This window comes from Selaginella moellendorffii, unplaced genomic scaffold (genome assembly GCF_000143415.4).
Source record: "Selaginella moellendorffii unplaced genomic scaffold, v1.0 SELMOscaffold_31, whole genome shotgun sequence".
In the NCBI taxonomy this organism is placed as follows: domain Eukaryota; kingdom Viridiplantae; phylum Streptophyta; class Lycopodiopsida; order Selaginellales; family Selaginellaceae; genus Selaginella; species Selaginella moellendorffii.
In genome coordinates this window covers 804,833-857,674 of record NW_003314292.1, presented here as the reverse complement: position 1 = coordinate 857,674, position 52,842 = coordinate 804,833, and the positions used below count along the sequence as shown (strand labels likewise).

The window sequence follows — 52,842 nt, the reverse complement described above, 5'->3', positions numbered from 1 at the left end:
ATATCCGAGATTAATCCTCCAATAATACTCAGTTTCAAATAACACATCATCAAAGAGTGATTCACCACATCCATGACTCCATGAAATCCAACACTACGGACTGAACATAACCAAATGACATCATTAAAGGTAGAATTGACATGCTAACATGAAAAAACTATTTAAGTTTAACGACACGATCCTCCGTAACACCATCCGGTAAAGCAAGCCCATCACTGCTAAATCATCATCGAGCGAAGCAAGTGTCAAACAGTCCTCGACAAAGTCTACAAGCAACCACTAGTCGCAAAGCAACTAACAATCACTCTTTAACTTGCCTTCACAAGAACCAAACACTAAACTCGCGCCATCGAGTCATATATTTGTCCAATATGAACATAATACCCCAGGTATGAGCTAAAGGTTCATGGATAAACACGAACTAAATGACCACTCGAATCCAACTCAACCGTAATAAACTGTTATGATCCGGCGCAGAAAAAACAGAGATCTAGTCGCCCTAAACTATGCTACACCACCTCTTGAGGTTCCTCACCACCCAACCACCCCCGAGCTACCTCAAAAGCTCCATTGTGCCGCCGCTCCACTATGAGCCCTAAGGTAGGTTAAGTCCCTTACCCTAACATGCCTTAATATACCCTTGAGCCTCCCTTTGACCGACATTGACCATGTAGTCAAAGCTGGCGCCTAACAATTCTTCCCCCCCAACAAAGTCCTTGTCCCAAGGACGAGTTGTACCGGTGATCACCCTTTCTGGGGAACCCTGCTCAAGCTCCTGGTCCATCTTCCACAGCCGTATACATCAAGGAGGCATTGGGCCCGTCACTCTGAGATAGTACACCTTTCAACTGGCTGACATAAAATACCGGATGAATTTTCACCCCAGCTGGCAGCCGCACCCGATAAGCCACTTTACCAATGCGCTCCAGCACTTCATATGGACCAGCATATCGATGGGAAAGTTTATCACTCTTCCCTGTTCGTAAAGGCACCAAGGTGTTCCGCCGCTCACTTGACGGAAAGATCACTCACACAAAGACGAGATCACCCACCTTATATTCCCGGAATTGGCGATGCTCATTGGCAAACTTCTTCGCTCTATCTTGAGCTACTTGCAAATCCGTTTGCACACCACCAAAATCTCATCAAGTTCTGTGGCCAAATCAGTCGCCTCGGAATCAAGCTTATCTTGAACGTCCTTACTCAAATGCAATCCCAACTCCACCGCTGTTCGAGGATGCCTTCCAAACATGGCAAAATAAGGACTTAGCTTGGTTCCATTGTGTTGGCTATTGTTGTAAGCAAATTGCACCAACGGAAGATATAAATCCCACTATCCTTGCCTTTGACCAATGCTACAATGTAGCATATCCTCCACCACCTGATTCACACACTCAGTTTGCCCATCCGTCTGAGGATGATCTCCACTTGAGAGTTTCAAAGTCACTTGCATAGCCTTTGCAAAACTTTTCCAAAATCCACTGGTGAACTTTGAATCTTGATCACTAATGATGTCCTCCGGACCAAAGTCAGGAAAAACCTTCTCCAAGTAAACCGCAGCCAAGTCTGAGGCAGTGACAGTCTTCCGAAGAGCCAACAACTGCACATACTTCATCAACCGATCCACTATGACCCATACTTGTTCCTTTTGCCTCTGTGTTCGTGGCAAACAAGTGATGAAGTCCATAGAGATATTACACCAATGGCTCTGAGGAATAGGTAAAGGTTGCAAAAGTCCCCCCGGCTTCTCCTGTGGCACCTTAACCCGCTGACAAATCTCGCATGATTTACAATACTTGAGGATATCAACCTTCATATTCCTCCAATAAAAGTTGCGCTTAATCAACTCATACGTCTTCTTCCCCCCAAAATGACCGGCCTCTGGACGATCATGATAGTGGAATAAAACTTGAGTAATTAACGCATCCACCCGTGGCAAGTGTACACGGCCATTGTAGTAGATAATCCCATCCACCAATGAGAAAGGGGCTTCCATCTGGTCTCGCAAAGAGGCCACCTCAACATCTTGAGCCTGAGCATGCTCAACCAAGTGCCCAAACTCGCTGACCACCTTACTCAAATGATGACAAAATCGTGTTCGTAACATTGTCATATGACGAATACGAGATAAAACATCTGCCACCACATTTGATTTTCCTGGACGATGCTCAATAGGAAACTCCCCAAACTCCATGAGTTTGACCATCTAACGAGCTTGCCTAGTGTTTAACTCCTTCTGTGTGAAAAGATACACAAGTGGTTTGTGATCTGTCAACACCATGAACACTACACCATAAAGATAGTGCTGCCACGTCCGCAAAGCATGAACAATAGAGACTAACTCTTGCTCATATGTGGAATAGCGTTGCTCCGCAGAATTCAAAGTTTGACTCTCATATGCAATAGGCTATCCCTCTTGCATGAGAACTCCTCCCAGTGCATAACCACTCGCATCGCATGTCACCTCGTAAGGTTTCGATGGATCAGCAATGCGAAGCACTGGAGTCTCGCTCAACAATTGTTTCAGCGCCACATAACTCTCCTTTTGTGGCTTCTTCCACTCGAATGGCACATTCTTGCATAACAACCGCGTCAAAGGAATAACCACCTCTGCAAACTTATGTTGGAAACGTCGGTAGTAACTAGCCATACGAAGAAAATTGCGCAACTCGGCCATTATAGTCGGTGTAGGCCAGTTTTCCACCACAGCCACCTTCCTTGGATCTGTCTTGACACCCTCAGATGTCACAATATGGCCTAGATATTCCACCTCCAACTTTGCAAATTCACATTTGCTCTTCTTTGCATAAAGTTTGCTGTCTCGAAGTAAGAAAAGAACTTTGCGCAAATGCACCCTATGCTCCTCCATATTCTTGCTAAAAAAGAGAATATCGTCCAAGAAAATCTCCACAAACTCATGAAGATAACGCCCAAATACCTCCATCATCAACCGAGTAAATGTGGCTGGTGCATTCATCAAACCAAACGGCATAATTGTAAACTCAAAATGTCCGAAGCTTGTGTTGAATGCTGTCTTGGAGATAGATGCATCATCCATTGCAATCTGATGATATCCACTCCTCAGATCAATCTTGGTAAACACTCGTGCTTCACCAAGCTTGTCCAGGATATCATCCACATGTGGCATCGGCATCTTATCCTTCACTGTCTTCTTGTTCAAAGCGCGGTAGTCAATACACATTCGCATTGAACCGTCCTTCTTTTTCACAAGCAAGACCGGAGCACCAAACGGAGACTTACTTGGCCGAATAAATTTAAACTCAAGTAACTCCTTGACTTGTTGTTGAACTTCTTGCTCCTTCACATAACTTAACCAAAATGGATGCCAGTAAATTGACCTCGTCCTCAGCTCCAATGTAATCCCATGCTCCACACCTCATAACGGAGGCAATCCATGAGGAAGTTCAGATGGAAAAACATCAGAAAACTCGTCCAGTACATCCCGTACTGCTGCTTCTCCCCCACACGTGCCTTAGTCCCCCAAGTCACGAACAAACAGCAAGTAACTCGAAAGTGCTTTTCCATTACGACAAGCCTGCTTCAAAGATGTAGCAAAGAGCATAACAACTGGGGGTTGAATGCCCTTGCCAAACCACACATCTTTAACTCCACCATACTCCAGCGAGATACGCTTAATACTCCACTTTATCTCTGGATCCACCTTCACCAACCATGGCATCCCAAGGATGAGATCCACACGATGGATATCCGTGAGATAAAAAGTCTCCACAAGTGTGGTTTTGCCAACCAACACTTCCAGCCCCTCGACACAAGCATCGAAATGCTGAGTAGAGGTAGCTACACCTTCCACTGTGTATGGAAGAACTCCGCGTGTGTTCAGGCCATGCTCCGCAACAAACTTTGCCGAAACAAAGTTGTCATCGCTCCCACTATCCAGTAAAATCCGCACTGGATCGCCACGAAACACGCTCTCCAAATTCTAATTCACGCGTATCCTCGAGCTCCATCTTGTTCCGCACACAGTTGAGTTGACGAGCAACGATCGAAAGTCACTTCCTCCGACCAGAATGGTCGTTCTCCTCATCCTCACGCTGCAAAGTTTACAACTTTTTAGTATCTGACTTACCGTGAGAAGAAGATTGGCCATTCTTCTTGTCCTGCTGGTTGTTCTTCAACTGCAGACAATCAGCCTTGTAGTGTCCAAGTTCGCCACAATGATGACAACCCTGTCTATAATTCTTCACAAAGAACTTCTGCTTCTTGGACCCCTTTGCATCTGAAGTAGTCACCACCGACTTCAACTTGTGATGCTTGTTCCCATCCTTGTGTCCATGGCGATCATCACAATGATTCTCGATAGAAGGACTCCGCGAATGCTTGCGAGACTTGTGCTTGTCATTGTCAAGTCGACGAGCTGCATCAAAGAGCTCCTCCAAACTCTTTGTAGGCTGAGAATGACGCAAGCGTTGCCGCATGCTCTCACTATGTAGGCCATCAATGAAGTAGGACTTGTTCTGATCTGGATCCTTCGTTGGAATACGACTAATCAAGCAAGTAAGCTTCTCAATATAGTCCCCGAGCGTCATTTTCCCTTGCTAGAAATGTCGAAGTTCCGTACAGCATTCTCCACATCGTAATGAGGGGCAAAACGTAAACGAAAAGCAGCCTCAAATTCATCCATGGTAGACACTAGTGGTTTCTTATCCGCAACACAGGACTCCTCAAGCCAATTCCACCATCGAAGACCCGCATCACGCAAAACAATCGGAATAGCCACTAAAGCTTCTGCATCTGGAGTTCCTCTAGTAGCCAAGAACTTCTTCACATTGGCTAGCCAAGCAAAACACTCGTCCACACCACCATCACCGGAAAAAGTTGAAATCTTGAGTCGATCTACCAAAGAAGGCTTACTTGGAGCGTTACCCCGTCCAGCCTCGAGTGCTTCAACACGCCCACGCATGGTATCCATCATGCCATGCATTTCGTCTTGCATCTCTTGCTAATTTTTATTAAGGGCTCGCAGCTCATGAACCATATCTTGAATGGTCCAATTCTCCGCGTCTTCGTCGGCACCATCGTCGGCACCACCATCGACAATAGGATTCCAGTGTTCAGCTTGGTCGGCCATACCAATGTTATGATCCGGCGCAAAAAAACAGAGATCTAGTCGCCCTAGACTATGCTACGCCACCTCTTGAGGTTCCTCACCACCCAACCATCCTTGAGCTACCTCAAAAGCTCCATTGCGACGCCGCGCCCTAGGGTAGGTTAAGTCCCTTACCCTAACATGCCTTAATATACCCTTGAGCCTCCCTTTGACCGATGTTGACCATGTAGTCAAAGTTGGTGCCTAACATAAGATCACCAACTTGTTTAGCTAATAGCTTTGAGCATGCCTTGAAAAGGCTAACTATGCATGATCAACACTTAGTCGAAATTAAGGTGAAGACTATAAGATGGACTCATATCAGTACACAACCTCCTCATAAACAAAGCTATAGTATAGGTACTAACATATCAACTTCAAACAACTAAGTTGGACATCACCATCCTTATCCAAGGTGCAAAGCTACCAAGACTAAGTCAAGATCAGTGAAAACTCACTACCTTCATAGAGTATAACGAAATGCAAGATGCAACCTGCCACCAAGTAGAACACTATAAAAGAAAGGCACAAATGTCACCCTTCTTAGAAAAGCACAGCAGGCACTTTTTTCCACCAATTCCAAACTCTATTTAACACAATTGTTTTAGCCCCAAAAGTCAACATCCCTTTTAGGCGCATCATACAAACTACCTACTAAGATCTAAGCCAACTGAAGTCAACTCTAACCCCTTCACTAGTTTGTATCGGCTTATGAAAATGGAAAGGTTTTCGGGCAAAGTGATCAATAAATCAGCCATTGGAAAAGTTTAAGAAAATTTGTGGAAAATTTTTCATCCTAGAAAAAGAATGACTCTCTGTCTAGAAATACAAACTTTCAAGACTCAACCAACTTTCTTCTACTAACAACTTCACATAAGTTCACCTCAACACAAATTCTCAAGACCCATAGTATGCTTAAGCATTGAACGTCTTGCCTATATTTCCAATATCCAACACCGACATCCGCAAAATGCAATGAACATCTAAAGTTTGATCACGAAAACCACATTTTCGGATATCTATATTGGACTAACACTCTTCTTCAATCACCTTCAAGATATAATGTGAAACCCAAACACTAACAAGAAAAATAACATGAAAAATTAAGCTCCAAGGAAAAACTCCTCATCACTTGAATCAATAATCCCACTTCCACTAACACAAATGTTAGTGATGTTAATGCCTCAACTACACACTTTCTCCATCTAACAATCTACTCCAAGTGCTAATAGATCAACCGACAAGCTACAGCAAGTGAGTGCTATAACTTTTTCCAACACCTCAATAGGCAGACCCTCAAGGAAACAAGGTACTAACATAAGTTTAGCACATCATAAATCATTATTGAGAATTCAGTCAAAGCTACTACAATGTTACTATATGCAAGTAGATTAGCTTCACTATCAACCACTTTGGGGTTGATCATTATTTAACCAAGTAACTTCATAAACACATTGCTCATTATCACATGGATATGATATAAAATCACAATGACTTGATCATCAATTGAGCAACACCATGAGCAATGCTATTGTCACTACTACAAAGGTTTATGTGAGTATCAAGTGTCAACTTGACTCGACAAAATGCAACATAAATGCCACACCCCACAGATAGAGATTTATAACACTTAACACCACTAACTTTTGTTCACAACACGAACAAGCTCATACCACTCTTTTTTTGACCAAACTTAAAACTAATCCAACACCAAACTACTCAAGGAGCAATAGCAAGGTTTCCCGGAAAAGAATTGAGCATTATAACCCAAGTCTTCCAATAGCGAGCCTAGACAAAATGGTTTAGCGCTTCACTGCTATCCATCCCACGACTCACCATTTGCAAAACTATCATTTCCAACATACATCAGGGTAGGGACTCTTGATTGCATATTGTGAACACGAGCAATGAGTCACACTTCGTTGCAAATCATCTCTCCAAGAGGAGAAATGATTTATGTGTTTGATCCTTTGTCCTTGATGACTTTCTTTTTGGTCTCTACTTTGACCAAACTTCAAACTTGCTTTTGCACTGCCTTCAGTCTAATCCAAGAAAAGTTTATGAGAGAGCACGGCAATGACTACGTAAACCAATAGATTAATCCCTACAGTCTTGGTTGATTCACTTGTAATCATGCCTAGGAAGGATTCACTAGTGCCATGCTAAATAGCTATGGACTAGCCTATTTGCCACTCATAGCAAACCTAGGGGAAGTTTACTTTCACCCATAGTATATGGAACAACTCATGGAACCACCGATAAGCTAACATTAATCCTGCCAGCTCAAAGTGTAACCTTGAGTTGCTAATGTGCCTCACTCACGAGCCCAAGCGAAAACTCGTGCAAAATGGTACACCTCAAATCCATCCTATGAGCCCAAGAGCAAGCTCACATCATAAGGTACAACAAGGTAACAAAAATCCATACCCAAGGAACAATTGCGAAGTCTTAACACCCAAATATGTACCCACTCAGATCATCATTTTTATCCCTGCGTATGCAACGAGACTAGTTGCCCAATCTCATTGGATAGTACTTGTCGAGACTCATCTTCTGATACCAAATGTAGCACACGTGGTTTTTACCCTTTATCCTATGGTGATTTACCATAGGATAACCACGAAGCAGAACCCTCTATGTGCCACGTGTTGCATGCTATATGTCACAAGCCATGTGTCCAAAGGACAATGGTGTGGAACCCGAGTTTCTGGGCCTTAATCCACTGAACGAAGAAACGGTACCAAACTCCCAAGCATGGAGCCAAGGAGTAATGGCACTGGGACATGGAACGACTCTCGAGCATATATCCTAAAGAGCGAAGAGATAGGAGCATGGAGTGACTTGGAACAGTCCTAGAGCATCTAGCATCCCAATGCTAGAACTAACATGCAAAATAATGCTAAACGAAGTTTGGTGCTATTTTAGCATACCGGTGGCCTAACACGAGGATATGGGTACTCCACCAATTAGTATGATGTGGAGCTTGGGCTTAGACCCAAGCCGAACGCAAAACAAAGACAGGCATGCAAGCGGGAGCTAAACTATGCCTTAGGTTAGTCAACCATACCCAACCTACCCACTATCCTTACTATACATTTGGAACCCCCCCCCCCTTGAGGAACACATGCTTTGGGCTTTCATCCTAAACCTCCTTTAATATCAAGAGTTAGTCTTTGGGACAAGTGTGAAATTTATTAAATATGGAATGTCTTTAGATTGGACATGGGATGAACACCATTGTGTTTAGGACAATCTTTACATTCAGTAGATATGCCAAATGAGTAAATCTAGACACTTTTTATAAATAGCATTTGGGACCGAAATGAAACTAACACAAAGGGCATGATAGCGAGGGTATTTAGCAAACATGGTAAGCTATCATCCAGCGATATTGAGGGATTAATCTCAATATACAAGAGTTCTTGTCAAGCTAGTGCAAGATAGAGCAAAAAAGAATTAACAGCCAAGCCAAGTATGCTCAGTTAGAAACACATAGGAGTTCCTACCTTATGTCCATTTAGTTAAATACAGATGCTAAACCCAGTTTACTAACACTTGAACAAAAGGGATTGATAAAGGGTCCAGCAGTACTAACCTCCTGCCGTTGTGGCAGTAAAGAAAGAGTGTCCGTAAGGACTAACCGACAAGCAACTTTCAATACCTGAAGTCACATTTGCGACACTTTTTATAATTAAGTATAAATGCTTAGCCTAGTTTACTAAGAGGGGTTGAAAAAAGAACCAACAAACTGATGTCCTACTATCGTGACAGTAAGGAAAGAATATATGAAAAGATTCGCCAACACAAGTAACTTTCAATATATACATAGTCATATTTGCTATAATACCTTGTTTTCCAATTGGTTAAGGGTTTTGGGATACTTAAGAGTTTGAATAATATTTGAACTTAATTACCTCTTGGGAAGTTTAAATTCAAGAGCTTACAACTAAATTGCATTATCTATAAATTTATTAATACTTCATGTAGTTGTCCTTTTTAATGTCCCTTTAGATCTTAGTCCATCAACATAAGAACTCTAAGATAATTTGAGTCTATCAACACAATAACCCAAACTGTCTTTTTTGTCCTTTCTAAGGAAAAGGGATAATATGAGATCCAAATTTACAATTACAATGCTGTATATTATTATTAATATAGTGAGATTTTAATAATTGTAAAATTGGTTTTAATTAAAACCACTTGCTCTTGTATATAAGCTAGAGTTTTTGGGTTAATAAAACATATATATTTCTATTATAAAAGCAATAATATTAGTTAAATGGTAAATAAAAATTGTGTATTCCTGTGATATTACAATTTTAAACATTTATCTTGGAAATAAATCTTACATAATGCCTTTTAACATAATTTTCATTAAATTATTTAATTCCTCTATTTGTTCTTTTTATTTAGACTAACAAAATAAAAATATTTCCTTTTCTTGTTGGCAGTGTAACTAAGTTAAATAAGAGTAATTAATTTACACAATGGATGGAAACTCTTCTACTGATTCCCAAGGAAAGCGTTGTTTGGTCCTGTCTTCTTGAAGTCATCCCATCCACGAACCCACGGCTGGCCGGGCTTGGCACGAGTCTCCACGGCCGCATGGTTCTCCAAGTTGCCACTGATTTGCTTCTGGATACACGCAAACACCTGGAAAGAAATTCCAATCCTAGAACTTTAGGACAAACACCCATCGTCTCTCGTCTTCCTCCATACCGGATTAGCAGTGATGGATTCTGGCACCTCGGCTTGCCCTGTGAGCCATTTCCATAGATCGGGGTTTTCCTGGAAGATCGATCTATTTGAGAACCCCATGGAACATAGATCAAAATCTCACCAGATCGAGGACTTGGATCAACGATTCCAAGTGCTTGTCGTCCAGCTGATGGATGTTTTCTTGCGTCCATTTCCCCAGCACCAGATCGAGCTCCAGGAATCCCCGCTGCTTGCTCCGGTAGAGCAATCTATAGAGAAATTTCTGTGAGGAACGCGCAAATGAGGAAGAATTGGCATTGGAATCGATCGAACCTGTTGACAAGCTGCCGCCTTTCCTCCTCGTCGATCGTCGAGAATGCCCTGCTCCTGCTGCTGATGGGGTTCTTTAGGCGCGCGATCGATCGCCAGGCGCTTCGGATCGCCATAGCCATGCCCTAAAGCTCTGATCTTTGCGAACAAATATTTAGGGTTCTAATAAAGGAGTTCTTCGCGGATCCGGTATGGCGCGAACGCTGGGCGCCGCTGGATCCGACACGGCGGGATGGTTCCTCAGCTTCTCATCGCCCGCGACGATCGTTCGCCTGCGCGAGGGCGGGGCGTACGCCGGAAGATCGAGCATCGAGGAGCTCCAGTCCAGCCTCACGGAAGCGGAGAGCGCCCGTGAAATGTAGGCCTTGTTCTTTGCTTCTCTGGGCTTGATCGCGTCTCTCGCAGGGTGCTCGATGACGACATTGTCAATTCGGTGGAAGAATTTTGCTTCCAGGACGAATTTAACCCCGTTTCCTTGTTCCAGCTACCGCTCGAGTGTGCTGGAGCTTCCTTGCAAGAAACGATCTGGCTCCGGGGTAAGACCGATGATGGCCTTCGTCCAGTGGGAACGCCAGTGAATGCCTGGAGTGTGGAGTTTGGTCCGGAAGGGGCACAGATCTACGTGAGGAATGAGCAAAAAAGATGGTATGGTTTCCAAGTTTCCTTCGTTCTCGTAAGGAAGCTGAGGAAACTTCATTCATTTTTGCCAGGATCAAGCTGGGAAAGCAGGCAAAGGCTTACGAAGTGGAGTTTCTAAGCGTTTTTGTTCTGCTTAGTCTGCTGGAGTTCGCGAGGAAGCATTTATATGCTTCCGAGACAACCATTTGGAACCATTTGCGTTCCCTCTACAGGTACTTGCAGCAGCGCTTTTCTTGGGCATTCATGTACCATTTTCTGTTTGCAGCTACCATGACAGCATTCCGACTCAAGATGAGGTGTTGGAGAATCTTTACGTCTTGAGGAAACTTGTAACTCTTGATACGGAGCTGGGAGCTTCGGACTATATCCAAAGCTTGCTGAGAAAGAGGAGGAGGTCGTATGACGAAGGAAGTTCTAGCAAGAGGCCGAGATATGAATCCGAGGAGGAGGTGGACGGCGACGACGGCGTTGGGGAGTCTGTTTGTGCCATATGCGATGATGGTGGTGATTTGCTATGGTAAGCCATTTTTCAGGCATTATACGGAAATCATGTGCCTTGTAACGCAGCTGTGATGGTCCGTGCCTACGATCGTTCCATGGATTCAAAACAGAAGGCGTCTCTTGCAAGACCTTGTGCCTGTCAGAGGCAGAAGTTAAGGTTCGTCGTTGGTACTAGACATTATCAGGACTCTATTTCTTTGCTACCAGCACATGGCAAAGTTCTTTTGTAAGAACTGCGAGCTCAACCAGCACCAGTGCTTCGCTTGTGGAAAACTTGGAGCATCAAGCGGTCCCTTACAAGAGGTATGTTTTCTGGTTTGAGTAGTGGACTCTTATTCGATGTTTCTGTGCAGGTTTTCTTGTGTGACGTTGCTCTCTGCGGGAAGTTTTACCATCTTCCTTGCGTGTCCAAGTTATTGGGGGACACAGCTGCCAGAACTGGATTTACGTGCCCTCTTCACAACTGCTTCAAGTGCCACCAGAGAGAAAAGGAAGAAGAATCGCTGTGGCTGTATCCGTGTAGGCGCTGTCCACGAGCCTGGCATGAAGCTTGTTCTGGGTAAGCCGAACCGTTGTTACAATCGCATTGCCTTAACTGCGTTGCCAGTGTAAGCTTTGCAGATGACGACGAGGATCGAAGGGGATGGTTCATAAATCAAACAAGATTTCTGTATTGCATGTAAGCTCTCTTTTGTTTTAATACATTGATTATAGTTCACTTGTTTCAGGAACCACGTAGTGATGCCCGATTTGAGAACACCAAGAAGGGATCACATAAAGTTTCCGGAGATACCATCGAAAGAGCGTGGGAACAAGGCTGCAATTAATCTGCAGAGCTCTAAAAGCGTTCAAATTTTGGAGCAACGACAAGGAAACAACATTCTCCGTTCTGACACGCCCGCCGTCTTCTCCCAGAAGGAGGTGGAAGACACGTAAGTAGTATTTGCTCTTTCGTTCCACTTAGCGTTTTCTTCTTTCCAGTGTTTCAAAGGTTATGTCGAGCTGCAAGCTGACATTTGAAAGCATTACCGCACAATTGACAGCTCCAAGCACTGCCAGGCCAAATTCGAACAGGAATCGTCATTTGAACAGGATACACTCGTTGCTGAATGTAGATGATTCCATGTCAACTCTTGGCTGTCCGCTTACTTTCGATTTTTGTAGGCTTTTCAAAAGGCATCTACGTTCGTCCAATGCGGCGGCAGTATTGAGAAAGCTCAACTCATCTTCTCGCCGAAGGACTTGAAGCTGCTTGAGAGCGCCAGAGTAAGATTACCCATGGTTATTATCAAGACCAATGTGGGAAATTTCAGGACGCATTGCGAGTTTACTTGTCGCCTATGCTGTTTGGAATGCGCTATAGTTCCTTTGGGCGGCATTTCACGCGTACTTATAAGTTACAATCGGTGAGTTCGATGGACAAAGCAAGGCAGACCTTTTCTAACATATTATCTGCTTGTAGATTGTCGACCAGCTCAGCTATTACGTGAATCCAGGAGATATGGTACGTTTTTTCTTAATTGTTCGTATTGTTATGCCGACTCGTTCAGATTCAAAGGTGGTGGACCTTTGCTGTGGATCGAACGAGTTTTCACGGCTAATGTCTGACAAGCTGACGGCCATGAAGAAAGATTGCAGATTCAAAAACTTCGACTTTATACAGCCGAGTGTGAGTAATGTTTTTCCCTGCTGGATCAATGCTGACATCATGTTTTAGGATACGTTCCATTTCGAGCGGAAAGACTACATGGAAATCCAACCAGAAGAACTTTGTTCCAGTGATAAACTGGTGAGTATACTGTTGTGTTGTACATTCACTTGATACTATTGTGTATTGTGGAATGCAGATTATGGGTTTGAATCCTCCTTTTGGATTCAGGGCTCAACTTGCCAGCAAGTTTGTGGAGCATTGCGTGAAGTTCCAACCCAAGATTATAGTGCTGATTGCACCAGAAGAGACAAGAAGGTCCTGCGAACTTTTCTTTTCTTTTTTATGTGTAAAGCTCATAACCGGTTGCAGACCGGATGGACGCTACTACGAATTGACATGGGAAGACAAGGATCTGCTGAGAGGGGACGTATGTATGCTATTCTTTATCTTTCTAAATAAACCGTCTTGTTTTCCTTGTGCAGGCATTCTACTTGCCTGGATCGGTGGATGCTGAAGGAAAGACGATAAAGCAGGAGAACAATGTCCCTCCGGTTTTGTATCTATGGAGCCGGGTGGATTTTGCTGAGGCTCACAGAAAGATAGCCAGGAGGCATGGCCATCTTCGACGTAGTTCAGGTAGATGACTTGCGACAGCTCTCTTCCTTTTGACAGTGATTAACATTTTTTGATGGGAAATTCATATAGCTTTGGATGCAAAGAGTGCTGCTAACATTGATGTGGGAGGTTAAGGTACTTCAAGTTCGTCGTTTGACGTTCTTTGTTCGGAACTGGACGGTTCCGAGCTTGGAATCTCATGTAAAAGGTAAGAAGAGAGCGTAAATTGTCACTGGCAAATTCCCCGGTCAACAGCAAGCAAGCTTTGACGTCACCTGGAAAGCGGACGAGACTCGACTTCCAGGTGAAGCTTCCAGTAGAGAACCACCGGACTATGATCAAGAGGCTCCAGCATCCACATCCTCGTCATCCTCGTCATCCTCGTCCGCCAGTTTTCCAGGTTTCAGATTCATCCTATCGCCATGGTGGAGCACTCAAAGGTATACGACAGTTGGAGGTGACCACTGATTCAAGGTAAAGCTTTTTCTATTTCCTCAAGTTGGGAGTGATCTCTAGCGGCTTGTGTTGCTCTTTCCAGATCGTTGTGAAGTTTACATGCACCGAGAAGACCACCCAATGCTAACGAGCAGGGCAGCGGCGGGATCTGATGGAACAAGTCATGAGCATCCTGGAGCTGTCCCGCTCGACCGAGAAGATCGATCATGGGACTGTAGTGCTCAGCGGCAGGATTTAAGTTGTAGGCACTGCTCATGGAGGCGAAGTACTGCCAGGCCTGGTGGAGAAGTCCGGCTCGGCTGCAAGCTGCTAGAACAGTGGACAGTGAGAACTCGTTTGGACGGAATCCTTCCTGCTCCATCTCTCGGAAGATCTTGATCGCTTCTCGGCCGTGACCTGCGTGACAGTGCGCGGCAACCATCGCCGTCCAGGTAACTATATCTTTCTCCGGCATGGTCTTGAAGTGGTTTCTCGCTGCTTCCAGGTTTCCATGGCTTGCGAGCGCTGCTAAGATGGTGTTCCACGATGCGGTGTTTCGCTCCAACATCGTCGTGCTGTGGAAGAGCGTCAGCGCTTGCTCCAGCCGAGAGTTTTGAGCGAAGCCCACCAGCATCGCATTGCACGAGACTGTATCCAAGTAAGGCATCTGCTCGAAGATCTTTTCTGACTCCTTGATGTAACCGAGCAGGGCATAAGCTCCGATGAGAATCGTGAAAGTCACTCCAGTTCTCTCGGGCATTCTCTCGTAGGCACAGGCCGCTTGCTCAATCTCTCCCGCCTGGACGAATCCTCGCAACAGTGTGTTCCAAGACACTACGTTTCTGTAAAGCATCCGATCAAACAGGCTCTTTGCCCGAGCGAAACGCTCCTCGTGCACGTAAGCTCCCAACATCGTGTTAAATGAGACTATGTCATACTCGGGCATCTTTTCAAAGAGATCCTCTGTTTGAGCCAGATTCCCGGTCCCGGCATATGCCGAGAGCATCACGTTGTACGACACCATGTCCCTGTGCGGCATTGTATCGTACATCTCCTTGGCCTCGGGAATATGCTCGTTCTCGGCGTAGACTTTGACTATGGCAGTCCAGGCGACGACGTTCCTCCGCGGCATCTTGTCAAAGAGAATCTTGGAGTTAAGAAGATCCCCTCTCTCGGAATATGCGGCCATCATGATGGTCCACGAGAAGGCGTTCCTATCGGGCATGGAATCAAAGAGGATCTTTGCCTGCTCGAGATGTCCATGCCGGGTATATGCCTGGAGCATGGTCGTCCACGAGACGACCGTCTTGTGTGGCGTGAGATCGAACACACGCTTGGCCTCCTCCACATGCCCATTCTGGGCATATGCCGCGACGAGGATATTCCACGAGAAGATATTCGGGGGATTCAAGGTATCGAAGACGGCCCTCGCGCGTACGGGGCTGCCCAGCTTGCCGTACATCTCCACCAGGAGATTCGCGAGGTAAACGTTCTGGCGGTGCTGTTCGCTGGCGAGGATTCGCGTGTGGATCGCAAGCGCGTCGCGGGGATTGCCGCAGGATCTCACGATTGACGCGAGATCCTCGATCGCGTCCTGGCCACCAGGTCGCGGGATCGCTCCCTCCAGGTTTAATGTCGTGCCCATTTTGCTCTCGCGCCAAGAAAGCAATTTAAACTTTCCGACAATTCTATAGCATATGCCATAGTCCGGTTAGATTGAATTAGTAAAGACAATTAGATGCTAAGTAAAACGAGGACAATCCCCAGTACGTTCCAGGGACTCGTGACAGGCATAAAACTTCCCCCACTGTGAAGCGGACCAGGTACGAGAGCCCCAGCTGCCAAAAAAGCTGGATTAATCTCATTTTCACTAGGAAAAGAGTAATTAGCACTAAACTAATGCAGAATTATTCCATTATTAGCAGTTATAGACAGACAATGTCATTGTAGACCCAGGCCAGTGTAAGCAAAGCACAGTCCAAACGAGTAGTCCACACGGCAAGCGACAAAGCAAAGCAGAACAAAGCAGAGCAAAGGAAGGAGAGAGAGAGAGAGAGAGAGAGGGTCTCACTTCTAAAGTCCATCCTTTGATTCAATCCATTCTCTCCAAGCAAAGTTCTATCCAAACTATAGTACAAATCTCACCTGGCGTTGGAGCAAGCGCCGGCGCAACGGCATCTGAAGCAGCCAGAGCTACACAAGAAAAAGAAAAAAAACCAAAGAAAAAAGCAGTTTAGTGCCACTAAGCAAACCGATTAGCTACAAACAAACCTTTGCAGCGCTCCGCGGTGAGCCGGGCGTCGCCACAGAGCGACGGGAGCTGGAGGGGCTGGGTTCGATTCATGGCGCGCGCGAGCTGGTCGAGGAACACGCACAGGCAGCGCGGTGGCTCTTTTTGCGTGGAGTTTGCGACGGCGGAGCAGCAGCGCGCGGATGGCTCCCTGCTTTGTTGCTCGAGGAAAGCAAAGCATGGCATCAACACAGATCCGGCATCGCTGCTGCCGCACTTGGCTGGCTCGCGCTGCGCGGCCGTCGGATGGAGGAGATCCAACGCCAGCAAGAGCGCCACCACCAGCATTCCTCTCCTAGGCACTTACAAGCACCAACTTGGTGCCGCCAAGTTTGATAGAAAAATACCTTGAGCTCTTTTTCCTTTTACTTTTTTTTTTTTCTTGGGCGCTCCAAACAAAACAGTGGTGCATGGGGAGGTTTCTAAAAAAGAAGAATTTCAAAAAAATTACAAACAAAATGTTTGAAAGAAATTGCAAAATATTCTCGCTCCTTCAACCATGCCAACCATGGAAGAACTACAAAATCTCTGAAAAGCAATCTCGGGAAGCAGCGATTTGTACATTGAAACAACCTCCTCCGCAAATCATCACCGGCCTTACGTTGGTCGTATAATCATCAACTAGAAGAACAAAAAAGAAAAAACGAGAGAACCGTAGTTATGCTGACGCCGTCTGGAATATTCTGGCAACAGTCACGGCGGCGACCGGGCTGACGGCCACGACTTGCAGGGCGGTGACGGGCAGACGGGCGACGGCGTCGGGGGAACAGATCGATGCCTGGGAATATTCTGTCTCGTTCTTGTTCTTCGTGGTATCCTCGGCTTCTCCAGCGCTGGATCCACATACTTGATTGGACCGCTCTTGACCGGCGTTCTCGGCCGCGGTGGCGGGTCGACCATGTAGTAGTCCTCCTCCTCGATGCGCATTTCGCGATCGCTCAGCAGAGATCTCATCCTCGGGCGTCGAATCGCCTGCAAGGACTCGATCGATTCAATTCATTGCACTCCAAGAAAGAGGCAGAGGTTTTTACCTTCGAGGAGAATTGGATTCCCGAGCTTGGATCTGCCAAGGAAGGAGATCGCGCTTGAGCAGCAGCAAAACTTTTCGAGAAAGTAATCGCGATGAGCAGCATCGTCGACACCAGCAAAAGTCTTGTTCGATGCATCGTCTGGATCGGAAGAAACGCAGAGCTCCGGAAGATCGAGACTGGATGGACAGAAGAACAAAACTATAGAGAGAAAGAAAGCTACTTGAGGAAGAAGCGAAGAACACAAACAAGAACAAGGAGAAGAGGACGAAGACAAGTTTCAATCTGGCCGGATGGGGATGTGGAGAGGGCTTTTTGACGAGCTCGAAACGAGGAAACTCTACTCAAACAATGCAAGACAAGCGCTCCAAGATCCACTGCCTTGGACGACGCACACGCAGAGCTGCAAAATTCATATAGAAAAAACGAAGAACAAAAAAAAAACCACGATAGAGTCAATCAATCCGGCTGCTGCTCACGGGCCGAATCGATTAAAAAAAACTCTCGCTTGACACAAGCGTCCAAGCGGCGCCACAGCGCAGCAATGCATTGAACTCTCTCTCCATGGCGAAAAATATCAAATCACTCACCAAAAGCTCTCAAGGTTTTCGATATCTTCGCGAGGGTCACATCCAAATGCTCACAACAACAAGAACACTGGAGAAGCCTCTCTCGATCGTTTCCTGGTCGTCGTCTACACCATTTTTCTCTCTTGCGCTGTTATTTTACTATTTCTTTTGCCTTCTTTCTCACTGATGAATGAAATGATGAATTCAAAGCAAAAGAATATTGATAAAATACCTATCCTAAAAAACAGCTCAAACACTTTGAACAGAAGCCACAGCTAGAGGGGACAAAAGAATCCAAATTGCCAGACCTCTACCCTTTATATACCATTTTAAAACACCAAGCGTATCGCATAAACATACGGTGTTGTTATAGCCGGGTTTAGCGTAATCAACCCCGTGTCGTGTGAGGCATCAACTTCGTATCAATGCCAAGAAATCCCAGCGATGTGAAGAGGTTTTGACACTCCTGCAAATGCCCAGTCGCGGCATTCACCGTACGCGCCAGTGGCGGTGCCGTACCTCTGGGTTTTAGGGCAAAGCAACGTTGCGATCAATCATTGATGTCAAGGTAAAAATCAAAAGAGTGTTTTAAATTTTGCGTTGTCAAGCTTATCTAGGTCTATCTCCACGAAACTTGGGACTTTAAGGTAATGTTTATCTGGATCATTTCGTGCGAAATTTTAGCTCATTTACCGCGGGTCTGGGCCGTTGGATAAAGGGCACTCGATATATGAGCCAATCCAACGGTAAGGGTTGCGAATTTATTTTATTTTGTGCTTCTTCTTCCACCCGGGAGAGGGCGAGGCGGGCGATCGTTGCGCCAAGGTGAGATGGTTTCAAGCGATTCAATGCGAGATCAGCGCCAGGAGCTGGTGGTTGTCTACTATGTCACGGGCCATGGATTCGGCCACGCGACGCGCGTTGTCGAGGTGAGATCTCGTGCGAAATTAGGCTGGGAATGGCGATCCGGGAAGAACCCTAGCTACATCACGCGCTTCTTGCTGATATTTCCAGGTCGCCAGGCATCTGGTAGCTGCTGGACATGTCGTTTACATAGTTTCTGGCGCTCCGGATTTCGTGTTTAAGCGCGAGATTCCATCTCCCAAGCTTCACGTTCGCAAGGTAAGCGATCTTGCGGCTCCTGGAATTGGATCTCTATTTTTTCTAGCGACTGAGAATTCTCGTACAGGTGCTTCTAGACTGTGGAGCTGTGCAATCGGATGCCTTGACAGTGGATCGCCAGGCTTCTTTGGAACAGGTGATACAGATTAAAAAAAATTCTTATTTTACCAATGCTAAACTGTTAAAACCTTTTTTTTTCAGTATTCCGAGACAGCAGTATTACCACGAGCATCAATTCTGGAAACTGAGTCTCGATGGCTTCGTTCCATCAATGCAAATCTTGTGGTAACTTGTGATCTTTTTTCTCTCGTATGGTTGTTTCTAAAGGAAAACTTATGTTAGGTTTCGGATATTGTTCCGGTGGCATGTCGAGCTGCGACAGAAGCTGATATTCCTTCGATTTGTGTTAGCAACTTCAGGTCTGCGTGGCTGACCAATCTTTGGATTGAAACTTACGTTGATTTCTCAGCTGGGACTTTATATATGCCGACTATGTCACGGCTGCTGGCCATGCGCATCAGTCGATCATTTGGCAGGTAAAGAAATGTTGCTGTGTTTAGACGCTTATTGCTTGGTCATTGCAGATAGCGGAAGACTACTCTCAAGCGTTGTTTTTGGTACGCTTGCCTGGCTACTGTCCTAGTAAGTAAAGCTGCTCTTCGTAGTTCCCTTTTGTGAGACCAAGTGTTTGCAACAGTGCCAGCGTTTCGTGATGTCGTGGATGTTCCTTTAGTTGTTCGAGAAGTGCGGAAGAGTAGAGAGCAGGTCTTTGTGCCCGTTTTGATTGGATTTTGCACGTACTATAGCGTGTTTTATTTTGCAGGTTCGCAAGGAGTTCGGCATTCCAGATGACAAAAAGATTGTTGTCTTCAACTTTGGTGGCCAGGTATGTCCAGAAAGTGGCATCGACACAATTTGTGATATAACCTTCCTTGCAGCTCGCTAATTGGTCCTTAAAAGAGGAATTTTTACCTGCGGGCTGGGTATGCTTGGTCTGTGGTGCTTCCCCGGACCAGTCGCTCCCTCCAAATTTTATTGGCCCTGGACGTGATGCATATACTCCAGATCTTATTGCAGCAAGCGATTGCATGCTTGGTATGTTTATCAAATCATGTGCGTGTCCTCAGATTTTTTTTTCAGGCAAGATTGGCTATGGAACTGTGAGTGAAGCCTTGGGATACAAAGTTCCTTTCGTATTTATCAGACGTGATTACTTTAACGAAGAACCATTTTTGAGAAATATGCTAGAGGTAACTTTGATGGCATTTTTAGGAAACTTCCAACTTACAAATGAATGACAGTCCTACCGATGTGGAGTAGAAATGATCCGAAGAGATTTTTTAAGTGGACAATGGGAACCATATCTTCAACGGGCGTTGCAGATGAAGCCTTGCTACGATCTTCCTTTGAACGGTGGCGAGGTGACGTGAATGAATCACTTTAAAGAATAGTCCGATCACTATAGTTGTTTTCCTGCAGACGGTTGCGAGAATACTAGAGGGTGCTGCTAGGGGTGATATTGCCGCCGTAAGAAAGGTAATGTTAAGGCACTAAACAGTGTAAGACTGATTCTTTCTTCATTCACCTAGGAAAGTGGAGCACGCAGGCTTCGTGATGCCATTGTCTTTGGATATCAAATTCAAAGAGTTCCTGGTAGGGAGGTTACAATTCCTGATTGGTACACTCAAAGTCAAAGTGAGAGCCAATTGGGCCTTCTGAATGGTTTGAATCCTGGTGTACCGGGAAATCTTCTTAATCACACTGTCACTGACATGTAAGTCTCTTATTTCAAGAAGTTTGTATTCTAAACGCTCTTGTTTCAGAGAGGTGGAAGAGTTTGAGATTTTGCACGGGGATCTGCAAGGATTATCAGATACAGCTCTTTTCCTTAAAAGTCTCGCAAGGCTGAAAGACGATGTAAACTCACCGCTTCGAGAACGTGTAGCTGCTGCCGGCATATTTTCTTGGGAGGTAAGAAGCTGAATGTAGATGCAGACCAGGGTCTTAACTTTGCTATATTTTACAGGAAGAAATATTTGTAGCAAGAGCTCCTGGTCGTTTGGATGTTATGGGTGGAATCGCGGATTACTCTGGCAGCCTCGTGCTACAAGTATGGTTAACTCCTGTGTCACAACAACTTTGAACTAACATCATGCATTTCAGATGCCTATTAGAGAAGCTTGTCACGTTGCTGTTCAAAGAAATTCTTCTGCGAAGCAGCGGGTGTGGAAGCACATATCTGCCCGACAAGTTCCTGGCTGTAAGCCAGTCATGCAAATTGTGCGTAAGAATTTTTCTTTTCTGGATTTTTACGAATTGAATTTTGCAGGTATCTCTTGGATCTGAGGCGTCTAACAGGGCTCCAACTTTTGATATGGACCTATCCGACTTTTTTGATGCGCAAGGAGAACCTATTAGCTACGAAGAAGCTCGCAGATACTTCTCTAACGACTCGTCACAAAGGTCGAGCAAGTAGTACCAACTAGAATCAAGTTTGCATTTTGTAACGCGCGTTTCCTCTGGCAGCTGGGCCGCTTATGTCGCAGGGACCATTTTGGTGTTGATACGAGAACTAGGATTCAAGTGTGAAGACTGCATTAGCATTTTGGTAAGTCACGTTACACAGTGACGACAAAGTGTAGTTTCTAACGTCTGGAATGCAGGTATCCTCAGCTGTTCCCGAAGGCAAAGGTGTGTCCTCGTCAGCAGCTGTCGAGGTTGCTTCAATGTCAGCAATAGCCGCGGCATATGGTAAGTTGCCAGCTTTCGATTCCAACACACAAATATTGAGTTTTGTTTGCACGTCCTCAGGTCTTGAAATTGAGCCAAGGCAGCTGGCAATTCTTTGTCAGAAGGTAGGCATACAAGTCTTGTTTACAGCTTAGTGAAACCTTGTGCAGGTAGAGAATCTCATTGTTGGTGCCCCTTGCGGAGTCATGGACCAGATGACCTCAGCTTGTGGGGAGGCGTACAAACTTCTCGCAATGGTGTGCCAGGTACTCTCTATAAATCTATCTATTGGTGCGCACCAATTAACATTTCGATGGATAAAACAGCCAGCAGAGGTGAAAGAACACGTGAACATTCCCACGGACGTTAAGTTCTGGGGGCTTGATTCGGGCATAAAGCACAGGTGAGATCTTCAAACTCGAGTCCCGGCAATGATGCTAACGTTGTTTTCTTTCTCGCTTTGTCTCTAGCGTTGGGGGAGCCGATTACGGATCCGTTAGAGTTGGAGCGTTCATGGGCCGCCAGATGATTGCGCAGCTAGCAGCCGAGAAACTCTCAGAGAAACAGGACAACGGAAATGGTTTTGACGAAGTCGACGAGGTGGAAACGGAACAGCTTCTGGACGAAAAGAATCTGTCATATCTGTGCAACCTGACGACAGAAAGGTACCAACATCCATGATTTTTCTTTGCCAACTTAACGCCAACTTAACGCGACTGTTTAACCGCAGATACGAAGCCTCGTACGCCAACATGCTCCCCGAGACAATCGAAGGGAAGAAATTCCTGGACAAGTATGGCAGTCACAAAGATTCGGTGACAACAATTCTTCCGCAAGTCTCGTACCCTGTCAAATCACCCACGGCCCATCCAATCTATGAAAACAGCCGTGTGGAGGTAAACACACCATCTCTTCCTTTCTTTTAGCTTCTCATTCCAACAAATATTTCTTCTTCCTTTCAGGCATTTGCTCTTCTGCTGGAAGCTGCCGGAGATACCACTAAACAACTCTACTTGTTAGGCCAACTAATGTATCAGGTAAGTGTAACTTTGGTTTACCAGCCATGTTAACTTTGGATTGGCAGGCACACTTGAGCTACACGAAATGTGGTCTAGGCTCCACTGGCACAGACCGGCTTGTGGCTCTGGTAAAACACATGCAAAGACACAGCACGTCGGAGAACACATGCTTGTTTGGTGCCAAGATCTCCGGCGGTGGATGCGGTGGAACCGTTTGTGTCGTGAGCACACCCGGAGTGGACGCTACAAAGCAAATCCTCGAGGTAAGTTCACACGTCACTTGGTCCCTCGAATCGTAGAGATCTTATTTACTGCTCTCGCTTGTTTGTTCACACAGGTCCAGCAGCGTTACAAGGAAGCCACTGGCCATTTGCCGTTTATATTTGAAGGATCATCACCTGGAGCTGGGAAGTTTGGCCATCTGAGAATCATCAGGAAAAGTATATAGAAATAACGACGATGTATCACACCACTAACACCACCTTGTTGTAAAGCTAACATCTTTTGATCGATCAATCAAACAATGACGTGAAGCTTGTCAAATGCACTAGCAAACTCGTCCACGTCGACTATCTCTTTCTCTCGCGCGCGGCTTGCTTCTTCAAGCTCGATTTCCAGGTCTTTCATTTTCTTCCTGATGTTTTCTCCCCCATCCGGCAGCTTTGACACCAGGCTCTAAACAACAAGAGAGAAGGGATAAGAGTTAGGCTCACGGGATAAGAATGATGCCAACACTCACACGGTTTGAAAGCATGGAGGACAGCCTATTGATGTTATCTTGCAAATGTCTCACGTTCATCTGGCTATCATCAAGGTCCACCAGATTCACTCTTTGCGTTCCCTTCCAGTAGTTGCTTTGCGGCTGATATGCAGCAGAGCTGTAAGAAAACCCGAAATACATTAGCAAGGATGTAAAAGCAGAAAAGATACTTACCCAGAGTAGTCCTCCACTTGCTTATTTTTTAGTTTGGAAGATAGCGAGCCAGCCATCCTGTGAAGTAGCATTATCTGTTGTGTGAGAAGGCTCGAGAGTAAATGCTACTCATGCAAACCTTGAGACGCTGGCGGTGGCAGAGACTTCTTCATCGGCGGCAGGAGGTAATTCTGGCGCAGCCTTGGAAAACAAAAGGTCGTGGTGACTCACGCCTGCGATTCCTTGGCGTTCCAGGAACTTAATATGCTTTGCGAGTTCTTCGTCTCTGCCACAATGGTGTCACAATGCTGATGGGAATAAAACTCATGCAAATAACATACACTTCGAACTGACTGGCGTGCTCTTCATACAGCTGCTGCTGCGTAGGAGAAATGTCGAAACCAGTCTTCGGAACAGTCAATAATTCTCGGAAGTCCTGCGAGCGCAAAACAATGTAAGTGATCGGCTGTTTCGTCTATACCTGCTGGGAAAAGTATCGGAATTGTTCTGCACGTTCGGTAGCAACTTTCATGAGGCCTCCTTTGAAAACCTGAAAAGAGATAGGAGGATTGAAAAACCATATGCACAGCTTGGCTTACCTGCTTCCTGTAAATCTTCTCCTCCAATGTGCCGGATGTCATCAGGCGGTAAACTATGACGTCCCGAAGCTGTCCAATACGATATGCTCGGTCGACACTTTGGTTGTCCTTGCTACAAATATACGTACAAAAATGAAGAAAAACTTAAGTGAACCCGAACCTGGGATTCCAAGCCGGATCTACAATGACAACTCTATCTGCAGCTGTCAACGTAAGTCCCAATCCTCCAACTTGAGATGTAAGCAGAAATATAGAAACTGTACAGCCATCAGTTTGGAAATCCTGCAATAGAATAAAGTTAGTCAAGTAATTCCATAACCGTGGCTCACCTCAACGATCCTCTGACGCTCGGAACCTTTTGTTTTGCCGTCTATACGACAAAAGCTATACCTCCGTTTCGTTATCTCTTCCTGAAAGAAAAACGTCAGTTAAGGCAGTAAAAATATGTGACGCACCTGGATAATGTCAAGCATCTTAAGAGTCTGAGCAAACACCAGTGTTCTATGGCCCTCTTGCACAAGATTTTCCTTCAGCAAAAATACACAAATATAAGTTGTAACTTTTCGGCACCAACTCACCAGAAGAGCCATAAGAAATACGATCTTGCACGAGTGTTTATTTCCATCACTGTCCGGCTCGGGCTCTGCTAAACCAGCAAGCGATTTTCTCATAGCCTCTGCGGCCGCAATGTCGGTACTATCTAAATACTCGAGGCCCTCCACCACATCGTCAGTCGCCCGCTTTGTCAAGAGCAAAGGGTGGTCACAAATTTTTTTGAGAATCTGCAATTCGGACATCAATACTAGGAATAACTTAAATAAGATTTCAAATACCGTCAATGCTGCTAAAGCAGAACCCTTGGCTGAACCTGCCAGGGACCCTTGGGCTGTTTCACTTCTTAAAAACGCAGTGTACATTTGACGCTGAAAACAGGCACAAGCTAGTAGACAGAGAAACTTCAAACTTTTACGTACCTGACGTTGAGACAATCGCAGCCATACAATTATGTCATTCTTTTTTGCAAGCTGCTGTGTTTCTTCACCGGTATTCGGAAAAACGTCCTTCTTCAGGCGACGCAAAAAGTACGGAGCAAATCTGTCTTGAAGCTCCTGCAAAACCAACTCAAAAACAGGATAACTTGAATGTTTTCATACCTGCGCAACGGCAGCTCCAATTCTCTTTTGCCTATCGGTTGCATTCTTATCGTTGCCACTTAAAATCATAGTTTCGTATTTCGCCTTGAATCTGCACCTTACAAAGTTAAGCATAAGAACCAGCGAAGGTACATTCAAAACGCACTCCTTTCGGTCGCCTAGAAGTTCAGGGTAGCAGAAGTCGAAAAGAGCCCACATTTCCTGGAAATAGGTGTTTAGTGATAGAAGCTATCAAAGTATTTCCGCATCAATCTCACTCGCAAATTGTTCTGTATGGGAGTGCCACTTATAATGATTCTATGAGCGCTCGGAATTTCCTTCAGACTTTTTGCACGTTGAGTTGAGGGATTTTTTATTAGGTGGCCCTGCACATTTCACGTAAATGAGAAGCACAGCAAAGAAGAGTCGTCTTACCTCGTCAAGAATTACGTAGTCCCAAGTCACGTCATCATCATCAAAGTTGTATTCACCTTTCAAAGCATTAGTATTGTGGCGAACAATATCATATGTAGTAAGCAGCACTCCTCCGGCCTGTCGCAATGGCAACAATGAGACACACGGATTTCACAATGAGTATACCTGCAATATACGATCCAAATTAGATTCCCGGACGCTTATAGACGTCCCCGAGTAGCTGTAAGACAAAAAAGAACGATTAACATCTGTAGCTTGAACGATGTCACTTACTCTTTAACTTTTCTTCCAAGTCCCACCACATTGAGCTCCTTGCCCCAGTGAGGTATCAACGTCTTCGGCGCAACAATAAGTGCCCTCTTAATAAGCTTAGAGTGAAACAGGCCACAAAGAAATGCAGCAATCTGAGAAAGGATAGATTAGAACTGCAAAAACATCAAATATAAATTTTTTTTTTACCTGCATGGTTTTACCAAGGCCCATGTCGTCTCCCAGAATTCCTCCTCGACGCTGAAGATGCAATCTCCACAGCCAACGTAGACCTTCATGTTGATGCTCATAGAGGATAGAAGAAACATTCCCGGGGAGGATGAATTTCCACCTTCCTTCACCAAGTACTAGATCGAGAGCTGACTTGTTGGACTTCTTGGATAAACTTGAAGAAGAAATCTCGAGAACGTCATCAGTGCCCCCCTTGGACACCTCCGCGAGAGACGATGTAGCTGATCCATAGTCTGCACTGTTGGCGGACTCGAAAGTGTCTCTAGATGTCGTTGATATTTGTTGCTTCATCGTCAGCGACATGGAACCGAGTTTCTCGCACAGAAGATAGTCAACACCGTCGTCAGTTTCTAGCGAATGACTGTCGTTGGAATCGCTTGGCAGCTCTACCAGTTGAGCGGCAGCAAGTTCCGAGGCCATTGGAAGGGGTGAATGACGCTCCTTGACCTTGCAAAGCCTTCTCCTTCCCGGCACTTTGGTGTTGTTTGCCTCTGAGTGCTGTGATCTGACGGGTTCTTCGCTGGCAGTAGATACTACCAAAAAAAAAAACAAATGCTTAATGAGCTTCCAACTTTCTACGAAGGCAAAAATGAAGTGTACCTGAGGAGGCGGTTTCGTCCCTGACAGTGGGAGCTGCATATAAACATTATTTTAGCCTCCACAAAGAAAGAAAAGCAAGCCTACCTGAGGATGTCAAGGATTCATGCAAAACTGCATAAGAAAAGAAAATTAAAAAGCTTCCTAGAACGAAAGACACGAGCAAGCTTACCTGATGTATCTGACTGCTTTGTTCTGGTGGATTCCTTCCTGGCAGTAGAAACTAAATGGCACAAAAAATTAGGTTTTCTTTCTACGATGAGAGCGAACTTAAGGCCTACCTGAGGACGCGCATTCTTCATCTGAGACTGAGTCTTCAAACAATCGAGCATCGTTCTCTCCCACGCCCGGCCAAAACATACTTCCAGCATCCTGTTCCTCATCCAACGGCGCTTTCCTACCGCGAGCGGCCCTGGCGTCAGCTATCTTCTCCAATAGAGCCGTTCTCTGCGCATTCTTGAGATTCCGCTTGCTCCGAACGAATTGGACATCGTCATCATCCATAGAACTAGCTGAACAGTCACAGCCGGAGCGATCGACAGCCTGGAGAGAAATGCCGCACAAACCCTCAGTCGAAATTCACCGCAATGCCCTTGGCGCGCCGCCTAATCACTGCGCCTCCATCGATCAATCGCGGCACCCTAAAGCCCTAAACATGCTCTTCCCTCCAAAATACAAAATATAAACCCTAGCTTCACCATAATATTTGGCACGTGTACATGCTCTCACATATTATAAGTATATTCTTTTTCACATATACCCTGGTATCTTCCACCTACAATTGAAGATGTTCATCCAAATAAAAAATTTCAAGGATTTCTAAGTTTCAGTGGAAGTATGTATGGGTCAAAACTTAGCATGGAGGACCTGTCCTGTTGACTTCTCGTGTTCCCTTCCAGCAGTTCTTTCGAGTCTTATGCACAGCATAGCTGTAAGAAAACCGGAAAGACATTAGCAAGGATGCGAAACCAGAACAAAGATGCTAGAAGCTGGCGATGGCAGAGACTTCTTCATCGGCGTCAGGACGCAATTCTGGCGCAGCCTTGGAAAACAAAAGGTCGTGGTGGCTCACGCCTGCGATTCCTTGGCGTTCCAGGAACTTGATATGCTTTGCGAGTTCGCCATCTCTGCCACAATGGTGTCACAATGCGGGGAATAAAACTCATGCAAATAACATACACTTCGAACTGACTGGCGTGCTCTGCATACAGCTGCTGCTGCGTAGGAGAAATGTCGAAGCCAGTCTTCGGAACAGTCAATAATTCTCGGAAGTCCTGACAAAACAATGTGAGTGATCGGTCCAATGATACAATACCTGCTGGGAAAAGTACCCGGAATTGTTCTGCACGCTCGGTAGCAATTTTCATGAGGCCTCCTTTGAAAACCTGAAAACAGATGGGAGGAATAGAAAACATTGTACAGTTTGGCTCACCTGCCTCCTGTAAACCTGCTCCTCCATTCTGCCGGATGTTATCAGGCGGTAAACTATGATGTCCCGACGTTGCCCAATGCGATATGCTATACTTGTTCAGAATCACAAAAAGAGAAAAGGAAAGAACACCCAACGTGAAAAAACCTAAAAAGTGATCTACAATGACAACTCTATCTGCACGTGAGTCCAAATCCTCCAACTTGTGATGTCAACAGAAATATGGAAACTCTACAGCCATCACTCTGGAAATCCTGCAATAGAATAAGTCAGTCAAGCTAAATCCATCCGTGGCTTACCTCAACGATTCTCTGACGCTTACCTCAACGACTCTCTGACGCAGTCAAAATATGTGACGCACCTGGATAATGTCAAGCATCTTAAGAGCCTGAGCGAAGACCAATGTTCTATGGCCCTCCTGCACAAGATTTTCCTTCAACAAAAATAAAAAATTTATAAGTTGTATAACTTCAGCACCAACTTACCAGAAGAGCCATAAGAAATACGACCTTGCACGAGTGTTTATTTCCCTCACTGTCCGGCTCAGATTCTGCTGAACCAGCAGGAAGTGATTTTCCCATAGCCTCTGCGGCCGCAGTGCCGGTACTATCTAAATACCCGACCACATCGTCGATCTCCTGCTTTGTCAAAAGCGAAGGGTGGTCACAAATTCTTTTAAGAATCTGTAATTCGGACATTCTCATTAAGAACATCTTGAATAAGATTTCAAATACCGTCAATGCTAATAAGATGTCTGAACCTGCCAGGAATTCGTGGGCTGTTTCACTTCTCAAAAGCGCCATAGACATCTGACGCTGAGAAAAGCACGAGATAGTAGACAGAAAAAATGCAACATCTTACGTACCTGTCGTTGAGTCAATCGCAGCCATACAATTATGTCGTTCTTCTTTGCAAGCTGCTGTGTGCCTTGACCCATACTCGGAAAAACATCCTTCTTCAGGCGACGCAAAAAGTACTGGGCAATTCTGTCTTGAAGCTTCTGCAAAACCAACTCAAAAACAGGATAACTTGATTATTGTCATACCTGCGCAACTGTAGCTCCATTTCCCTTTTGAATATAATTTGCATCCTTATTATTACCACTCAAAATCGCAGCTTCGTATTCCCACTTGAATCTGCGGTAACTTACAAAGTTAAGCGTAAGAGCCAACGAAAGCACATTGAAAACGCACTCTTTTCTGTCGCCTAGAAGTTCAGGGTAGCAAAAGTGGAAAAGGGCCCACATTTCCTAGAAAGAGGTGTTTAGTCGAAATTTTTTATCAGAGGCTTCCGAATCAATCTCACTCGCAAATTGTTCTGTATGGGAGTGCCACTTAAAATGATTCTATGAGCGCTCGGAATTTCCTTTAAACTTTTTGCACGTTGAGTTGAGGGATCTTTTATCAGGTGGCCCTGCACGTTTCACGTGAATGAGAAGCACGGCAAAGAGAAATCGTCTCACCTCGTCAAGAATTACGTAGTCCCATGTCACTTGATCACCATCAAACTTACCTTTCAAAGCATTGGTATTGTGGCGAACAATATCATATGTGGTAAACAGCACTCCTCCGGCCTGTTGCAATGGCAACACTGATATGCACGGATGTAGATATGAGAGTGAGTATACGTGCAATATATGATCCAAGTTCGATTTCCGGACGTTTACAGACGACGTCGAGTAGCTGTAAGACAAAAGAAAGGAGTAGCATATGTCACTTGAACAATACTCCGGTCGCTTACTCTTTAACTTTCCTTCCAAGTCCCACCACATTGAGCTCCTTGCTCCAGTGAGGTATTAATGTCTTCGGCACCACAATGAGCGCCCTCTTCATAAGCTGAGAGTGAAACAGACCACAAGCAATCTGAGAAAGGATAGATTAGAACTGCAGAAGCATAAAAAAGAAAAGGTTTTTACCTGCATTGTTTTGCCAAGGCCCATGTCGTCTCCCAGAATTCCTCCTCGACGCTGAAGATGCAATCTCCACAGCCAACGTAGACCTTCATGTTGATGCTCATAGAAGATAGAAGAAACATTCCCGGGGAGGATGAATTTCCACCTTCCTTCACCCAGTACTAGATCGGACGCGGACGTGTCGGACGATTCATAACCTACGGTATTGGCGGCGAAAGTATCTCTAGACACTTGCTGCTTCATCGTCAGCGACATGGAACCAAGTTTATCGCACAGAAGATAGCCAACACCGTCGAAACGTTCGTTGGAAACGCTTGGCAGCTCTACCAGTTGAGCAGGACCAAGTTCCGAGGCCATTCGAAGAGGTGAATCATCCCTGGCAGTACAAACTACAGAAAAAAAAAAGAAGAAAAAAAAAAACATATGAGCTTCCAGCTTTCTACGTAGACAAAACTAAAATGTACCTGAGGAAGCTGTTTCCCCCCTGACAGTGGGAGCTGCATTGATAGAAATCATGTCACCTTCCACGAAATGAAAATGAAGCTTACCTGACGATGTCGAGGACTCATCCCAAACTACACTTGGAAAGAAAGTTAAAGAGCTTCGTAGAATAGTAGAATCGAATACGCAAGCAAGCCTACCTGACTGCTTTGGTCTGATAGATTCCTCTCTGGCAGCAGAAACTACGTGGGAACGAAAAGTAGTTTTTCTTTGTATGATGAGAGCACACTTGCTACGAAAGAAAACCAAGCCTACCTGAGGACGCGCCTTCATCCCAGTCTTCAAAAAATCGTGCATCGTTCTCCCAACACATAGTTCCGGCATCCTGCTCCTCATCCAATGGCGCTTGCCTGCCGCGAGCAGCCTGGCCTCAGCCATCATCCATAGAACTAGCCGATCGATCAAGCCTTGGATGCCCTGGAGTGAAATGTCGCTCCCAAACCCTCGCCGATCATCTCAAAGCCGGAGCGATCGAGACGCTGGAGTGAAATGCCGCTCACAAACCCTCACCGATCATCGTCAGAGCCGGAGCGATCGATACCCTGGAGTGAAATGCCGCCCTCACCGATCGAAAAAATCACCTGGCGCAGACGACGAGCAAGAACCCACAATGTGGGTCGTCACCGCAGTATATAAAGCCCTCGAGACTTCCCTCCAAATTACAAAATATAAACCCTAGCGTCACCCTCGTGCTGCCACGTCTCCTTCTTAATATCCCATATGCCAAGGCACAGCTTTGGTCCACCTCTTTATAAGCGCCCCACATCGAGTCATTGTCACTACCGGGGACGTTCCTGGAAGGGTCCGGTACCGGCATGGCCCCAGCTTGGGGGTACACAGGTATACTTGTTGTACCTGAAACCCTAAACCGGTTCCACCTGCGCAAGCAGTGTGATGCCTCTTGGGGTTTTTCTTCCGGTTCCTTTCCCCACTTCAAAACAAGGACCGATGCCCGGTGGCAACCGGTACCGGGCCATGGGGGAATATCCGGTTGTTGTGCTACCGCGGTGGTCGCGCGTGCGGTGTCGCACTGGGCACGCCCAGCTCGCGGCTTCCCAGCGCGACCATTCCCAGGAACGTCCATTTTACTTTTTAAAGATTTTTTCACTCTAGATGTAGTAAAAAGGTCAAACGGTTATTTTTGGTTTGTAAAGGTGGAAAAATGAACCATAAAACAGTGCAAGATTCTTTTCTCATTTTACTTTTATTTAAGTGTACATTTCTCTGGTAAAATGGTAATTTTCTAATTTTTTAATTTTTGTCAGGCATCGTCGTAATTCGAGTGCTCTGGCCTGTGGGAGACCTCATAGTCGAGATGGACGAATGCTCGCTCGATATCCGGCAAAGATTCCAGCTTGTTCTGGAGAGATTCGCCGATATCGTGAGCCTGCTGTAAAGGCATATGTCTGGGCAGCACTATATCCACCTCGGCGAAATAGTGAGAGCCAAATGTGTAAGCGCGAACCGTGTCAATCTGGAGAATCTCTTCGTGGTGGTTCCAGCACAAGTACGTGATCTTTTGGAGATAGTCCGGGGACGCCGTCCGGCCCACCAGCGAATTTACGTTGTCTAGCACTGTGACCGACCAAGTTCTAATCGTGTAAAGCGCGAGCTGCGCCAAGAACCACTCAGAAAAATCTACAAAGAATCAAAACTTTAAGAAAGCCATCCAGTGTACTTACAACAATGGCGCCGGTCGGATCGATCCACCAGAAGTAGCGAGCAGCGAGCACCGCCGCAACCAGCCCGATTGCGTTGGTGATCACATCGAAGAAGTGATCTTGCGCGTAGGCTCGCACGATCTCGTTCTTGAACGACTGGCAGTAGATCATGAGAAGTAACTTCACAATAGTGACCGACACCATGATCCCAATCACCCAATCGCGCCTGCTACCGTCCAATGCCAAGTCATGATCCTGCAAGATATCAATTTTTTCTTTTTCTATGAGAAAAGCGACGCCAAAAGAACAGGAAAAGAGAAAAACGTGTACATTGTTGATGAGCTTCCGCCCGGATTCAAGGAGAATTTGTAGTCCCAAAGTCGCCATCACGGAAGCAAACACAAGAATCCCCTGCGGTAGCACGAAAAAGAAAAGGCCACTCGTAAGAAAAGAGAGCGACCGAAAAGAAGAAGAAAGCTTTGCTCACCAGTGGTTGCATTCGCTTCTTCCCAATGGGATAGAGATATGGATTCGGCCGTTGCATCGAAAAGGCAGTGAACCAAAGGATGAAGCCGGACAAGAGATCCAGCAACGAATCCAGCGTCGACGCGATGATAGCGAGAGACCGGCTGCGAATCGATGCATATACCTTGGCCGCGAAGAGCACCATATTCGCCAGGTTTGAGATCCGGATAGCCATCGTCTCGCGCCGCGCAGTCTCATCCTTCTTCTCCTTGTCACCGGCGGACATTGGCCCTCGGTCTTGAATGCTGTCCAGCTCCGAGAAGGAATCGAGCATTTCGAGCTGCTGCTGATAGAACTCATCCACTGGAGTGGTCGACCCTGCCGAAATATCGCGATGTGTGAGCGATTTCGCCAGAAAGAACCAAAAGAACTACCAAATCAATCGATAGCTTACACTTCTTGAGGCAATCGTGCATGGAATTCCGCGGCGAATCAGGCGCCACATCGACGCGATCGGGGCGGCGGAGGCTGAGCCTCCACGGCTGCTGCGCCGCCACCGCATCGCTCCATAGCAGAGACTCCGTCACGGCGCCGCCGGCATCGCCGCGGGTGTGCATGTCGATCCCCTCCGCCATCGCGCATCCACACAAACCCTAATCTTCCTCCCTCCTCTACTTCCCGCTGGCTCCTCTTGTTCTTGCTAGCATGCCGAGTCCGTACTCCAAGGCTCATCTGAGGAATATCCCACGGTTTTTTATCTTTGTACGAAAACTAGCGAAACCTCCTTTACGGCATTGTTCCAACAAGAAGTATAAAGAAACAAGCAAGACAATCGAGAGATCTTCGTGACAATGCAATGTTCCAATGTATTGGAAAGGAACCCGATCCAATCTTTATAGCCTCTGTAGCCATATAGCGTGAAGAAATCTGGGCAAATTTTTCTATGCTTCTACCATGAAGTGCTCTCTCCACCATAGTGAAAATGACCTCAATGTTTTCTTTGGTCCAGATTCTCAGTGGAATACCCACCAAACAAAGAGGCGTGTGGAACAGCGTTTCTCACTGCCTCACGACTCAACTCAGGCCACATAGCACGCTATGACGTGGCCAAGTCATCTTTCCCCCGGACACGTCAGCACGTCAACTATGACATGGACAGCTCACTTTTCCTCGTCCTCGAGAAGAATGGCCGACTTGGGATTGGTCATTGGTGGTGGCTTGGAGCGCTCCAAGTCCTTGAGCTCGATCGCGAGCATTTTATCCCAGCAGCCACCCTCGAGCAAAATCCCAGCTCGGCCGTCCGTCACCCTCTGGAGAATCCCCGTGTACATATAGTATGGGTTCTTGGGATTCTTCACGATGACAGTCATTCCCGGCATGAGCAGCGGTGGCGGCGCTGGCCTCGGCTTGACTCCCGGCCCCGGAATCTCCTTGCGAATCTTTTCAATCTCTTCGGACAGTACCAGTGGCTTTGCCGGTGGAGGATTCTTGAGCAGGAAATCTATGAGCCCGGTCTCGCCGCCAGGGAAGCCGCCTGTTAGACCACCAAGTTCCTTCTCAAAATCACCATCTTCTTCTTCTTCTTTCTTGTTTCGAGCATCCGTTTTCTCGCTGCTCAAAACCGCGTCTTTGAAGAGGGGCCTCTCGTTGCTTATGGACGTCATCTGGTCTTCGCCCAGGCCTCGACCGCCGAGAATTTCCCAGAAGTTAAATCCCTGTGCGCGAACAGTCACCTGAGCTTTCCTTGATGATGATGATACTACTGCTACTAGCTGTCGAGTGTAGATTGGTCTCACAACTTTCTCGCCCCAGATTGAATCACGGCTGCGAAAAGCTGGCGAGAGAGCTGCTGCTGTTGATGACATTGCCATGATCCTATAGCAACCACAGAAAGAGTGTGACTAGAAGGAAAACAAAAAGAAGAAAAAGAACTCACCTTGCTGGGGATCGAACCGATTCCTTAGGCTAGCTTGCCAGTTAGAGAATATCCTTGTGCACCGGCAGCAACGGCCGTCAGTTGGCCTAACTCCGACGGAAAGTCATGCGACAGTTGCCGTTTGTCACGGGAAAACTCCTTTCTTTCGTTTGCAAAGTCTTCGTCTGTGACACTGCACAACACGACGGGAGAAAACAAAATAAGCTTTCACACGAGCAAGAAAGAAATGGAAACGACTCACAAGTTTCCGCGACAAGAATTTCCGTGCGAGCTCGAAAGCCTACGCCAAATCCACTGCAGCGCTCACCACCGCCACCACAGCGTCAACGGCATCAATGCCAGCGACCGCAGAGAAACCGGCAGCACCAGCGAAGCTGAGGACATCAAATCTGTTTACTCAGTACCGGCAGCTGTCGGACCTGCGTCGAGCGGACGAAGAACACCGCCACCGCCTTGCATTGATCGCAAAGAGACCGCACGGATCAGTGAACTCGGCCCCCGGCTCGCCGGATACTTAGAGATGAACCCCCTCTTTATAGTCCGGAGAGAAGACCACCACTGTGAAACTACTGCTGCCAGGCCCGGATCCCCTGAAGTAGTCATTATTCCGTTAAGTCCACACTCGATCTCTTCACCACCTCATGTGACGAGAGACGGGCAAAGTTGCTGCCGAATGCGGAAAAGAGTTGTTATCGTGCCAATCTTCGTCATCGCCAACATTGTCGTGTTCATAATCACCATGTACCGGAACGACTGTCCTGCTCACCAGACGGAGTATCGCTGCATTCTTCCCGGACTCAAGAGATTTTCGTTCCAGCCACTAAGCCAGAATCCACTGCTCGGACCATCTTCGAACACTCTCCTGAGAATGGGAGCTCTTGAGTCGGAGCTTGTCACCAGTGGTCGAGAGGGATGGCGGCTGGTGTCTTGCATCTGGCTTCATGCCGGCGTTTTCCATCTCCTGTTAAACATGCTGGGCCTCCTTACGCTGGGACTTCAAATGGAGCAAGAGTTTGGGTTCCTGAAGCTCGGATTCGTCTATCTCATCGCCGGTTTCGGTGGAAGTCTTCTCTCTGCCTTGTTCCTGCGACTCACGATCTCTGTAGGAGCCTCTGGTGCGCTGTTTGGCCTCATGGGAGCGCTACTGTCGGAGCTTCTCGTTAACTGGTCTCATCACGAACGTAGCTGGTTCACGCTGTCCCAGCTTGTAGTCCTCTTCATCATCAATCTAGCTCTCGGGAAGATGCCGCACGTCGACAATTACGCTCACTTGGGAGGTTGCATATCCGGAATTCTGCTGGGATTCATACTTCTCCAGCGACCACCACTCACTTGGCCAACTCAACCTGTCGGTATTATTACAACTGGCACTCCAGCCCCGGCTGCTCCCGGAATCCCAGCCCACGAATTCACTGCGAGTGCTCCGGCTATAGCATCTCAGAGGCACCACTATGAGTTCGATCACCAACTTATCCAGCGTGAAATGGATCAACGGTATCATGTTCACAGTCGGCTTCAACAGCATCACCAGCAGCACCACCACAACCAGCACCATCAGCAGCAGCACTTGCAGCCATACCAACCTCCCTCTCGGCCGTGGAGAATCTACTCACTCCCAAAGTACAAGTTTGTCATCTGGGTTATCGCCTTGAATCTGCTGGTGGTGCTCTACGTAGTAGCCCTCATAATGCTCTTTCGAGGAGTTGACGTAAGGAAAAAGTGCAAGTGGTGCAGACAGCTTCTTAAACAGTAGCGCCTGTCCACAAATGAAACCATACAAGTTCAATTTCCAAAGTGCTATTCTGTTAGTAATACGTACCAGAAGCAATTTAAATTTTGTTTTTCACATTTTGCTGATCGGAGCTACCGAGCTCAACTTGTGGATGATATCGCTGCATTGCTGTGACATTTGAATTGCATCGTGCACACCGGTACGTAGAGTTCGCGATACACCTTGTAGAAAGGCAGTAGTAGCAATGCCGATGCCCGCAAGGAACTGCCATATAAGGAACGTTGATAGGAGACACTTCGCAAATAGGACAGGTCTCTTCATCTGTGCGCTTTACAGTCTCTTTACCCGTCAAGGACGAAGGAAGAACTTTCTTGAGCGAGAAGACGTTTAGCAACGGCAAAACTAGTAGCAATAACTCCTATAGACCGCAGTTAGCATAGACAATGGGCAAAAAGGAACCACACTTACCGAAAATTCTTGCCATACAAGTTGATGGTTCATGTACTCAAAGCTCACCGCTCGGCTCATGTTCGGCCTTAGATAAACCAAGCGGGTCTGCAAAAGTCTCTCCACCAAATTCCGGTACCTTGCATTCCACAATTGCAAAGAAAAAGTTTATATTCTTCATGTTAAGTCCGAGACAACCTTGCATACCTTCCAGTACGAAGAAAAGCGATCAGATTTATCATGTAAGCTACCTTATAGAAGCTTTCTGCTCGTTGTAATAAGACCCATACCCTTCGTGGCCATGACCTCTGGTTAAAAATGGCAAACGTAAATCACAGCTATCTTGAATCGAAAAGAAAAACATACACTGTCGCGGTCTCCCCATCGTTGAAATGCTGAAACCAGCTGCAGCCGAGCCCAGCCATATCTTCCTCCCACTAGAGCGAGGCAGTAAAAAATCTTTTGTAGTGCTGTAAGACCAGGGCCCTCCAAACCCGTCCTTACTGCATCGAAACTTTGAGCACGAACAAAAACAGATAGAAGAAACATACCTTGTGAAGCTGGAAGTTTCAAAAATTCACGCTCGTCCCGGTAGCGAAGGTTCATGAGAGCATTCCCAGGCGTAGGACGATCGACCCAGATCGAAAATCTCCATATAAGAAACTCCAAGAAAGCGTTGAGTTCCGGTTCGTAGCGAGATAGTAAACCTGGCTGTGCATTGTCATACGAAAGATCATCAAGCAAAACTCGAGTGTCTACCAAATAACCATCACCTGGACAAACGAAAATATTTTCAGGAGCTGCCCTCGCAACATTCCTGTCATCTCGAAATCCAGCCTCTCGGCATCAAACTGATTCACTCTAGAAATCGCGACAGAAGGAATCGTCTGGAAAAGAAACAAAATAGACAAATATCGACACGAACGAGAGCGAAATACCTTGCGCAGCTGCTGCGATCGAAGAACATCACGCCAGACCTGGCGCCATGCTTCCGGCGATGGAGGCCGCATTACAGCAGCAGCTGCCGCCCCGGCCCTCTCCGCCATTGCCCTGGCAGGGCTCTAGGGCTTTTTTCACCTTGATAAATGCCAAGTGGAAATTTAGGGTTCTTAGCAATGATTGACATTGGATGGAAGAGCTCTATCGCGACATTCTCTCTTTCGGTTGCCTTCGCGTGAGTGTAGGGTTTCATTCTAGGTCTGCGCTGATCGGCATTCTTCCCAGGTTTTTCGGCATTTCACGACGTATTTGAGGGGCCGGGAGGAGCTGTTGATCACGATTCGGAGCGAGGAATCGATCAGGTATGAGAGATTTCTTTGCTTGCATTTTATTCTAGACGGAGAAAGGGTGCAGTAGTGGAAGAAATTTTTGCTTGGAGAATCGCTCCTCTAAATCGGCTTTGCCTCCAGCAAGTCCGTCAAGCTCCGAGACAAAGAAAGTTTGGTTCTATTCAGTTGTTTGCATTTTTCTTTCTTTCCTTTTCTTTTCTTTCCAAGTTCGCTGATTGGGACTGTGTGGAAATTCAGGTGAAGTCGAATGAAACGTTGTTCTTGCTGGGAGCTTATGGCCGATATGCGTGGCCATATATTTGGGTGAGAGATTTATGTTTTCTTCTCGTTTCCTTTTTTTTTTCTTGCCGCTTAAAACACTTTTGGAACTGTGACAGCTGAGGTCTGATACGGAAGGGTGTAACCACGAGTTTAACAAGGACAGGCCAGTTGATCTTCAGACTTTACGAGACTGGAAAATAAAGGGTAGACTTCTTTGCTGTGAATTCTAAAAGCTTGGTTCCTCACTGATATTATTTAAAGAAGCTCAAGTCTTTTGCAGGCACGAAAGTCTGGGACATAGTTGAGGAGCTTATATCTCTCAAAGCACCGGGAGTGGTCAATCCCTTTGAGGTACATATGGAATTCCGACAGACGATGAGTGATGCCTTTGTTTTAGGTGGATTTTGCTGCATTGAACAAGTTGCAACCTCTGGAGAGAGCGACTATGGCAGGCGCGACTGCTGCATTTCTACAGAAGTTGCTGCTCGAGAGAGAGCAAGACTACACACAACATGTCATGGACGATCTCAAGAGGCTCCTTGTTTGTCATTTTCAGCATATGGCCACGTTGTTACCGGGAACATAGGTGAATGACTTTCCTGGATCACGATTTATGTCTAACTTGATTTGCTCTTCTTTATGCAGCACCAGTCGTACTCGTTGTTAGTTTATGCTTCCTCCTGTAATACATCTTGATACTTTTAAAAACTCCTAGGTCTTCGGGAAACGGGTGGACAGCGTTTTCGAGGTCAGGAAGAAGTATGCATTGCTATCTCTCTAATGCATTGCTTGCAACCAGCTGAAAGGTTTTCCTACATAGAATCCGTGCGAAATTGTTCTGATGAACGGAGGAGGACATCCATTTGGCTTGCAGAACTCAAAGAATGCAGTCGCTCCAGGGACTTACACAGGGGGAGATTGGTCCACGCTGATATTAGTGACAACGGGGATGACTCAAACATCTACATAGCAAATACACTGGTCAGTATGTATGCCAAATGTGGAAGCCTAGCGGAAGCTCGAAGGGTCTTCGACAGGATAGGCTCTCGTAGTTTAGCGTCCTGGAATCCTTTGCTACTGGGGTATGCAGAAACTGGTGAAGCGGAGCTGGCTTTGGAGTTATTTTCTCGGTTGCTACGAGAAGGCTACGCAGCAGAGACGCGAACATACGTTGCTGTAGTGAAGGCTTGCACGAACTTGGCAGCAAAAGAAGAAGGCCGGGAATTATCTAAGCAGGTTGTGAAGGTAGAGTCTCTGGAGAAAGGCTTTGCAGTTCATTGTGAAGCGTCCAAGAGCAGCTGCGAGTCCCACATCTTTGTGGCGAGTGCTCTGGTGGACATGTACTCGAACTGTGGGAGTATGGAAGACGCTCAGCTGGTTTTCGACAGAATGCCGTATCACGACGTGGTTCTGTGGAACGCTTTGATACTTGGCTATGCGGTGAACGGGGATGGAAACTTTTCACTACAGTTGATGGCTCAGATGAAAGCTGAAGGCTGTCAACCTGATGCTCGAACTTTCGTCGCTGCTTTGAAGGCCTGCAGTGCTTTGGCTGTGGAAGAAGACGGCAGGGAGTTTTTCCTTTGCGGGAAGCCAAGGCTGGTGAAGGTTGACGCTCTGGCCAAAGGCTTCACAGTTCACTCTCAAGCAGCAAAGCGAGGGATCGACTGCTCTAATGTTTTCGTGGCAAGCGCCCTGGTGGACATGTACACAAACTGCGGGAGTTTAGTCGATGCCAAGCGCGTCTTTGACGGGACGGCCTCGCGTTTTGACGCCGTGCTATGCAACGCCTTGATGCTCGGTTTTGCTGACAACGGGGAAGCAGAGGCAGCTCTGGACTTGTTTACTCGAATGAAGCTCCAAGGCTGCGAACCAAACGCTCTCACTTTTTCAGAGGTACTCAAAGCTTGTGGCTCTGTTGCGGCTCTACGAGTTGGAAAGGCAATTCACGGTAGCATCCTCAGGTCTGGCCTAGAGAAAGACAAGGTTCTTACGAACTGCCTGGTGGATTTCTACGGGAAATGTGGCAGCATGGTGGACTCACAGCAAGTTTTCGATTCGGTTCTCTCTCCGGGCTGCATAACTTGGACTGCTCTCATAGCTGGCTACAGTCATCTAGGGGAAACAAGACTGACTTTTAGTTCTTTCGAACGGATGCAACAAGAAGAAGTGAGAGGGAACAGAATCACTCTAGGCTGCATTCTCTACGCTTGCAGCCACGCTGGTTTGGTATCCAAAGGCAAGAAGTACTTCCAAGCTATGAAAGGCAGATTCAGCATTGAGCACACACTAGAGCACTACCACTGCATGGTGGATATGCTGGGAAGGGCCAGCGAGCTAGAAGCTGCTCTGAGACTGGTGGAAACTATGCCTTTCCAGCCGGTCTACTTGACGTGGATGATCCTGTTGGGTGCTTGCAAGAAGTGGAAGAACTCCGAAGTCGGACGGATTGCCTTTGAAGCTCTGGTGAAGATCGACGAGAGAGAAGCTGGGGCGTACGTGCTCATGGAGACGATCTATGGAAGCCGAGGGATGTGGGAGGAGCAGGCTAGGATCGAGATGATGCGAGTGGAGGCTCGGGCATGGAAGAAACCAGCGGGACGAAGCTGGTGGACGGACGATCTGGGAAGAGTTCACAGCTTCATCGTGGGTGATACGAGCCATCCACAGAGCGAAGAGATCAACGCGAGGCTAAAGTTAATAGTGGCAACGATGAAGGAGCACGGGTACGTAGCAGACGTGGGAAGTGTGGGGCGAAAGGTTCCAGAGGCCGAGAAGGAAGAGAACTTGTGTGGCCATAGCGAGAGGTTGGCCATAGCTTGTGCTCTACTCAACACTGCTCCTGGCACGACACTCCGGATCATGAAGAACCTCCGGGTTTGCGATGATTGTCACGAGGCAACAAAAATTATTTCTAGGATCGAGAAGAGGCGGATAGTGTGCAGGGACGCGACTAGATTTCACAGCTTCTTCAACGGGGAATGCTCGTGTGGGAACTTTTGGTGACGGGAGATTCTTTCAAAAGATTTAAAATGACTTATCATTTCATAGGTTGATCAAGTTATTTGTGATGCTTTATATTAGGCATTGAGGTTCCAATCCAAGATGCAACAGGAGGGGCAGCAGGCAGATCGGTGAAGCCTAGGGCGGGGACAGAAGGCTTATAAAAAACACTTATTATAATTTGTTGGTCTCATGCTTTTTGACAAAACTTTATAAACAGAAGGCTTATAAAAAAAACTTACTATAATTTGTTGATCTCATGCTTTTTGACAAAACTTTATAAACAAATAATGAATGAAATGAGTAATAGCTTGGCATTTTGTTTTATAGTCTTGCTATATATATATACTAGTATTTGCTCAGCCAATGCTGGGTAGTTGGCAAAGCCTCTCAAACTTACTAACATATTTTTGTGAGAATTTGCTCACATCTCACAATTTCCTTGTGAGATGATTCCTTTATTTTTAGCACCAGTCCATTGCTATTCATTGGGCCACAGGGAAAATTAAAAAATAAACAAAGTTTATTGTAGTTTGTTTTTATGTTTTAAGGTGTAGTAGGACAGGAGTTAGTTAATATAAAGCTTCTTTATATACAGTATTGATGGTGAATGTTGATGAATTAAATGGAATTAAGTGGCCTTGTGTATGAGTGGTGTCATCTCGAATTGCAAGTTGTTGTAGTGATGTGCATCTTGAGAGTGCAACATAGAGCTGCCCATAGGTAAAGACTAGCTAGGGTAAGTAGATGCCTACACGATCAAATGTTTGACCTTGGTATTTTGAAATTGTTAAACAGTATCTAAGACGAAGAGGAAATTGTTTTCGACACATATGGAATGAAACATTTGAATCAGAGGGTGTTAAGTTAATGCATGGGATAAAAGTTCTAGTACCTTTAAATTCACCTGTAATTATTTCATAGTCCAAAACTTTAGGTGAAGTTCTTTTGACCATTAGTCAAGTTCCATTGCATAATTCAATTGTTAGAGATATATTTCTCAGAAAAATAACTATACAACCTTCTTTTAGTATCAATTTATGTGGTGGTAGTCCAGAGGGAGTGATAGAGTTTAGAAATTCAATTGGGAAATTTTCAAGGTGTTCAACATTAACAAAGTCAATGCTAGTATAAATTTGAGGTGGACCTGGTAATTGAGAGATGATGTTGTTGTTAATTGGAAATGTATCATCATTGAGAGGTGTTAAAATGGCTCTATTTTCTGCAATTTGAACATTTGAAATATTTTTGATACATGGGAATACGAAATTAGTAATAGAGGTACTTCTAATTAGTTCTGAAGGAAGAAGGATAGAATCAAGTGGTAAAATAGGGTTTTGTGTGTAATTATTTCCATCATCGACTTTCAATAGCCATTTTGCCCAGTTTGGGAACTTGGGGCCAAGTCGCATATTTGTTTGTAATTGAAACTTTCTAAATAGATTCCATAGACTATTCATTCTTACAGATGTGGAAACAATCTGTGCTCGATAACTGTGTGGGATAACTGGTAATGTTTGACTGAAGTCACCACTTGTAACAATAACAATGCCACGGAATGGAGAATTGTTTTATTTTAAGTCTTGTAGGTAGCGGTCGATAGCTGAAAAGGCAAGTGTATGAACTATACTAATTTCATCCCAAATAAACACTTGTATTACTTTCATAAATCTCCCAACATTGTTATTAGGTGTTAAACCAGAAACAAATGTATCATTAATTGGAACTGGTAACTTAAAGGTTGTATGGGATGTTTATCCATTGTGTAGTAATGTGCTTGCAATGCTTGTCCATGCCATACAAACCACTTTTTTATTGTAGAACTCAAAATATTTTACTATTGTATTTAATAAATATGTTTTGTTAGTACCACCAGGGCCATCAATAAAAATAAAACGGTTGGTATCAGTTGGGCACTCGACAATATTAACAATTTCATTGAATATAGCTAATTGTTCAACATTCAAGTTTCTAATATAATGGTAAATTTCTGTATATAAATGGTTGCAATTTGGTATTGGTTGAATAGAGGTATTTAGGATTGGGATAGGTAAATTGTATGATTGGTTTGTTTTACTATGTATTTTCATTCTTGAGTTAATGTCTATTAGAGCAAGTTTATATCTGTATACAATATTTGTTCTACCAAAATCTTCAGAGAGCTGATCCTTAAAAATATCCCAAAGATATGGTGGGTTTTGTGGATTGCAAAAAATATATATGAAAGTAAAAAGTTGACACAATTGTGTAGGCATCTGAAAATTGCATGCCTTTTGTAAACAATTATACCACTCATTATCATCATCAAGAAGACCCATAGCAACAGCAGCTTGTTGAAAGCTTTGGTAAGTTACATCATTAATTGTTTTAATATTGTCAAAGGATGTCACTCCTCTTTTATGAAGAAGAATAATACATAAGTGGTACAATGTAGCGCACGTGGTTTTGACCCTTTATCCTATGGTGATTTACCATAGGATAACACCACGAAGCGGAACCTAAACCCTCTTTATGCCACGTGACAGATGCCACGTGTCACATATCACGTGTCTATGCCACGTGTCCATAGGAACCCGAGGTTCAGGGCCTTGGGCCACTGAACGAAGGAACGGTGCCAAACTCCCAAACGTGACGCCAAGAAGTGATAGAACCGAACCATGGAGCAACTCCCGAGCATATAGCTCAAGGAGTGAAGGGACAGGAGCTCGGAGCGACTTGGAACAGCCCTGGAGCAACTAGCATCCCAATGCCAGGACCAGCATGCAAAACGGAGCCAAACGGAGTCTGGCGCTATTTCGGCATACCGGTGGCCTAACATGAGGATATGGGTACTCCACCAGCTAGCATGGAATGGAACTTGGGCTTAGACCCAAGCCGGACGCAGAACAAGGACAGGCATGCAAGCGGGAGCTAGACTATGCCTCAGGTTGGTCGGTCATGCCCGACCTACCCACTATCCCTACTATACATTTGGAACCCCCCATAGCCCCCCCCCCCTTGAGGAACACACGCTTTGGGCTTTCACCCCAAGCCTCCCTTAGTATCAGGAGTTAGTCTCTAGGACAAGCTCAAAACTTACTAAATATGGAATGTCTCTAGATTGCGAATTTGGACATGGGATGAACACCATTGTGTTCAGGACGATCTCTACATTCTGTAGATATGCCAAATGAGCAAATCTGGACACTTTCCATAAATAGCATCTAGGACAAATTGAGACTAACACAAAGGGCATGATAGCGAGGGTGTTTGGCAGACACGGTAAGCTATCATCTAGCGAATATTGAGGGACCAAGCTCAATATCACGGGGGTTCCCAACACTAGCAAGTGTAAGCCAACGAATGAGTTTCTCTAACCAGGTCAAGTATGCTTGACTAAATAGACACTTAGGAATTCCTTCCTTATGCTCATCTGGTCAAGTGCACACGCGAGGACCAGTTTCTCAACTAGCTTAGGCGGAGACTGATAACGGGTCCAGCAATACCGACCTCCTGCCATTGTGGCAGTAAGGTAAGAGTGTCCATAAGGACTGGCCGACAAGTAACTTTCGATACCTGAAGTCACATTCGCGACACTCTCCCCCCCTAGGGAAGTGTGAGACACAAAATCCCTAGGCCCCAAAGTGGAGCCGGAAAGGGTGCCACGTGGTAGTGGCTGAAGCGAGAGCCAAACAAGCGTAACACGTTTGGACCAAAAGCTCCGACTTGAAATGTCAAGAGCAGGAGTGGAACTCCCAACAAAGTGCTCGAGGAACGAGCACGAAGCGAGCAAAAAGCGAGGCTCCAAAAAGGGACCCAAAAGGACCAACACATGACACGTGGAAGTGTCCAAGATGGACTCGAGTTGGAGTCCGAAGTGGAGTCCGAGATGGACTCGAGTTGGAGTCCGAAGTGGAGTCCGAGATGGACCCGAGTTGGAGTCTGAAGTGGAGTCCGAGATGGACCCGAGATGGACCCGAAATGGAGTCCGAAATGGAGTCTGAGGTGGACCCGAGATGGACCCGAAATGGAGTCCGAGATGGAGTCCGAGATGGACCCGAGATGGAGTCCGAGATGGACCCGAAATGGAGTCTGAGATGGACCCGAGATGGAGTCCGAGATGGAGTCCGAGATGGAGTCCGAGATGGAGTCCGAGATGGAGTCCGAAATGGAGTCCGAAGTCGAGACCGAGACCGGGACCGAGACCGAGACCGAGACCGAGATCGAGACCGAGAATGAGACCGAGGCCTAGGCCGAGACCGAGCCAGTTTGGCCAGGAAAGGCTAGTTTGGCCCAGGAAGGCCAGACCCAGTGTTGGGTGATGAGCTGCCCACTGGGAAGTCCAAGACTAGAGTGAACACAGATCGACAAGCGGGGTAGCTTGGTGAAGTGTTCAAGAGCCGGCTCTAGTTCCCCCGGGAGATCGACTGGCCGATGCTCCCAATCCAAGTGTGGGTGGCACTACCTACTTGGATACCTGGTGTGGCTCAACGGAACCCACTCTAAGCCCATGGCTAGAGCACCCAAGGGCAGAAGGCGAGGAGAGTACCCAGGTGGCTCGCGTAAGGCCACGGTGTTCCGAAATGTTGTCCCAAAGGCCCAGACTGTGGAAAGGAAGAGGAGCAGTCCTCTGGGGTAGTGACCAAGGACACAATCGTGTGGTGAGGAAGTCCCAGAGGACTGTGGGACTTAGTGGTCGGGCCTGTGGGTCTCGATCTAGTGGCAGTGTTGGCAAACACGACCAGGGGCAGAAAGGGACTTAGTGGGGACTGACAGAGGGATATTGGGGAAGGCTATTCCCCTTGTCAGTGGGCATCCTAAGGATGCTAAAGAGTGGATCTGAGATGACCACTCAGGGATGGTTTGCCTAGTCTTGGAGAGCCAAGACTGTGATGCAAGTGGTATTGGACTACCAGTGTGGCAAAGGTGATTGGGCATGGCCTTAGCGTAACGGGCTGCTATGTCGGTGGCACCTTTGAGTGTCGGTCATGGGATCGGACACGTGGAGCACTTGGACCAAGTGCAAATGTTGAGTGGCATGGATGCCATTCTCGGGGCTAGCAAGTCCCAAGTCCTGGATTGGACTTATGGAGGTTGTGAATGAGACTCCTCCAAGTGGTCAGAGGTGTGGTTAAGTGACTAAAGTAGAATGGAAAATTTTAGTCGCCTACAGGAAGATCGACATCCTCGTTGATGCATACTCGAGTCTAGAATACCGCCAAGGAAACAACTCCAGAAAAAGTTCACGGTACTCACACTATGTGAGAAATGCACCAACTTAAATGAGTTAAGGGGGAAACCTCTTTGTCTAACACGGATGCGCTACCAGCTCAAACACCTTCCGGCCGTCGCCGACAAGGAAATGACCAACGAAGTCAGCCACCCTTGCTACTCTGGGTGTCACCCAGCTACAAAAGTGTGATACGCCCTGCCCGCAGGGACATAGAGAGAGAAGCTAGAGGCCCAAACCCTCCTGAGCAAAGAAACCAAACCCGTTGGTAAGGTTTAGATAGACTACTGTAAACAGGCAGTTAGAGTTGTTTACACGGTCACGCCCTTTCAACAAAATAAGGAACATCGACAAAGAGGCGGGTGATGTGACCAGTCGACAGTAGCTACCCCATGACTAGAGATTGCAACATGCACACAAAGTGCTGAAGCCAGTTTGCCTATACTAGCCCAAACTCAAAGATCAATATATAGGGACTATATCAAAGTCATAAACAATAATATCTTAGAGATGTAATTATCAGTGAATAAAGCTTAGATGAGAACACAAATGTATTCCAAATAAGTTATCATCCGATAAACTAGTATTATAGTATAGGAACCACCAAGATCATTATAATTGGTAAACATAGGAATCACCATCCAACAAAATTCAATAGCAAGGAGATCATCAAGGAAACTCAATGATGAAACTTAACTATCAAAATGGCAGAGAGCATGCCAAACAACTCACAAAACACAACTCAAAGAATACAAAGTATCATTGACTAACAAGCATAATGCTCGCGAATGTATCACCCGAAGGAAATAACATCTTAAACTATCAGAACTAACTCAAGCAATAATTAACAGAACAGAATGAATGCGGCAAAGCAAACAAACGCTTATTCATATCAACCATTGCATTAGCCAATTCGGATAGATCCCAGCCAATAACACCAAGGAACTCAAGTTGCCTAAGCAAGTATCAGCAACATCCTACTGATGTCTCAAATCCAAGAGACCAAACCAAAGCAAACCACAAAGAATATGTGGTATTGCAAAAAGCCATAAGCCATCAAAGAGAACAACTAACCATCATGAAAGATCATCAATCATCCTATCAATAAAAAGATGCATAATCATCATCTAAGAAGGAATCCACCATCCCGAAGAACGGCAAATCATTCTATACCAACAATAATCAAGCAAAACTTTTTGACAATGATAATAAACTATCCTAAATGATAGTCAATCATCTCCAATGATTGCTAAATGCAAATACTAACTTCAACATCGAAGCTAAGAGCCAAAATGCCTTCCCCAACAACTTCTAACAAATGGAACAATGAGTATAAAAACTCAAAGAACCAAAAGCTCAAAGAAGTCTATAGCTAAGTCTTTGTCTATAATGATCACAAGTCTCATACGAACTAACTTCAATGCTAAAGAAGAAATCATGGTATAACCCACAACATCCTCCTCAACACATCCATAAGTTAAACTTCATAATGCAAAACTAATGAAGAGCATGTCTGCATCAATCCAAAAGCTAAGCACAATGGAGCTATGCTCAACAAGTGATCATCTAATCAATCCTCCATGAATCCATCTACAGCAAGACGTAACTCACCTCACAACAAGCACAAGAAAAATCATCAATGATCGATATATCCCAACTGAAATCCATAAGGATTCAACATTCTAATATCGATCACTAACTCTTCCTCTTGTAGAGTTAGCATAATCCACGACTAAATCACTTTTCAAGGAAAAGCTAAAGCTCAACCCTCTACTAAATAATCTCGTCTAGAACACAACTAACTCAACTTGCCACTCAGTTCGTTTGAGCGTCAACACAGTTGCTAACTAGCAAATGCACGAATGCCAACAACACAAAGCTATAGCCAAATTATCAACACTATATTCATCAAGACTAATGAAACTCAATATCAATCCTTGGAAGGATATCTCATTTCACTCAGATCTCAATATCAATAATATCAATGACAAAGCATCACTTCAATGCCATCAACATCAGGATAAAGCTAGAAGAAAGCAAGAGTGAATCACCACTCGAAGCTTTCCAGCAACCAAGCTAACCAAAGTCGAAGATACTATACTTAGTATCCGAGACCAATCCTTCAGCAATACTCAGTTACAGATAACATTTCATCAAAGAGTGAATCACCACATCCAAGACTCAATGAAATCCAACACCACGGACTAAACGTAACCAAATGATATCGACAGAGATAGAATCGATATACTAACATAGGAAACCTATGCAAGTCTAACGACACGATCCTCCGCAACACTATCCGGTAAAGCAAGCCCATCACTGCTAAATCATCATCGAACAAAGCAAGTGTCAACGGTCCTTGATGAAGTCTACAAGTAATCACTAGTCGCAAAACAACTAACAATCACTCCTCAACTTGCGTTCACAAGACCCAAACACCAACTCTTGTCATCAAGTCACATACTTATCCAACATAAACATAATACCCCAGGTATGAGATAAAAGTTCACAGATAAGCACAAACTAAATGACCACTCAAATCCAACTCAACTGTGATAAGCTCACTAACACACCTAGTCAATAGCTCTGAGCATGCCTTGAAGAGGCTAGCTATGCATGATCAACACTCAGTCGAAACTAAAGTGAAGACTATGAGATGGACTCATATTGGTACACAACTTCCTCATAGACAAAGCTATAGTACGGGTACCAACATCGCAACCTCAAACAACTAAATTGGACATCACCATCCTCAGCCAAGGCGCAGGGCCACCAAGACCAAGTCAAGATCAGTGAGAGCTCACTACTCTCATAGAGTCTAACGTAATGCAAGGTGCAACCTACCACCAAGCATAACGCTACAAAAGAAAGGTACAAGGGTCACCTTTCTGAGAAAAGTGCAACGGCCACTTTTCTATATCAACTCTAGACTCTATCCAACTCAATTGTTTTAGCCCCAAAAGTCAGCATCCCTTTCGGGCCGCATTATACAAACTACCTATCAGGGTCTAAGTTAACTAAAGTCAACTCCAACCCCTTCACTAGTTTGTACTGGCTTATGAAAACGGAATGGTTTTCGAGCAAAGTGATCAATAGATCAGCCATTGGAAAAGTCTAAGAAAATTTGTGGAAAATTTTCCATCCTAGAGAAAGAATGACTCTCAGTCCAGGATTGCAAACTTTCAAGACTCAACCTCCTACCAACAATTTCACATAGGTTCACCTCAACACAAATTCTCATGATCCAAGAATATACTTAAGTATCGAACATCTTTGCCCATATAATCGACATCCAACACTGACATCCACAAAGTGCAAAGTGAACACCCAAGGCTTGATCACGAAGACCACATCTTCGGATATCCACATTGCACTAACACTCTTCTTCAATCACCTTCAAGATCCAATGTGAAGCCAAAACATTAACAAGAAAAATGACATGGAAAATCAAGGTCCAAGGAAAATTCCTCATCACTTGAAATAACAATGCCACCTCCACTAACACAAGTGCTAGTGATGTCAATGCCCCAACTACACATCTTCTCCATCCAACAATCTACTCCAAGTGCTAACGGATCAACCAACAAGCCATAGCAAATAAATGCTATAACCCTTTTCCAACACTTAATGGGCAAACTCAAGGAAACAAGGTACCAACTTAAGCTTAGCATAATGGACCACCATCGAGAATCCTGTCAAAGCTACTACAATGCTACTTCGTGCAAGTAGACTAGCTTCTCCATCAACCACTTTGGGGTTGATCATCATTTACCCAAGCAACTTCGTAAACACATTGCTCATTATCACATAGATATGATATAAATCCCAATGACTTGATCGTTAATCAAGCAACACTATGAGCAATGCCCATGTCATTACTTCAAAAGTTTATGTGAATATCAAGTGCCAACTCAATTCGACAAAATGCAACATAAATGCCACACTCCACCGATAGAGATTTACAACACCCAATGTCATTAACTTTTATTCACAACACAGACAAGCTCATGCCACTCTCTTTCCGACCAATCTCAAAACTAATCCAAAACCAAGCTACTCAAGGAGCAATAGCAAGGTTCCCCAGAAAGGAATTGAGCATTGCAACCCAATGTAAACAACCAAAGGGAACGACTTGAGAGATGATCCATAGAGGTTCAAATATAGAGGGAAAGGGCCCATGAACAAAAGTGCACCCCCTTTTCCAATCGGTTAATGGTCTTGGGATACTTGGAGTTAAGTGTCCTTGGGTTTGAATAGTACTAGGCTGGGTGACCTCCCGGGAAGTCCAAACTCAGGAGTTTACATTTGGTATCAGAGAGGTCTCAGGTCCGACTCTATTGGTTGGCTAGGGGAATCACACCACATGTTGATTGACATCTGGCTGGTCCAGTTTGCTCCTGCTAGGCTCGACCCGAGGGGTAGGGTGTCAAGAGAGCGGGGCTCTCGGGAGAGCTGCGGCTCTCAGCTTCCGTTCACGAGGGCGTGAACTTGCAGGGAAGCGTGGTGGATTGTAAGCAACCAAAGGGAACGACTTGAGAGACGATCCATAGAGGTTCAAATATAGAGGGAAAGGGCCCATGAACAAGAGTGCACCCCCTTTTCCAATCGGTTAAGGGTCTTGGGATACTTGGAGTTAAGTGTCCTTGGGTTTGAATAGTACTAGGCTGGGTGACCTCCTGGGAAGTCCAAACTTCCCGGGAGTCTTCCAATAGCGAGCCTAGACAAAATGGTTTAGTGTTTCACCACTATCCATCCCATAACTCACCACTTGTAAGACCATCACTTCCAACATGCATCAAGGTAGGGACTCTTGATTGCATAATGTGAACACAAGCAATGAGTTAACACCTCGTTGCAAATCATCTCTCCAAGAAGAGAAAATGATTTACATATTTGATCCTCCGTCCCGAATGACTCTCTCTTCGGTCTCATCTTTTGACCAAACCTCAAGCTTGCTTTCGCACTGCCTTCAGTTCAATTGAAGAAAAGTTTATGAGAGAGCACGGCTATGATTACTTGAACCAATAGACTATTCCCTACAGTCTTGATTGATCCAATTATAATCATGCCTAGGAAGGATCCACTAGTGCTGTGCTAAACAGCTACGGACCAGCCTATTTGCCACTCATAGCAAACTCAGGGAAAGTTTACTTTCACCCATGGTACATGGAACAACTCATGGAACCACCGATAGGCTAACATTAATCCTGCCAACTCAAAGTGTAACCTCGAGTTGCTAATGTGCCTCACTCACGAGCTCAAGCTTAAACTCGTGCTACCGGAACAACTCAGTCCACCCTATGAGCCCAAGAGCAAGCTCACATAATATGGAACAAAAAGGTAACCAAAACCTATCCCAAGGAACTAATGTGAAGTCTTTGCACCAAAACGTGTACCCACTCGGATCATCGTTTTTATCTCTGCATATGCAACGACACTAGTTGCCCAATCTCACTGAATAGTACTCGCTGAGACTCATCCTTTGATACCAAATGTAGCGCACGTGGTTTTGACCCTTTATCCTATGGTGATTTACCATAGGATAACACCACAAAGCGGAACCTAAACCCTCTTTGTGCCACGTGATAGATGCCACGTGTCACATATCACGTGTCCATGCCACATGTCCATAGGAACCTAAGGTTCAGGGCCTTGGGCCACTGAACGAAGGAACGGTGCCAAACTCCCAAACGTGACGCCAAGAAGTGATGGAACCGGACCACGGAGCAACTCCCGAGCATATAGCCCAAGGAGTGAAGGGACAGGAGCCCGGAGCGACTTGGAATAGTCCTGGAGCAACCAGCATCCCAATGCCAAGACCAGCATGCAAAACGGAGCCAAATGGAGTCTAGCATTATTTCGGCATACCGGTGGCCTAACGTGAGGATATGGGTACTCCACCAGCTAGCATGGAATGGAACTTGGGCTTAGACCCAAGCCGGACGCAGAACAAGGACAGGCACGCAAGCGGGAGCTAGACTATGTCTCAGGTTGGTCGGCCATGCCCGACCTACCCACTATCCCTACTATACATTTGGAACCCCCCATAGCCCCCCCCCCCCGC

The 52,842-nt window shown here is 45.7% G+C and overlaps 12 protein-coding genes and 1 pseudogene across 17 annotated transcripts; 5 read left to right on the top strand and 8 right to left on the bottom strand.

Annotated features, from left to right (window-relative positions):
- Positions 1-9,551: 9,551 nt before the first annotated feature.
- LOC9649529 (succinate dehydrogenase assembly factor 2, mitochondrial) lies at positions 9,552-10,340 on the bottom strand. Its single transcript, XM_002976498.2, has 4 exons — positions 10,160-10,340; positions 9,969-10,095; positions 9,848-9,916; positions 9,552-9,781 (listed from the first exon to the last, which is right to left on the bottom strand). The coding sequence occupies exons 1-4, from the start codon at positions 10,276-10,278 to the stop codon at positions 9,632-9,634; spliced, it is 465 nt and encodes a 154-aa protein (XP_002976544.2). The 5' UTR covers positions 10,279-10,340; the 3' UTR covers positions 9,552-9,631.
- LOC9649155 (protein ENHANCED DOWNY MILDEW 2) lies at positions 10,310-14,198 on the top strand. Of its 2 annotated transcripts, XM_002976643.2 has the most exons (20): positions 10,310-10,514; positions 10,562-10,801; positions 10,867-11,007; positions 11,061-11,312; positions 11,363-11,453; positions 11,504-11,599; positions 11,650-11,855; positions 11,904-11,975; positions 12,025-12,228; positions 12,278-12,407; positions 12,461-12,562; positions 12,610-12,702; positions 12,759-12,800; positions 12,855-12,965; positions 13,014-13,085; positions 13,144-13,262; positions 13,317-13,374; positions 13,430-13,583; positions 13,653-14,036; positions 14,101-14,198. In XM_002976643.2, exons 1-19 carry the CDS (start codon positions 10,348-10,350, stop codon positions 13,694-13,696), a joined length of 2,394 nt encoding a protein of 797 aa, XP_002976689.2. In that variant the 5' UTR covers positions 10,310-10,347; the 3' UTR covers positions 13,697-14,036; positions 14,101-14,198. The 2 variants fall into 2 exon arrangements, with proteins under 2 accessions (XP_002976689.2, XP_024537342.1); XM_024681574.1 differs by lacking the exon at positions 14,101-14,198 and having other exon boundaries at positions 13,430-13,665.
- Positions 14,032-15,642, bottom strand: LOC112348610 (pentatricopeptide repeat-containing protein At4g02750-like). The gene has a single exon (XM_024681449.1). It carries the CDS (start codon positions 15,640-15,642, stop codon positions 14,032-14,034), a length of 1,611 nt encoding a protein of 536 aa, XP_024537217.1.
- A 1,064-nt stretch (positions 15,643-16,706) lies between these two features.
- On the bottom strand, positions 16,707-17,693 carry LOC9649528. The gene is made up of 2 exons (XM_024681572.1): positions 17,319-17,693; positions 16,707-17,259 (listed from the first exon to the last, which is right to left on the bottom strand). The coding sequence occupies exons 1-2, from the start codon at positions 17,451-17,453 to the stop codon at positions 16,981-16,983; spliced, it is 414 nt and encodes a 137-aa protein (XP_024537340.1). The 5' UTR covers positions 17,454-17,693; the 3' UTR covers positions 16,707-16,980.
- Positions 17,694-18,650: 957 nt separating this feature from the next.
- Positions 18,651-23,325, top strand: LOC9649153 (L-arabinokinase). Of its 3 annotated transcripts, none has more exons than XM_024681412.1 (28): positions 18,651-18,813; positions 18,899-19,006; positions 19,074-19,142; positions 19,208-19,291; positions 19,349-19,425; positions 19,476-19,542; positions 19,591-19,642; positions 19,704-19,771; positions 19,830-19,892; positions 19,945-20,101; positions 20,147-20,256; positions 20,308-20,427; positions 20,486-20,542; positions 20,596-20,780; positions 20,830-20,977; positions 21,033-21,116; positions 21,170-21,286; positions 21,336-21,478; positions 21,533-21,614; positions 21,670-21,757; positions 21,818-21,861; positions 21,907-22,002; positions 22,063-22,139; positions 22,207-22,401; positions 22,467-22,632; positions 22,699-22,773; positions 22,821-23,018; positions 23,093-23,325. In XM_024681412.1, the coding sequence occupies exons 1-28, from the start codon at positions 18,715-18,717 to the stop codon at positions 23,201-23,203; spliced, it is 2,940 nt and encodes a 979-aa protein (XP_024537180.1). In that variant the 5' UTR covers positions 18,651-18,714; the 3' UTR covers positions 23,204-23,325. The 3 variants fall into 3 exon arrangements, with proteins under 3 accessions (XP_024537180.1, XP_024537181.1, XP_024537179.1); XM_024681413.1 differs by having other exon boundaries at positions 19,591-19,648; positions 21,336-21,469; XM_024681411.1 differs by having other exon boundaries at positions 19,591-19,648.
- LOC9649152 (protein CHROMATIN REMODELING 24) lies at positions 23,239-27,594 on the bottom strand. Of its 2 annotated transcripts, XM_024681410.1 has the most exons (24): positions 27,215-27,594; positions 27,106-27,156; positions 27,021-27,047; positions 26,937-26,969; positions 26,295-26,869; positions 26,109-26,239; positions 26,001-26,055; positions 25,836-25,952; positions 25,679-25,786; positions 25,567-25,622; positions 25,422-25,512; positions 25,242-25,376; positions 25,101-25,190; positions 24,846-25,049; positions 24,723-24,794; positions 24,597-24,677; positions 24,428-24,549; positions 24,268-24,379; positions 24,150-24,218; positions 24,010-24,104; positions 23,808-23,954; positions 23,690-23,746; positions 23,495-23,633; positions 23,239-23,430 (listed from the first exon to the last, which is right to left on the bottom strand). In XM_024681410.1, the coding sequence occupies exons 1-24, from the start codon at positions 27,435-27,437 to the stop codon at positions 23,272-23,274; spliced, it is 2,949 nt and encodes a 982-aa protein (XP_024537178.1). In that variant the 5' UTR covers positions 27,438-27,594; the 3' UTR covers positions 23,239-23,271. The 2 variants fall into 2 exon arrangements, with proteins under 2 accessions (XP_024537178.1, XP_024537177.1); XM_024681409.1 differs by having other exon boundaries at positions 25,422-25,622.
- Positions 27,595-27,896: 302 nt separating this feature from the next.
- Positions 27,897-30,529, bottom strand: LOC112348609 (annotated as a pseudogene).
- A 1,418-nt stretch (positions 30,530-31,947) lies between these two features.
- Positions 31,948-33,849, bottom strand: LOC9649151 (metal tolerance protein 5). Its single transcript, XM_002976494.2, has 5 exons — positions 33,356-33,849; positions 32,924-33,279; positions 32,767-32,847; positions 32,458-32,691; positions 31,948-32,387 (listed from the first exon to the last, which is right to left on the bottom strand). Exons 1-5 carry the CDS (start codon positions 33,534-33,536, stop codon positions 32,037-32,039), a joined length of 1,203 nt encoding a protein of 400 aa, XP_002976540.1. The 5' UTR covers positions 33,537-33,849; the 3' UTR covers positions 31,948-32,036.
- A 29-nt stretch (positions 33,850-33,878) lies between these two features.
- On the bottom strand, positions 33,879-34,952 carry LOC112348590 (NAD(P)H-quinone oxidoreductase subunit S, chloroplastic-like). The gene is made up of 2 exons (XM_024681417.1): positions 34,838-34,952; positions 33,879-34,776 (listed from the first exon to the last, which is right to left on the bottom strand). Exon 2 carries the CDS (start codon positions 34,770-34,772, stop codon positions 34,062-34,064), a length of 711 nt encoding a protein of 236 aa, XP_024537185.1. The 5' UTR covers positions 34,773-34,776; positions 34,838-34,952; the 3' UTR covers positions 33,879-34,061.
- Positions 34,953-34,999: 47 nt separating this feature from the next.
- Positions 35,000-36,590, top strand: LOC112348589 (RHOMBOID-like protein 2). Its single transcript, XM_024681414.1, has one exon. The coding sequence runs from the start codon at positions 35,064-35,066 to the stop codon at positions 36,588-36,590; it is 1,527 nt and encodes a 508-aa protein (XP_024537182.1). The 5' UTR covers positions 35,000-35,063.
- On the bottom strand, positions 36,479-38,088 carry LOC9649527 (peroxisome biogenesis protein 2). Of its 2 annotated transcripts, XM_002976493.2 has the most exons (8): positions 37,955-38,088; positions 37,790-37,903; positions 37,568-37,727; positions 37,383-37,519; positions 37,224-37,324; positions 37,038-37,155; positions 36,657-36,987; positions 36,479-36,593 (listed from the first exon to the last, which is right to left on the bottom strand). In XM_002976493.2, the coding sequence occupies exons 1-7, from the start codon at positions 38,060-38,062 to the stop codon at positions 36,667-36,669; spliced, it is 1,059 nt and encodes a 352-aa protein (XP_002976539.1). In that variant the 5' UTR covers positions 38,063-38,088; the 3' UTR covers positions 36,479-36,593; positions 36,657-36,666. The 2 variants fall into 2 exon arrangements, with proteins under 2 accessions (XP_002976539.1, XP_024537184.1); XM_024681416.1 differs by having other exon boundaries at positions 37,383-37,727.
- A 40-nt stretch (positions 38,089-38,128) lies between these two features.
- On the top strand, positions 38,129-39,293 carry LOC9649526. The gene is made up of 8 exons (XM_024681622.1): positions 38,129-38,190; positions 38,241-38,317; positions 38,370-38,454; positions 38,543-38,608; positions 38,683-38,770; positions 38,847-38,917; positions 38,964-39,152; positions 39,212-39,293. Exons 1-7 carry the CDS (start codon positions 38,146-38,148, stop codon positions 39,150-39,152), a joined length of 621 nt encoding a protein of 206 aa, XP_024537390.1. The 5' UTR covers positions 38,129-38,145; the 3' UTR covers positions 39,212-39,293.
- Positions 39,294-39,309: 16 nt separating this feature from the next.
- On the top strand, positions 39,310-41,811 carry LOC112348664 (pentatricopeptide repeat-containing protein At1g11290, chloroplastic-like). Its single transcript, XM_024681621.1, has one exon. It carries the CDS (start codon positions 39,347-39,349, stop codon positions 41,570-41,572), a length of 2,226 nt encoding a protein of 741 aa, XP_024537389.1. The 5' UTR covers positions 39,310-39,346; the 3' UTR covers positions 41,573-41,811.
- The last annotated feature ends 11,031 nt before the right edge of the window (positions 41,812-52,842 follow it).

Excerpts from the sequence above, each read along its gene's own strand:
- LOC9649529 (XM_002976498.2), bottom strand. The coding sequence starts at position 10,278 with ATGGCTATGGCGATCCGAAGCGCCTGGCGATCGATCGCGCGCCTAAAG. Across the intron at positions 9,917-9,968 it reads TGATCCAAGTCCTCGATCTG|GAAAACCCCGATCTATGGAA; the intron begins GTGAGATTTTGA and ends TCGATCTTCCAG. Across the intron at positions 9,782-9,847 it reads AATCCATCACTGCTAATCCG|GTGTTTGCGTGTATCCAGAA; the intron begins GTATGGAGGAAG and ends ATTTCTTTCCAG.
- LOC9649155 (XM_002976643.2), top strand. The coding sequence starts at position 10,348 with ATGGCGCGAACGCTGGGCGCCGCTGGATCCGACACGGCGGGATGGTTC. Across the intron at positions 11,008-11,060 it reads CATTTGCGTTCCCTCTACAG|CTACCATGACAGCATTCCGA; the intron begins GTACTTGCAGCA and ends TTCTGTTTGCAG. Across the intron at positions 13,375-13,429 it reads AGGATCTGCTGAGAGGGGAC|GCATTCTACTTGCCTGGATC; the intron begins GTATGTATGCTA and ends TTCCTTGTGCAG.
- LOC112348610 (XM_024681449.1), bottom strand. The coding sequence starts at position 15,642 with ATGGGCACGACATTAAACCTGGAGGGAGCGATCCCGCGACCTGGTGGC.
- LOC9649528 (XM_024681572.1), bottom strand. The coding sequence starts at position 17,453 with ATGCATCGAACAAGACTTTTGCTGGTGTCGACGATGCTGCTCATCGCG. Across the intron at positions 17,260-17,318 it reads GAATCCAATTCTCCTCGAAG|GCGATTCGACGCCCGAGGAT; the intron begins GTAAAAACCTCT and ends GAGTCCTTGCAG.
- LOC9649153 (XM_024681411.1), top strand. The coding sequence starts at position 18,715 with ATGGTTTCAAGCGATTCAATGCGAGATCAGCGCCAGGAGCTGGTGGTT. Across the intron at positions 21,758-21,817 it reads AGCAATAGCCGCGGCATATG|GTCTTGAAATTGAGCCAAGG; the intron begins GTAAGTTGCCAG and ends GCACGTCCTCAG. Across the intron at positions 23,019-23,092 it reads CTACAAAGCAAATCCTCGAG|GTCCAGCAGCGTTACAAGGA; the intron begins GTAAGTTCACAC and ends TTGTTCACACAG.
- LOC9649152 (XM_024681409.1), bottom strand. The coding sequence starts at position 27,437 with ATGGATGATGACGATGTCCAATTCGTTCGGAGCAAGCGGAATCTCAAG. Across the intron at positions 27,157-27,214 it reads TGAAGAATGCGCGTCCTCAG|TTTCTACTGCCAGGAAGGAA; the intron begins GTAGGCCTTAAG and ends TGTGCCATTTAG. Across the intron at positions 24,105-24,149 it reads TCCGATACTTTTCCCAGCAG|GACTTCCGAGAATTATTGAC; the intron begins GTATAGACGAAA and ends TTGCGCTCGCAG.
- LOC9649151 (XM_002976494.2), bottom strand. The coding sequence starts at position 33,536 with ATGGCGGAGGGGATCGACATGCACACCCGCGGCGATGCCGGCGGCGCC. Across the intron at positions 33,280-33,355 it reads GCACGATTGCCTCAAGAAGT|GGTCGACCACTCCAGTGGAT; the intron begins GTAAGCTATCGA and ends ATATTTCGGCAG. Across the intron at positions 32,848-32,923 it reads AGAAGCGAATGCAACCACTG|GGGATTCTTGTGTTTGCTTC; the intron begins GTGAGCAAAGCT and ends GTGCTACCGCAG.
- LOC112348590 (XM_024681417.1), bottom strand. The coding sequence starts at position 34,772 with ATGGCAATGTCATCAACAGCAGCAGCTCTCTCGCCAGCTTTTCGCAGC.
- LOC112348589 (XM_024681414.1), top strand. The coding sequence starts at position 35,064 with ATGGAAACGACTCACAAGTTTCCGCGACAAGAATTTCCGTGCGAGCTC.
- LOC9649527 (XM_024681416.1), bottom strand. The coding sequence starts at position 38,062 with ATGGCGGAGAGGGCCGGGGCGGCAGCTGCTGCTGTAATGCGGCCTCCA. Across the intron at positions 37,728-37,789 it reads AAATATTTTCGTTTGTCCAG|CCAGGTTTACTATCTCGCTA; the intron begins GTGATGGTTATT and ends GACAATGCACAG. Across the intron at positions 36,988-37,037 it reads TTGTATGGCAAGAATTTTCG|GAGTTATTGCTACTAGTTTT; the intron begins GTAAGTGTGGTT and ends TGCGGTCTATAG.
- LOC9649526 (XM_024681622.1), top strand. The coding sequence starts at position 38,146 with ATGGAAGAGCTCTATCGCGACATTCTCTCTTTCGGTTGCCTTCGC. Across the intron at positions 38,191-38,240 it reads TCTCTTTCGGTTGCCTTCGC|GTTTTTCGGCATTTCACGAC; the intron begins GTGAGTGTAGGG and ends CATTCTTCCCAG. Across the intron at positions 38,609-38,682 it reads ATGCGTGGCCATATATTTGG|CTGAGGTCTGATACGGAAGG; the intron begins GTGAGAGATTTA and ends GAACTGTGACAG.
- LOC112348664 (XM_024681621.1), top strand. The coding sequence starts at position 39,347 with ATGCATTGCTTGCAACCAGCTGAAAGGTTTTCCTACATAGAATCCGTG.